The sequence below is a fragment of the Ictidomys tridecemlineatus genome, chromosome 8, assembly GCF_052094955.1.
Source record: "Ictidomys tridecemlineatus isolate mIctTri1 chromosome 8, mIctTri1.hap1, whole genome shotgun sequence".
In the NCBI taxonomy this organism is placed as follows: Eukaryota; Metazoa; Chordata; class Mammalia; order Rodentia; family Sciuridae; genus Ictidomys; species Ictidomys tridecemlineatus.
Genome location: NC_135484.1, coordinates 71,788,548 through 71,845,526, shown reverse-complemented (window position 1 = coordinate 71,845,526; position 56,979 = coordinate 71,788,548). Strand labels below are relative to the sequence as shown.

Below are 56,979 nucleotides of genomic sequence, written 5' to 3'. Positions count from 1 at the left end.
TGCAGTCCCACCAGCAATGTAGAAGAGTACCCTTTTCTCCACATCCTCGCCAGCACTTGTTGTTGTTTGACGTCATAGTGGCTGCCAATCTTACTGGAGTGAGATGGTATCTTAGGGTGGTTTTGATTTGCATTTCTCTGACTGCTAGAGATGGTGAGCATTTTTTCATGTACTTGTTGATTGATTGTATGTCCTCCTCTGAGAAGTGTCTGTTCAGGTCCTAAAATAAATAAGATTGATAGACCACTAGCCACGCTAACAAAGAGAAAAGAGAGAGAACCCAAATTACTAGCTTACGGGATGAAAAAGGCAACATCACAACAGACAATTCAGAAATACAGAAGATAATTAAAAATTATTTTGAAACCCTATACTCTAGTAAAATAGAAGATAGTGAAGGCATAGATAAATTCCTTAAGACATATGAACTAGGGCTGGGGATGTGGCTCAAGCGGTAGCACGCTCGCCTGGCATTCGTGCGGCCCGGGTTCGATCCTCAGCACCACATACAAAGATGTTGTGTCTGCCGAAAACTAAAAAATAAATATTAAAAAATTCTCTCTCTAAAAAAAAAAAAAAAAAAAGACATATGAACTACCCAGATTGAGTCAGGAAGATATAAACAACCTAAACAGACCAATATCAAGTGAGGAAATAGAAGAAGCCATCAAAAGACTACCAACCAAGAAAAGGCAAGGACCAGATAAATATACAGCAGAGTTTTACAAGAACTTTAAAGAAGAACTGATACCAATACTCCACAATCTATTTCAGGAGATAGAAAAAGAGGGAGAACTTCCAAATTCATTCTATGAGGCCAATATCACCCTGATTCCCAAACCAGATAAAGACACCTCAAAGAAAGAAAACTACAGACCAATATCCCTAATGAATTTAGATGCCAAAATCCTCAATAAAATTCTGGCAAATCATATACAAAAACATATCAAAAAGATCGTGCACTATGATCAAGTAGGATTCATCCCTGGGATGCAAGGCTGGTTCAATATACAGAAATCAATAAACGTTATTCACCACATCAATAGACTTAAAGATAAGAACCATATGATCATCTCAATAGATGCAGAAAAAGCATTCAACAAAGTACAGCATCCCTTTATGTTCAAAACATTAGAAAAACTAGGGATAACAGGAACTTACTTCAACATTGTAAAAGCTATCTATGCTAAGCCTCAGGCTAGCATCATTCTGAAGGAAAAAAACTGAAGGCATTCCCTCTAAAATCTGGAACAAGACAGGGATGCCCTCTCTCACCAGTTCTATTCAATATAGTTCTCGAAATACTGGCCAGAGCAATTAGACAGACAAAAGAAATTAAAGGCATAAAAATAGGAAAAGAAGAACTTAAATTATCACTATTTGCAGATGATATGATCCTATACCTAGAAGACACAAAAGGGTCTACAAAGAAACTACTAGAGCTAGTAAATGAATTCAGCAAAGTGGCAGGATATAAAATCAACACGCATAAATCAAAGGCATTCCTGTATATCAGCGACAAATCTTCTGAACTGGAAATGAGGAAAACCACCCCATTCACAATATCCTCAAAAAAAATAAAATACTTGGGAATCAACCTAACAAAAGAGGTGAAAGATTTATACAATGAAAACTACAGAACCCTAAAGAGAGAAATAGAAGAAGATCTTAGAAGATGGAAAAATATACCCAGTTCGTGGATAGGCAGAACTAACATCATCAAAATGGCGATATTACCCAAAGTTCTCTATAGGTTCAATGCAATGCCAATCAAAATCCCAACGGCATTTCTTGTAGAAATAGATAAAGCGGGCTGGGGATGTGGCTCAAGGGGTAGCGCGCTCGCCTGGCATGCGTGCGGCCCGGGTTCGATCCTTAGCACCACATACCAACAAAGATGTTGTGTCTGCCAAGAACTAGAAAATAAATATTAAAAAATTCTCTCTCTCTCTCTCCTCTCTCACTCTCTCTTAAAAAAAAAATATTGAAGTATTTCCATACTTATTCAAATCCAGAGCCAATAACCACTTTAAAAAAAAAAAGAAATAGATAAAGCAATCATGAAATTCATATGGAAAAATAAAAGACCCAGGATAGCAAAAGCAATTCTAAGCAGGAAGTGTGAATCAGGAGGTGTAGCAATATCAGATTTCAAACTGTACTACAGAGCAATAGTAACAAAAACAGCATGGTACTGGTACCAAAATAGGCGGGTAGACCAATGGTATAGAATAGAGGACACAGAGACCAATCCACAAAATTACAACTATCTTATATTCGATAAAGGGGCTAAATGCATGCAATGGAGGAAGGATTGCATCTTCAACAAATGGTGCTGGGAAAACTGGAAATCCATATGCAACAAAATGAAAATGAATCCCCTTCTCTTGACATGCACAAAAGTTAACTCAAAATGGATCAAGGACCTTGATAACAAATCAGAGACTATGCGTCTGATAGAAGAAAAGTTTGGCTCCGATCTACATATTGTGGGGATCGGGCTCCAAATTCCTTAATAGGACACCCATAGCACAAGAGTTAATAACTAGAATCAACAAATGGGACTTACTTAAACTAAAAAGTTTTTTCTCAGCAAGAGAAACAATAAGAGAGGTAAACAGGGAGCCTACATCATAGGAACAAATGTTTACTCTTCACACTTCAGATAGAGCCCTAATATCCAGAGTATACAAAGAACTCAAAAAATTAAACAATAAGAAAACAAATAACCCAATCAACAAATGGGCCAAAGACCTGAACAGACACTTCTCAGAGGAGGACATACAATCAATCAACAAGTACATGAAAAAATGTTCACCATCTCTAGCAGTCAGAGAAATGCAAATCAAAACCACCCTAAGATACTATCTCACTCCAGTAAGATTGGCAGCCACTATGAAGTCAAACAACAACAAGTGCTGGCGAGGATGTGGAGAAAAGGGTACTCTTCTACATTGCTGGTGGGACTGCAAATTGGTGCGGCCAATATGGAAAACAGTATGGAGATTCCTGGGAAAGCTGGGAATGGAACCACCATTTGACCCAGCTATTGCCCTTCATGGACTATTCCCTGAAGACCTTAAAAGAGCGTACTACAGGGATACTGCCATATCAATGTTTATAGCAGCACAATTCACAATAGCTAGACTGTGGAACCAACCCAGATGCCCCTCAATAGATGAATGGATAAAAAAATGTGGCATTTATACACAATGGAGTACTATGCAGCACTAAAAAATGACAAAATCATGGAATTTGCAGGGAAATGGATGGCATTAGAGCAGATTATGCTAAGTGAAGCTAGCCAATCCCTAGAAAACAAATACCAAATGTCTTCTTTGATATAATGAGAGCAACCAAGAACAGAGCAGGGAGGAAGAGCAGGAAGAAAAGATTAACATTAAATAGAGTCATGAGGTGGGAGGGAAAGGGAGAGAAAAGGAAAATTGCATGGAAATGGAAGAAGACCCTCATTGTTATACAAAATTACATATAAGAGGTTGTGAGGGGAATGGGAAAAAAAATAAGGAGAGAAATGAATTACAGTAGATGGGGTAGAGAGAGAAGATGGGAGGGGAGGGGAGGAGGGATAGTAGAGGATAGGAAAGGTAGCAGAATACAACAGTTACTATTATGGCATTATGTAAAAATGTGGATGTGTAACCGATGTGATTCTGCAATCTTTGTAATGTTTTGAATAACCAATAAAATAAATAAATAAATTTTAAATAAATAAATAAATAAATGAAATTTGTACCTCGGTTTAACAGTAACTACTGAATTTGACATCAGGATGTGGAACTGTGCAAAAATTCTAGGACATGGACAAGCCATTCTTTGGTTTAGAACAGCAAACATTATGGTACAGTTGGCTTGGAGTTACATTTTTCTCTTGATTCAATTGAGGGAAAACAGAATGAGCACAAATATCAGTGAATTGAACAAAACCTTTTTTGGGCTGAGGTTGTAGCTCACTGGTAGAACGAGTGCTTAGCATATGTGAGACTCTGGATTCCATCCCCAGCAACTCAGAAATATAAAATAAAATGCAATCTTTTAAAAAATATAAATGTCAAGTTGAAACTTGATGTAGCATGTAATTGCTTGGTTATTCCTGTGGATTATTTGTTGAAACACATGATGACTTATGTGGGTGATTGCTCTTGTTAAGATAGAGGTGTGGATTTGGAGCCAGCTCCATTTGTCTGTTCTGGGTGTTTCCTGTCTCTCTGGCTACACTAAGCTTCTTATGGGAAGAGCCATGCCTGTGGCTGTGTAAATCTCTAATGCCCATAGAAGGTGCCCATAAAATATTTCTAGAGATGGTTCTGCTGCCTTGGAAGGGATAATATTGTGAGTTGAATCAGTAGTAACTGTTATCTTTTTGGACTATGATGTTGTTAAAAAGGTTGAAGTTCTCTTAGGCTGAGTGATATTTTGGCCTATTTGTAAATTGTTTTAAATAAAATAGATTTAAAACTAAAAAAAAAAAAAGCCAGCTTTAACAATATAGCGAGGACCTAAGCAACTCTGCAGCACCATATCTCTAACTAAAATATAAAAGAGGGGGCAGGGGATGTGGGTCAGGGGTTGGGTGACCCTGGGTTTAATCTTTGGTACCAAAATAAGTAAATAAAAAGTTTCTAATCAATGTGAATATTTGGTAAAGGAGGAAATGTCCAATGTAGTACCTCTCTGAGGCAAGGTTCTTTGCCTGCCATATAAATGGTTCCTTTTATTTTCTCTTAAAGTTAAGCAGAGGTGCTTGTAAGCATTTTCTAAATACCATCCTATAATGAATTTTCTTTAGTCACCAGACTAAATTAATGTAAACCTGTGTGATGGAAAATTAACTATAACAATTTGATCTCATTCACCAGTCCTATATTTGCAAGAGTATAAGGCTACAGAAAATACATTTAAAAAGTTTCAGTGGGGGGGCTGGGGATGTGGCTCAAGCGGTAGCGCGCTTGCCTAGCATGCGTGCGGCCCGGGTTCGATCCTCAGCAGCACCACATACCAACAAAGATGTTGTGTCCGCCAAGAACTAAGAAAAAAAATAAATAAATGTTAAAAAATTCTCTAAAAAAAAAAAAAAAAGTTTCAGTGGGAACTTCCGGGGTAACTCAGCTCTCATTGAATGCCTAGACCCTCTCAGTAAGTCAGGATTAGGCTATAAATAAAGACAGTGCAATGGCAATCTCTCTGAAGCAACCTGAGTTAGTTCACACTCTTGGTCTGTCTCACTCTTAAATTTATTCAGTTCTTTTAGTGAAAGTGTCATTTCTACCCTCAGGGGACAACACTCCGTTTCCCTACAGACCAGCAATCTGCCTAAATGATGCCCAGTTAATTCCCTTCTCTTCTGGCATGTGTGCCATGCCCAAAATAGCAATATATTTGATCGCAAACACCCTCCAAGAAAGGGAAAGTTGAGCCTAGTCTCATGGAAGAATATCCCAATACCCACTTCTAGGGAGGACTCCCCTTGGAGACTGTCCTTCCATTCATTCCATATTCACCTAAAGAATCTCAGTCCTAGCCCCAGAGAGCTCCATACCACAGATGAGCAACAATTATTGACTATAAGGCAAAACTGTGGTTTTTTAACTCCACTATCCAGTTACACCCTCTTCATCCTCAGCATCACAGATTGGGAGGACCCTCTGGTTCCTATTTGCCCACAATAGATGATAAAGGGGGGAAAGCAGCATCTAAGTCAGTGAGAGGTTTCTCCTCCTAACAAGAATCCCATGCTGATGAGAATTTCTGCCTACATGGCTCCCAGGTCCCAGATGTCTCTGCTAGTCAGAAGATTAAATGCCCACAAAAGGACAATTTTTTAAATGCCGTCCTATAATGAATTTTCAACTCCTCCCTGGCTTTTTAGAATCCCCAACTCACCCTCCCAAATGTCCTGGCTTCCTCTTTGTTGGCATAGATTCTCTTCATGGTGAAATCTTCCATCAAACATGCATTTTGCTCATAAGAAAGGGAAGGGGAGAAATAGACGAATTCTAGATAGAGCAGAGGGGTGGGAGGAAAAGTGGGGGCCAGGGGGTTAGAAATGATGATGGAATGTGATGAACTTCATTATCCAAAGTACATGAATGAAGACATGAATTGATGTGAATATCCTTTTTATACAACCAGAGATATGGGGGAAAATGTGCTCTAATGTGTAATATGAATTTTAATGCATTCCTCTGTCATATATATATATATATATATATATATAAAATCAATAAAAAAGATTCTAAGAAAGAGAAGGGATGGTGGCACATGCCTGTAATCTCAGCAGCTTGGGCGCCGAGGCAAGAGGATTGCAAGTTCAAGGGCAGCCTTAGCAATTAAGCGAGGCCCTAAGCAAGTTAAATAAAAAGGGCTAGGGATGTGGATCAGTGGTTAAGCACTCCTGGGTTAAATCTCTAGTCCCAAAATTAAAGGGGTGGGGGAATAAAAATAAAATTGAACTTTCCCTGTTGACAAAAGGGAGCTTTTCTTGGAGCATTTCCTTAGAGAAAACTTGAATTTATAAATTTTTTCTCTTCACTTTGATATGTACATAAATCCTTAAAAAGTTAAATGAGCCTCTTGCCTGTTAAATGAGCCTCAGAGCCCAGTCTTTAGAATGTAAACATCAAGGAAGATAATATTCCTGTCTCCTTGTTGCCTTGGGAGTTTTGCCTTGGAGTTTAACCAAGGAGCTTTTTCCAGACTGTAACAACACGTTTGTGTTAGAGATAGGAAAAGTTTTATTTTTCTTTCAAATAATGGCAATTAACTAAGCCAGGTGGCCACTCCAATTACCAAGTGAACTTAGGATGAACTATGAAAGAATGTTTGGCAAATGGTGCTGCCAAGTCTTCTTACATAAGGACAGGTTGTTTACCTTGAGAACATGCATGTAATAGATTGTATATGCTTGGCAATATCCCAGTGAGGTTTCTTTCTCTTTGCAACCTCGTTAGATTATGAGGTGCATCTCAGTGTGGCTTAATGTTCAATCAATAATAAAACTCTTTATTTTCTACATAGGTGGAGAGGAGTTTTCTGGGTTGGCAAGTTACATTCTCAGTTCCCCTAATGTGTGTTTGTGCCTCACTGAACTCCCAAAGGCTATTGCAAAAATGTGCCCCCTCTGAGACTGAACAATGCTCTCTCAAGCCGTGTTTTTGCGGAGTTCAGTCTCCTGCTCCATGCCTTTCTACGAATGGTTGATTAAGGAGTGAATCTGTTTATTCTCACAGCCTTTTATCCAAAGTGTGTAGAAGGACACGCCCAACTGGCTCCAGAAATTGACAAAGTGTCAGAGAGGGACATCACCTTCTTTGGTCAGTCCCCATCTTCCTTAGCTGGTAGGGACTAAGCTGGTGCCACCTATTTCTCATTCCCTTTCCCATATTTGTGAGCCACAACCTCTACCTTCTGCCTGTACTTCCCCAGCTTTGGTAGGCGCTCCTGATGGGTTAGTTTAGAGCAGAGGAGGAACACAAGAGTTCAGGGTCTAAATTCAAGGTTTGGGCAAAAGAAGGCAAATTCAAAATTATCCTCTATTGTTGTTTTTTTTTCCTTTGAGCACCAGCTAAAGTTATTGAATGGCGTTCAAGGCCATGTTTTGCAAACACGGCAACCTTTGGACAGAATCTCACTTTTCACAGACAAATTCTTCTTTCCGAGTCTCAGTTCACATCTTACTACAAGGTATAGGGAGCAAAACAATAAGCAGCTTCTCTCTCTTGCAGGCTTACACTGGTATAGGTGAACTCATATGCATTAAATGTGGTACAGAATTACTTCATTGTGGTCAAATTGATATATGCCAGTGACTATTCTAATGTCATAAGCAAATCCCAAGCTCCTTCCCAAGACCTAATTAGGTATGTGTAATTTTATATCCTTAGTCTTATAGAGGGTCCCATAAATTATATAAATTCAAGACTATTATGGGTTGAATTGTGCCCACCACACACACAAAGAAAAAAAAAATTGAAATCCTTCTCCCCAGAGTCTCAGAATGTAATCTGATTTGGAAACAGTCTGTAAATAGGGAATCAAGTTAAATTGGGGTCATTAGGGTGGGCCTAAGTCAACATGAATGGTATCATAAAACTGGGAAACTTGAGCATAGAGATGGACATGCACAAAAGGAAGAGTGTGTGAAGACACAGAGCAAGAAGATGGTCCTGTGACAAGCCAAAGAACACAAAGGATTGCTGGCCAGCACTGGGTGTTAGAAGAGACAAGGAAGAATTCCCGCTAGAGAATGGCCTTGCCAAACCTGTGAGACAGAATACTTCTTACCGTTTTAAGCCACCAGTTTTGGATATGCTTTTACAACAGTCCTAGGAAACTAATACAAGGCCTCACGAAACCTGAGTCTACTTTCTAGTTATAAAGCCCCTGGAGTCCTTGTTCTCTGAACCAAAGTCTCTTACCCTTTCACTTTTTTTTTTTTTTTTTTTTTGTATTGGAGACTGAACCCAGGGACGTTTGACCACTGAGCTACATCCTCAGCCTTTTTTAAATTTTTTTATTTTGAAATAAGGTCTCATTAAATTTCCCAGGCTGGCCTCAAACTTTCAGTCCTCCTGCCTCAGTCTGACTGCCAACATCTTCACAGCCCTCCCTGGCCAGCAGTTCACTGTACCTGTTCCTGAGGTAGAGCCCACCCCTAAAAAATGTCCTGGGACTGTAGAACCAATGTGATCCTGCAATCTGTACACGTGGAAAAATAAGATTAAGATTACGTACCCCATTTGAATCCAATGTATGATATGTCAAGATCATTGTAATTTTTTGAGCAACTAATAAAAAAATTTAAAAAAAAAAATACCCTGGGACTCCAGAGGGCCATCTTTCATGAGAGCCACCCCCTGTTTTAGTTGCCTGAACGACATACCACAGACAGGGACGGCTTAACCGGAGTATATTCTTTCACAGTTCTAGAAGCTAAAAATCCAAAATGAAGTTTTGAAGAAAGCTTCCTCCTTGGCTCTTCCAGTTTCTTACCTATCTTTCTTCTTCAGAAAACAATACAGTTTTTTACAGAAATTTGAGACTGAGAGCTGAGGGTATAGGTCAGTTGAGAGTGTACTTAAGACCTTGGGTTCAATAGAGAGGGAAATAGAAGAGGAAAATGAAAGAAGAAACTAACTGCAATAGTGGCTGCAGAGAATGATATGTATGCAAACTCAAGTTTGCCTTATCTTCCTTCCTTCTGCCAATAGCCCTGAACCTGCCTAAGGAGTGTGGATGTTTCAGTATCTAGTCTTTGGAGGTGCCAGGTGTCCCCTTGGTGATCAATGACTTCTAAAGATTCATACTCATATCTGCTTATTAATTCCTCAACAAAGTCTCATCGTGAAATAACTCTAATTCTAGGGCTGCAAATATGCACCCCATCCTAAACGAGCTCCTACACAGAGAAAGCTGATTCTTCAACCACAATCCTGCGTGTAGAAATATTACATCTCTTTATTTTCTATAAACCAACTTCATATTATTTCTGTATTCTTTTCTTACTAAACAGATAGGAAATCCCAGTTTTTTTCCAATCTTGGGACTTCCTGCTCCACTTCTATCCCTAGAAATACATCTTGGTTCTAGAGGATCAGATAACATATTTCCAAGAATTATGTAAAGGGAATGATTGGTCCATGTCATTAACCATCTGGTCACACAGCTTACACTGATCTTTGATAGTTCCTTCCAGTTCAATAGCTGTCTTCTGCTTCTCAAACACATTGTGAGGAAAGGACATCTTTTGTGAATCTGGAAATCTTTTGCTCAAGCCTTCTCTTTCTAGATGCACCTATACCCATTCCTCTCCAAATCACTGCAAGGGAGCAGGACTTGGATGCCCTAAATCAGCCGAAAGTAATGTCCAACCCCTTCCTTCACCAACCAGACAAGCCTGAAATAAACATTAAATTAGAACATGCGATGGGATAATATTCTGAGAAATTAATTTTAGGAGGGCATTGGTGATTTAAGCCAGTGGTGATTTACCACTGATCTACATCCCCAGCCCTTTCTATTTTTCATTTTGGGAAAGGGTCTCACTAAGTTGCTGAGGCCAGCCTTGAACTTGTGATCCTCCTGTCTTAACTTCCTGAGCCACTGGGATTACAGGCATACACCACTGCACCCAGTGTGAGAAATTAATTTTTTAGGATTTGATGAAAGAATGGACACAATAAGTAAGGGAAGCATCAAAGATGACTCCAATCTTTCCACTCTAAAAAGACCTCCAACTTTCCAATTGCCTCCAGGGATCCTCAGCCTTTTTTAACAAATAGATCCAAAATGTGTATATGGAGTCATTTCCCTTGAATAGTGAGAAGTTGAGTATGTGTGTGGAGGGGTAGGGGGAGTCTCATGAAAATAGAAGGGAGACCAGTAGAGACAAGGGACCAGGGGGAGACAGTAAAGAGAAGTAAAATGGAATTAGTTTGACAAAATTACAAGCATGTGCAAATATGTAACAACAAATCCCACTATTGTGTATAATTAGAAGGAACCAATAAAAATTAAGATTAAGAAAAGAAAACTAGACTGTGATTTTTGTACAACCTAACTGAATCACACATGGACACTAGATGGAGCTAAAACCACATAATCTAACCTCCCACAACTTTGGAAACCAAGAAAGTAGGTCAGTGAGTCAGATTCTTCAATTACCGTATGTGTGTGTCTATTCCAAATGTTGGGTTTGGCCCGGGTTTCTAAATTCTTAGTAACAGAGGTCAACCTAACCAACCAGGTGATTAATAGTGACCAGCAAGGTACTTATACTGTCTGGCTTTTGTAAGTATCTTCATTTGAAAAGATCAAAAGAAAAAAAAATGCTTTCTAGGCATGAAAGATTTCAAAGATAATGAGTATCTGCTTCTGTGTGCCATAAAAATCTAACTCTACTGTTTAAATTATATGGAACACTGCCTGTCTTTCCATTTGAGTATGACATAACTTCGCGTGTGGATTGTGCCTTTCCTTGCACAAAGCATTTGTTCAGAGATTAACAGGAGCTAATCCTTGCAATTTATGTGAAACAGATATTGCCATCATCCCCATTTTATAGATGAAGAAACAGACTCAAAGAGAGTTTCAGTAATTTGCTCAAAACCTCCTATCCAGGAAGTGGAAGAACCAGGCTGGTGGGGGGCGGGGTGATGAAATCTGCCAGCAGAGTCCAGAAAGCTTTGTTCTAACACAAGCTATGCCATCCATTGTATGTTAGACCTTGAGGTGTGGGAAATCATCCTTCAAGGCCTGGGTTTATTTATTTATTTATTTATTTATTTATTTATTAAGTGATAAGATGGTTCATACTTTGGTGTGCCTTAAATGCAGGAAATCACCTGGATATTAAAATGTAGATTCTGATTCAGTAAATTTGGAGTGGATCTCAGATTCTACATTTCAAACAAGTTTTCCATGATGCCCAGGCTGCTGTTTGGAGGTCCACATTGAGTAGCTTTCCTACTGTGGGAAGGGTAATAAAGAACATACAAATGGGAAAATATTTTCAAAACTAAGAAATGGTCTAATTCTATATCCATATCAATATTTGTAATTTGAAATATTAACTGATGGCTGTCTATTTGAAAATACTCTTTTATTGTTAGTACTGATGTAAATGTGACTTTGTTTTATGCTTCTAAATTAATTGGAGCCTATCAAATCCTAGTGGGTAATAAAACTTTGTTATCCTAGTTATTAGCCACCAATATATTACTATTGTTTGATTCTCTTTTTTTAATATTTATTTATTTTTTTTTTAGTTGTAGGTGAACACAGTATCTTTACTTCATTTTTATGTGGTGCTGAGGATCGAACCCAGGAATTCACGTGTGCTAGGCAAGCACTCTACCACTGAGCCACAACCCCAGCCCTGTTTGATTCTTAAGTTGTTTTTAATTTCTGATTAATAGCACAACTGGCATTTCAGATGATATCACCTTAGATTTCCTAGTGACATCTAATATGAATTCAATGTTTTATTTCTACAACATAAAATCATCATCTTTACCCAATTACATGGGAAAAGGAAGCATGCTATTTCCTAAGTAACCTCTCCATCTGGATCACTCTTTTATCTCCTTACAGATTCCATTTGCTTGCTACTGTTATTAAGTCATAGCATGTGCATAGTATAGATTGATTTGTCTAGAAATTTTGCATTTATTCCATGTAGTACTTTACAATTTGCAAAAGTGCCATCTGCATTAACTCATTTCAACATGCAAAACTTAGTGAATTAAGTAGGGAAAATAACATTTCATTTTTCCATATTGTATATGAAGAGATCAGAAGGTTGTGTCACACAAGAACACATCCAGGCTGGCCATAGTGGCACATGCCTATAATCCCAGTAACTCAGGAGGCTGAGATAGGAGGCATACACATAAATAGGTACTGAGGTCCCCCTCAACAATTTAGCAAAGCCCTAAGCAACTCAGTGAGAGACCCTGTCTCAAAAAACAAAATAAAATAAAAGGGGTTGGAGTTGTAGCTCAGTAGAAATGCTCACCTGGGTTCAATCCAGGTACCAAAACAAACAAACAAGAAAACAAAGTCAGTGGTTTGTTTGTTTGTTTGTTTTTTGGTTTTGGTTTTTAGCCTCACTAAATTCTTAAGGCTGGCCTTGAACTTGCAATCCTCCTGAGTTGCTAGGACTACAGGCATGAGCCCCTGCACCTGGCCAGCCGCTGTCTCTTGACTAAAACCCAAGCATCTTTTACTGCACCATACTGCTTCTCTATTTGTGATTCAATGAGCATACCATTCTGTTATCAGTGGCTTCTGTTGTTGAAGTATCTTGGTTTGTTTGGGGCGCTTTATTCCCTTGTTTTTTTCATGATGTTAGTATGTTTTTCCCATCTAGAAGTATGGATCTAAGGCAGCATAAATTCTATCCGGTAGACCTATAGTGTCTCTGAAGGTTTCCAGCACTTCACAGTTAATGGTGAGACCAATATCCAAATTACAAACTCAATAGAACGCATCATCAACAGACTAGACCACTTAGAAAACAGAACCTTAGACAATGAAGACAAAATATATAATCTTGAAAGTAGAGTTGACTATGAAGATAAGATGGTAAGAAACCATGCACAGAACATTCAAGAATTATAGGATAACAAGAAAAGATCAAATTTAAGAGTTATCAGAATACATGAAGGAGCAGAGATACAAACCATAGGAATGCATAATCTTTTCAATGACATGATAGCAGAAAATTTCCCAAACCTAAAGAATGAAATGGAAAAATCAAATACAAGAAGCTTATAGAACCCCAAATGTATAAAATTACAGCATACCCACACCAAGACACATTATAATGAGAATGACTAACACAGAGAATAAAGATAAAATCTTAAAGGCTGTGAGAGGAAAAAAATCAAATTACATATAGAGGGAAACCAATTTGGATCTCAACTGATTTTTCAACCCAGAACCTCAAAGTTAGGAGGTCTTGGAATAATATATTCCAAGCTCTAAAAGAAAGCAGATGCCAACCAAGAATTTTATATCCATCAAAATTAAGTTTTAGATTTGAAAATGAAATTAAAACTTTCCGGGGCTGGGGATGTGGCTCAAGCGGTAGCGCGCTCGCCTGGCATGCGTGTGGTCCGGGTTCGATCCTCAGCACAAACAAGGATGTTGTGTCCGCCGAAAACTAAAAAATAAATATTAAAAATTCTCTCTCTCACTCGCTCTCTCTTAAAAAAAAAAAAAAAAAGTCTGGTAGATCTCAGGGTTGGGGCTGTGGCTCTGTGGTAAAGCACTTGCCTAGCATGTGTGAGGCACTGGGTTCATCCTCAGCACCACATAAATAAATAAAATAAATGTATTGTGTCCATCTTCAACTAAAACAATGTATATGTTTTTAAAAAAAGAAATTAAAACTTTCCTTTTTTTTTTTTTTAAAGAGAGAGTGAGAGAGGAGAGAGAGAGAGAGAGAATTTTTAACATTTATTTTTCAGTTCTTGGCGGACACAACATCTTTGTTGGTATGTGGTGCTGAGGATCGAACCCGCATGCCAGGCGAGAGCGCTACCGCTTGAGCCACATCCCCAGCCCAAAACTTTCCATGATAAACAACAATTAAAAGAATTCACAACTAGAAAGCCTACATTACAGAGCATTCTCAACAAAATATTCCATGAGGATGGAGTGAAAAAAAAAAAAGTGAAAACCAGCAAAAGGGAGGATCTACACTAAAGGGACATTCAATCAAATGAGAAAAGAAGACATATCAAAAACCAGAAATAAATCAGAATGACAGGGAATACAAAGCATATCTCAATAATAACCTTGAACATGAACAGCCTAAACTCATCAATCAAAAGACATAGATTGGCAGCTTGGATTAAAAAGCAAGACCCAACAATATGCTATCTTCAAGAGACTTACCTCACAGACAAAGATATCCACAGGGTTAAGGTGGAAGGATGGGGGGGAAAAAAAAAAACTTATCACAGATCTTCCAAACAGAGACTAAATAAGGAAACTATAGAACTAAATAATGCAATCAATAATTTAGACTTAACAGACATATATAGAATATTTCATCCATTAATGAGGGAATATACTTTCTTCTCAGCAGCACAAGGCTCCTTCTCTAAAACAGACCATATTTTATGCCACAAAGCAACTCAATAAATACAAAAATTAGAGATAATACCCTGCATTCTATCAGACCACATTGGAATGAAATTAGAAATCAACAATAAAATGAAAAATACAAGCTACTGTAACAAATGGAAACTAAATAATACACTATTGAATGATGAATGGATAGTAGAAGAAATCAAGGATGAACTAAAAAAAATTCATAGAGGTAAATGAGAACACTGATATAACATATCAAAATCTCTGGGACACTATGAAGGCAGTACCAAGAGGAAATTTTATTGCATTGAGTACATTCATTCGTTAAAGAATAAAAAGTCAACAAAGAATAACCTAACACTATATCTCAAAGACTTAGGAAAAAAGCAAATCAACACCAAAAGCAATAGAAGACAGGAAATAATTCAAATCAGAGCTGAAATCAATAAAATCAAAACAAAAGAAACAATTGCAAAAACTGACAAAACAAAAAATTGGTTTTTTTTTCAAAATAAATAAATAAAATAGATAAACCCCTGGCCATGCTAATGAAGAGAAAAAGAGAGAAAACTCAAATTACTAAACTACAAGATGAAGAAGGAAATATCACAACAGACATGTCTGAAATACAGAAGATAATTAGAAACTATTTTGAAAATTTATACTCCAACAAAATAGAAAATATTGAAAACGTCAACAAATTTCTAGAGACATGTGACTTACCCAAACTACATGAGGAGGTGATACATGATTTAAACAGATCAATTTCAAGTAATAAAATAGAAAATGCTATCAAAAGCCTACCAATCAAGAAAAGCCCAGGACCAGATGGATTCTCAGCCGAGTTCTACAAGACTTTCAAAGAAGAATTAATACCAATACTCCTCAAAGTATTCAGAAAAGGAGGGAACCCTTCCAAACCCATTCTATGAGGCTAATATCACCCTGTTTACCAAAACCTGATAAAGACACATCAAGGAAAGAAAATTTCAGACCTATATCCCTGATGAACATAGATGCAAAAATTCTTAATAAAATTCTGGCAAATCGCATACAAAAACATATTTAAAAGATAGTGCACTACAATCAAGTGGGGTTCATCCCATGGATGCAGAGTTGGTTCAACATGTGGAAACATAATTCATCATATTAAGGAAACATATGGAAACATAATTCATCATATTAATAGACTTAAAAACAGAATCATATGATCATCTCAATAGATGCAGAAAAAGCATTTGACAAAATACAGCACACCTTCGTGTTCAAAACACTAGAAAAACTAGAGATAGTAGGAACATATCTCAACATTGCAAAAGCTATATATGCTAAGCCCAAGACCAACATCATTCTAAATGGAAAAAAAATTGAAAGCATTCCCTCTAAAAATTAGAACAAGAAAAGAATGTCCTCTTTCACCACTTCTATTCAATATCATCCTTGAAACTCTAGCCAGAATAATTAGACAAAAGAAAGAAATTAAAGAGATACAAATAGATAAAGAAGAACTGAAACTATCACTATTTGCTGATGACATGATTCTATACTTAGAAGATCCAAAAAATTCCACCAGAAAACTTCTAGAACTAATAAATGAATTAAGCAAAGTAGCAGGATATAAAATCAACACCTGGGCTGGGGATGTGGCTCAAGCGGTAGCGCGCTCACCTGACATGCGTGCAGCCTGGGTTCGATCCTCAGCACCACATACAAACAAAGATGTTGTGTCCGACGAGAACTGAAAAATAAATATTAAAAAATTTTAAAAAATAAAATAAATAAAATAAAATCAACACCCATAAATCAAACACATCTCTATACATCAGTGATGAATTCACTGAAAGAGAAATAAAGAAAACTACCCCATTCACAACAGCCTCAAAAAAATAAAATAAAATACCTGGGAATCAATCTAACAAATGAGATGAAAGACTTCTAGAACAAAAACTACATAACATTAAAGAAAGAAATTTAAGAAAACCTCAGAAGATGAAAGATCTCCCATGCTCCTGGATAGGCAGAATTAATATTGTCAGAATAGCCCTATTACCAACAGTGTTATACAGATTCAATGCAATTCCTATTAAAATCCTAATGACAGTCTTCATAGAAATAGAAAAAGCAATAATTAAATTTATTTGGAAAAATAAGTGACCCAGAATAGTTAAAGCAATCCTTAGCTAGAAAAGTGAAGCAGGAGGCATCACAATAACAGAACTTAAACTATACTACAAAGTTATAGTAACAAAAGTGGCATGGCTTTGGTACTAACATAGACTTGTAGACCAGTGGTACAGAATAGAGGACACAGAAACAAATCCACATAAACACGGTTATGTCACACTAGACAAAGGTGCCAAAAACATTTACTGAAGAAAAGATAGCCTATTCAACAAATGGTGCTGGCAAAACTGGAAATCCATTTGTAGCAAAATGAAATTAAACCTCTATCTCTCATCCTGCACAAAAATCAACTCAAAGTGGATCAAAAACTTAGACATTAGAACAGAGACCTTGCGTCTAATAAAAGAAAAAATAGGCCCAAATCTTTACCATGTCAGCCTAGGATCTGACTTCCTTAACAAGCCTCCTAAAGCACAAGAAGTAAAACCAAGAATCAATAAATGGGATGGATTCAAATTTTTTTTTTTTATGTATTTATTTATTTATTTTTATTTTTTTTTTTTTATTGGTTGTTCAAAACATTACAGAGCTCAAGACATATCATCTTTCATACATTCGACTCAATTGGGTTTTGAACTCCGGATTCAAATTTAAAAGCAGCTTCTCAGCAAAGAAAACAATCAATAACTTTAGGAGAGAGCCTACAGATTGGGATAAAATCTTTACCACATGCACCTCCAATAAAACATTAATTTCGAGGATATATAAAGAACTCAAAAAACTTAACCTCCCAAAACCCAAATAACCCTATCAATAAATAGACCAAGGAACTGAATAGACACTTCACAGAAGAAGAAATACAATCAATGAACAAATATATGAAAAAGTGTTCAACATCTCTAGCAATTAGAGAAATGCAAATCAAAACTATACTAAGATTTCATCTCACTCCTGTCAGAATGGCAATCATAAGAATACAGGAAACAGGGGCTGGGGATGTGGCTCAAGCGGTAGCGAGCTCACCTGGCATGCATGCAGCCCGGGTTCGAGTCTCAGCACCACATATAAACAAAGATGTTGTGTCCGCCGATAAATAAAAAATAAATATTAAAAAATTCTCTCTCTCTCTCTCTCTCTCTCTCTCTCTCTCTCTCTCTCTCTCTCTCCCTCCCTCTCCCTCTCTCCCTCTCTCTTAAAAATAAAAAAAAAAGAATACAGGAAACAATAAATGTTACCAAGTATGTGGGGGAAAAGTACACTCATACATTGCAGGTGACACTACAAATTGGTGCAACCACTATGGAGAGTCCTCAGAAAACTGAGAATGAAACCACCATTTGACCCAGCTATCCTACTCCTCGGTTTATATCCAAAGAACTTAAAATCAGCATACTACAGAAATGCAGCCATGTGAATGTTTATAGCAGCTCAATTCACAATAGCTAGACTATGGAACCAACCTAGGTATCCCTCAATAGATGAATGGATAAAGATAATATAGTATATATACTCAATGGAATATCACTCGGCTTTAAAGAAGAATAAAATTATGGTATTTGCCAGTAAATAAATGGAGTTAGAATATCACGCTAAGCAAAATAAGCCAATCTCACAAAACCAAAGGCCAAATGTTTTCTCTTAAATGGGGAAGCTAATTCACAATAAGGCAGGGATGGGGGCCACAACAGAAGAATAGCTTTACCTTAAATTAGGTAAAGGGAAGTGATGGGAGGGGATGAGAAGGGATATGGGGATAGGAAAGAGTAGAATGAAACAGGCATTATTACTTTATGTATATATGTGACTACGAGGTCGATATGATTCTGCAACATGTACACTCAGAAAAATGAGAAATTATATCCCATCTATGTATGAGATATCAAAGTGCACAAACGAGTTCTACTGTCACGTATAACTAATTAAAACAAACTTAAAAATTAATTTAAAAGTATATAAAATATTAAGTTTCCTTACAGCGATGGTATGAGTGGCATTTTTATTTTATTTCATTTAGATCTTGATTTAATATATCATATTTATCTGTGGAATCTGGACATGGTGGTCTTTCTACAGGAAGGCATTTTGATGTGGTAAGCTCCCCACTTCCCTCTGTAAGCTCACACACCTGGTGACTGCTTATTAGCTTTGTTTTTCTGTAGGTACTGAAGCTATGGGGAAAGGTCTTGACTCTCAGGGCTTCCCTGCCACCTTCCTCTGACATTGACCCATCCTGATGTAGGACTGAGGAGAGCTCATCACCAGCAGTGTAGAAGATGACCCAGCAATACTGTGAGTCCTGTATGGGGCTCTGTGTATTCATGACCACTTCTGGGGGCTTCTTCCTCTTTGGAGATTTTCTTAAATTTTCTTTTCTTAAATTATAACTGGCAGATGTGATGTGGTAGCAGTCCTCCTAGTTCAAACTAAATGATCATTCTTGGTGTAACTTGACAAAAACATTGCTATTACAATGTGACTTGTTTGGTACCGGGGATTGAAACAAGAGCCTCTTGCATTCTAGGCAAGCACTCCACCACTAAGCTACAGACACAACCTTTTAGAAAATATCTATTTTAAGACAGGATATCTTGTTAAACTGCCCAGGTTGCCCTCAAACTAGCAATCCTCTTGCATCAGCCTGCAGAGTAGCTGAGATTACAGGTATAGACCACTGCATGGGGACACAAAGTGCTTTTTGAAGATTAAATGATCTAATCAGATGGAAAATATCTGGCACAGAAGACCCACTGAGAGACACATTAATTTTATGATGTTGATTATATGCTTATTATATATTGTGCTGTGAAATTAAGCTACTCAAACATTTCAAAAACTTATTTTGGATTTAATAGATGATTGATGTTTGCTATCAGTATAGAAACTTCTAGAATATTGTCTATAGTACATAACTTTGAAGTTTTCATCATTTTATTTTATTTTTAAACATTTATTTTTTAGTTGTACGTGGACACAATACCTTTGTTTTTGTTTTTGTTGTTGTTGTTGTTTGTTTTGTTTTTAAGAGAGAGAGAATTTTTAATATTTATTTTTTAGTTTTCGGCAGACACAACATCTTTGTTTGTATGTGATGCTGAGGATCGAACCCAGGCCACACGCATGCAAGGCGAGTGCTCTTCCTCTGAGTCACAACCCTCATCATTGTTATTTTGAACTTATTTTAGATATCCAGAATTCACTTTTATTCTTTGTATTTATTTGCTCCATAGTGAGCATTGATCAGAATGTGCACACTATACATACTTTGAAATATACTAGTAACATTTACAATAAATGCATGTTAATAAAAAATAAAATATTTTTAAAAAAAAAAGAAGAAAGGAGGAAATGGGATAAGTGTGGTATCATATTTTGAAAGAGATACAAGGAAATAAGAGTAATAAATCAGAGCAAGTTGGTATCTAGGATAAATCTTAACTTTCTGGTGACGTATTTTAATATTTCAGATTTTTGTTCCACAGACTGATTCTCTTCTCAAATGCATATTCTTAAATTAAACCCCTCTGTGCATTGGTTCCCTCTCCTATAAAAGAGAGATAATGGGGTACCTACTTCATGGGGTTGTTAGGGATATTAAAGGAGTTGATTGATACATATAAAGCACATGGAACAAGGAACATTCTGCCAGCTTTGGTTACTAGAGCCCATCTTTCTCTACTAGTTTGTGGAGATTTTGTCTGTTTTCTTTCCAGCTATATCTCTGTTCCTTAGAACACAACCAACCCACAATGTGGCCTCTCCACAAATGCATGTTTTTTGTTTTAATGAGATAATTATGTAAAATCAATATTCACTATAAATGCATGTATATGCCACTAAAAACATTCACTGAATCTGAAACTAAAAAGTTAAATTTGTTCATGAATCACTTTCTAAGGAACTTGGTAAGCAAATATAAAATAAAATTATAGTAACTTTTAAAACATATGGTCAGACATTAAGCCTTAAATTGTACTTAGTCATCATCCAAAAAATATGACCTTAGGGCAGAAGAAAACTATGCACAGGTGAAAATAGTTGAATATTAATGTTATGAGCCAGACATAGTGGTGTATGCCCTGTAATGCCACCAACTTGGGAGGCTGAGGGAGGAGTATTGCAGGTTCAAGGCCAACCTCAGCAAGTTAGCGAGGCCCTAAGCAATTTAGCAAGACCCTGTCTCAAAATAATAAATAAAAATGGCTGGTAGGGTGAAGTGCTGGGGTGGTGGCTCAGCAGTAGAATGCTGGCCTAGCACGTGCAAGGCTCTGGGTTTGATCCTCGGCACCACATAAAAATAAATAAATAAATAAATAAAAGTATTGTGTCTATTTACAACTAAAAAAAAAAATGGTCGGGGCTGTGACTCAGTGGTTAAACACATCTGGTACAGAAAGAAAGAAAGATCATAGGATTACAGTGATTTTAACCTTTTCTCACTTTTAACTATTACATTATTTTCATTATATTTTCCTTCTAATGTTAAACAAAAAACAACTTTGCATATTCTTTTTTTTTTTTTTAAGAGATAGGGTGGGTCTCACTGCGTTGCTTAGCACCTTTCTTTTGCTGAGGCTGGCTTTGAAGTCATGATCCACTGGGATTAGTGGGAATGCAGGTGTGTGCCACCTCACCCGGCAACTTCATATATTCTAAAAGAAAAAAAGATAGAAAATAATCCAACAGTTGAAGTCTGCCCTCCACATACACTTTCACCCCCTCATACTGGAGATTGAACCAGGGTTTAACACTGTGCTCTACCATGGAGTTACCCCTCAGCATCCTATCCTTAATTGAGAAAGGGGAGACTACCAGGAATTGAACCTAGGGGCACTTAAGCACTGATGCACATCCCCAGATCTTTTTTATTTTTTATTTTGAGACAGGGTCTTGCTAAATTTATCAGGGCCTTGCTTTTGCAGGGGCTGGCTTTGAACTTGCCATCCTCCTGCCTCAGCCTCCATTATCACTGGGATTACAGGCATGCACCACCACACCAGATGCAAGGCTACCCTTTTAAAAGCCATAATTTTTCTTTTTTTGTGGTGCTAAGGATTGAACCCAGAGCCTTATAAAGTGAGGCAAGCACTTTACCAACTGAGCTATATCCCCAGCCTCCTAACAGCCATAATTTTTCATGCAATGACTCCAGCAACGCTCTGGCTTGTGGAAAAAAAAAATTATTTAGGAAGCTTCTACCTTATAAGCAATTTGTAACTTTAGAAAAAATGGATCAAGGAAATGTACAATGTGCCTATAAGTCATCCTTAAAATACTGGTATTTTCTTCAATCAGCTTCTGTAATGGGGAAAAAATATAATACCACACAAGCGTTGGAGACCTGTTATCACTTTGTAGATTGAGTAACCCTTGGAGACAAGGCAATCTAGTAGTGGCTAGACAGCCTGGAAACAGCAAATGGACCAATCTACTGCCTGGAAACAGTTCTTGGACCAATCAGTCACCCAGAAACAGCACACAGTCCAATCAGCTGTTTTCTGAGAACTATTTTTCCCTAAAATCTGCCACTGCTGCCTTGCAAACCAAAACCAGAGAAATAAAATGCACCTGAATTGTTTCTTCACTGAATTCATCTCTCCTAGACCATCTATGGCTTATTTGACACAAGTACCAACTATTCTGTGTCCCTCAATGGAATCATTCTGGACCGAGTAATTTGTTAGCCACGTCACATCCTCTGTGTGAAGAGGTAAGGTATAATTAAGTGGATTTCAAAATATATCATTTTGTACATTGTAATTGTTCTAATGTCATTTTTTATTTTTTAATTATAGATGGACACAATACCTTTATTTGTTTATTTTTATATGGTGCCAGTGCATATAAAAATAAAACCCAGTGCCTCATGCATGCTAGGCAAGCACTCTACTATTCAGCCACAACCCCAGCCGTCTAATGTTGTTTTATATGAGGATGTTTTTTTTCTGTTTGGTTCTCAACTTTGGCTGCATATTAAAATCATCTGGGGAGTATCTTAAAATCCCTTTGTCCAGGCCTCAACACAGACAAATTAAATCAGAATTTCTATCATCAGTATTTATTGAAGTTCCACAGATGATTCTAGTGTACATCATAAGTTGAAAACCACTACTTAACTAAATCTTTAAAAAAAAAAAAAATTGAAAGTTCACAAAGGTGAGGAGTGTCTTGTTATTTTGCTTTATCTCACCCCACGCTGCATAGTACAGATTTCTGCCTAGACTAGACTAAGCAATCAATTGATATTAATGTAAATAAATACAAAGGGAGTTACAGAAAGGTGCCTAGACTTGGGAAGGCCAGGATTATTTCATCCTTGGAGCTGAGTAAGGGAATAGCATTAGTGGTAAGAACTTGTTCTTAGGACTCAGACCTGCATTTGAAGTTCAATTCTATTCTTGCCTAACACTGTCCTAAAGTAAGTGAATTATAAAATGGGAAACTAAAAGTATATATTGGGGGTGGGTGTCATAGGATTACATTTGATAATGCAGATAAAGCACTTAGCTTGGCCCTTGGGTCATGTTCCACAAATAGCAAACTAAGAATCAGCACAAAATGGTTGAGATGACCCAAAAAATAATCCTTTCTAAGAGATATAATATGTAATAGGAAGTCTTAGAAAGGAACCTGCAGTGACAGTGTTCCTGTTATTTAACTAAAGAAGCTGTAATCTAATCACTTCTCCTGTCATTTGAACATTTCAAGTAATATTATAGAAATGGAGGTATCACTGACTGCACAGGCTAGTGAGGAAAATTAACACAGTAGAGATGAGAGCAAAAAAAGAAGGAATTTTTAGAGCATCTCTAGTACTTTGTGGAGGAGAGAACATATCTTCCATGGTGGCAGCTTTTGTCCCAGAGCTGGGAGACATTTCTGAATTATTGGAATGGTAGGAAAGAAACTGTGCTGCTACTCTAGCTGCAACTCGACCCCTCGGTGTCAGTAGGACCTTTTGGAAACAGAAACTCCTTGGGGAATATCAAGTCTGACCTAATTATAAAGGTCCCTAGATCTGGGAGCCAGAATCACATAGCAGCCTGACTTTTTGTCCCCAAGAAACTCCTCTCAAAACACAATGTGTAGTAGGAAAAGATGTTCAAAATTAAATTTAATCCCATTTATATTTTAGTTTATTAGAGCAGAGTCTTCTCTCTCTCTCTCTCTCTCTCTCTCTCTCTCTCTCTCTCTCTCTCTCTTTGGTACTGGGGATTGAACTCAGGGTCACTCAACCACTTTGATTTGATTATAATAATAATTATTATTATTATTACTATTATTAATACCAGCCCCCTTTTTTTTTTTTTTTGTATTTTATTTAGAGACAGAGTTTCACTGAGTTGCTTAGCACCTTGCTTTTGCTGAGACTGGCTTTGAACTCCCAATCCTCCTGTCTCAGCCTCCCAAACCACTGGGAGAGTCTCCTTTTTTTGATTTACCTTCATTAGTTACAATGATACCAGATCTCATATAAGAAGGATATATAGTGAACTTGATTCTTCTGGCATCAAAAAGATGCCTTAGAAATAATTTATAATAGACAAATTAACTCTTTCAAGCTATTCAGCTATTAGGTTTGTGAAATTTCATTTTGTGCAGGGAGATGGCATCTGCTTCTCCATCCCAACTAGCAGCCTCACAACTATGTATCATTGGTCACAAAGGAATTAGAAATTTATCCCTCTTTGAATGTAGGAGAACAGACTAAGAACAGAAGGCCATTTTTATTATATCATCCACAATATAAAATGTTATATAATGAAGTCAAACTATTTTCTAAACAATGTCCTGGTATCCTCAATGTTATTTCAACCTCTTAAGAAATTTTACTTAATAAATAATATTCCTATGGCTTAAAAAAATTAATATAGCAGCAGCAGATGTATAATTTATTTTCCAGAACATGGTAACATAGCTTGGAATTGTAAGCTATCATAAATACATATTACAAATGTAATATACAATGACAATTTTTCCATATAGAAAGAACTTCATATAGTATCTAGTTATTTCAGTCACATTTATTAACCTATCATTTTATTTTTACATTACATAATAATTGTATATCTGTGGGGTATGGTGTGATATATATCCACATACACATACATACATATACATACATATACATACATATACATACACACACACACAATGTTTAATGATCAGTTCAGGGTAATTGGCATATCTATCACCCCAGACATTTATCATTTCTTTGCATTGGGAACATTCAAAATCTTCTCTAATAGCTATTTTTTAAAATATTTTTTTTAGTTGCAGTTGGACATAATGCCTTTATTTTATTTATTGTTATGTGGTGCCGAGGATCGAACCCAGTGCCTCACACATGCTAGGAGAGTGTTTTACCACTGAGCCATAACCCAAGCCCCTCTAATAGCTAATTTTTAAATAATGAATTAATTGTTGTCAATAGTTATCCTGTGCTGGATTATACTCTGTTTCATGGATCTACTCACATCAGTATTACACTGTCTGGATGACTGTGGCTTTGTAGCAATTCTTGAAATCAGGTAGTGAAGACCTCTATATTTTTTTTTCTTTTTCAAGATTATGTTACTATTCTAGATCTTTTACAAGAAGCTCATCTAGTCCTACTTAAATAATCCTAGGATTTTGATTGGGATGGCTCTGACTATAAAGGCCAGTGTAAGGAGGGTTGACATCTCAGTAAAATGGAGTCTTCCAATTCATAATCCATTTATTTAAATCTAATTTCTCTCTGTAATGTTTTATATTATTCAGTGTAGAAATTTTATACATTTCTGTTAAAGTTACTTATTCGTAGATATTTTGTGTTTTGATGCTTTTGTAAGTAGTATGATTTTTTAATCTTATAGATGGCCCAGAATATCAGGTATATCTTGGAGAATATAATGAACTTGAATAGCTTATATTCTCTGAAACTGTTGAATCATCTAAACATCTCAATTAGGTCACGTTGTTGAGAGTGTTATTCAGATCTTCTAACATCCTACTAATATTTTGTTTACTTATTCCATCACAAACTGAAAAAGAAATATTGAAATCTCTAAGTATGATTGTAGATTTTTTTTCTCTCTTGTCAATTTTTGCCTCGGTGCACTTTGAAGCTCTATTACAAAATCCACACACAATTGAGATTGTTATGTTTTCCTGTTAATTTATTGATCTATTTATCATTACAAAATGCTCTTTTTTTTTCAATTAGTTCTTTTTTTTTTTTATTGTTGGTTGTTCAAAACATTACATAGTTACAAAATGCTCTTTACCTTTGGAAATATTCTTTGTCTTTAAATCTACTTTTCCTGATATATGGAAATACTAGCTTTCACCGAACACAGTGGTGCATGCCTGTAATCCAAGGTAGTTGGGAGATTGAGGTAGAAGGATCACAAGTTCAAGGCCAAACTTGGCAACTTAGCAAGACCCTGTCTCAAAATAAAAAATAAAAATAGTTTTGTAGGGCTGGGGATATAGCTCAGTTGGTAGAGGACTTGCCTTGCATGCACAAGGCTCTAGGTTAGATCCCCAACACCACACAAACATAGAAAAATAATAGATTTGTGGGGGCTAGAATTGTAGCTCAGTGAGGCACTGGGTTCAAACCTCAGCACCACATAAAAATAAATAAATAAAATAAAGGTATTGTGTTCATCTACAACTAAAAAAATATATATTAAAAAAATAGATTTGTGGGCTGGGGTTGTGGCTCAGAGGTAGAACACTTGTCTGGCATGGTGCGGCCCTGGGTTTGATCCTCAGCACCAAATAAAAATAAAGATATTGCATTCACCTATAACTAAAAATTAAAAAAAAAAAAAAAGATCTGTGGATGTAGCTGATTGGTAAAGTGCCACTGGGTTCAATCCCAAAAAATAAAAAAAGAAAGAGAGAGAGAGAGAGAGATTAGCTACCTTATGTTTAACCTTTGCATGAGGTAGACTTTTCCAGCATTTATCTTTTAAACTATCTGTGCCTTTAGATCTAAAGTTCATGTCTTGTACACAGTATATAATTGGGTTTTGCTTTTTATTCAGGTTCCCAATGTCTTCCTTTTAATTTGAGCATTCATTTCATTTGTATTTGGTATAATTATGTAATGAGTGGATTTAAGTCTATTTAAATTTTGCTGTTTGGGGCTGGGGATGTGGCTCAAGCGGTAGTGCACTCACCTGGCATGCGTGTGGCCTGGGTTCGGTCCTCAGCACCACATACAAAATAAATTTTGCTGTTTGTTTTATTTGTCCCCTCTGTTTTTGCTCCTCCTTGTTTTGGGTATTCTTTTAGGTTGAATACTTTTTTACATCCTAGTCTATTGCCTTTATTGGCTTTTTAGCTCATTTTTTTTTCAGTAATTACAGGTGATTACAATATGCATCCTTAATGCATCAGTGTATTTTAAGTTAATATTATAACATTTTCTTGTATAAGTTAAGAAATTTACAATGTTACCCGATGATAATTTTTGATAAAATTTGTATCTTTTTAAAATTTCAGATATATACTTTTTTTTTTTTTTTACTTATTTTGAGACAGATCCTTACTAAGTTGTCAGGGCTGGTCCTTAATATATAGGTTTAGATATATATATTAAGATATATATGTGTATATATATTTTTTTGCATTTGACTGCATATGACTTGGACCATAAAAAAGAGAACCACAGACAAATATTAAACACTAGATAATAATATGCATACTGACATCTAGGGATGAAGTCTACAGCTAATTTTGACGTACACTGAAAAAGTAAGATGAATCTATGAATGGATAGAAGGATGGTTAGGTAGATGGTTACATAACAAAGTAAAATAGCAAAACATTAGCTATCAAATCAGGTGATTCATTGACTTTTTCTCTTTTGAAAATTTTCATAATAAAATGTTGGGCCAAAAAAAAAAAGACAGTCTTCTAATTTGACAAGAATATAAAATTTAAACTATTTTGCAATCTCAGTTAATTATGTAATGAAACTTTAAGAGGAGAAAAAAAATATTCAAGCAGACTTTATTCTGATTATGGCCTTGAATCTCTACCTATGCAGATCTCACCCTTGCCAACATTTTCAGTCTCATCTAGTGCCCCCTTCTCCTTACTCTGCATGTAAAGGAAATGAGACTTTCAGGTCCCTGAATTCCCTAGACTCAGGCTTGCCGAAGCCCTGAAGTCACATAAGCTGTTGCCTGACCTGGAATGCTGCTCTCACTAACCCTCCCATTCTGGATAAATCATGCTTATCATTTAGGTTTCAACTGAAATATTTCCCTAATGAAGCAGTCCCTTGCCTCCCAAACTAGGTCAGCTTTCTGTCGTGGGGGAAACACAGGAAAGCACCTCACAGGTTCTAAAATTCCCCAAAGTCAGAAATGGAACCATGGAATTTCCTTTTTAAAGAAAGCAGATGTGGGGCCCGGGTTGTAGCTCAGTGGTAGAGAGTTCCCCTAGCACGGTGGAGGCCCTTGGTTCGATCCTCAGCACCACATAAAAATAAGTAAATAAAATAAAGGCATTGTGTCCAATTACAGCTAAAAAAAAAATATAAATACTTTTAAAAAAAAAGAAGAAAGCAGATGTCATGAATACACTGTGTAAGTTGTTCTTAAGCAAAGTGTGCTCCTTTTCAGAGATAAGGAGGATAATTTGTAACGTCTAAAAATCTCCAGTTAAAAGCCTGATCTGGTTTAGGAATCATATTTCCTTGCTTTGCATATTAAATAATAATGGAAATAGGCTTCCTCCCTATCCTAAACAAGGAAAAAGAGATGCAATCAGACATTACCGTGGACCTACAGCTTCTGCTACAGGAAACAGTAAAATGAGTCAGAACACCAACAGACACACACACACACACACACACACACACACACACACACACAGTATAGCAGTCAGATAGTTTGTGCAGTGGCTTATCAGCAGGCTGTGGGCAGAACTCCCTTGTCACCTGCCCCCAGTCTGCACTGTCTGCAGCTGTCAACATGCACAACCATCTTGGAGGCTCCAAAGCTCCACAGCAGTGCCATTATCACTGAATATTGATAAACTAGATTAACATGGAACCCGGAGCCGGTAAAAACCAGCTCAGTCTCTGCCTTTTGATGCCCTGCATTGTCTGTCTCACTGTAAGCAAAAGATTTAGAGTGAGATCTGATTCTGATCAAGTGGTTGATAAAGCCTAGAACAACCCTCAACTCCCTGGCCTTCTCTCTGTAAAACTTATTTGCAGTCATTTCTTCAATAGTTATGCTCTCCATCAGGATACAAGCTCCATGAAGTCAGAGACATGTCTGTCTAGCTCCCTGTGGTATTTTCATCAAGTAACATGGTACAACATCCACAAATATTTTGGGATAAAGGAATCTTTGTCTCTTCTTCATTCTAACACTATTTATATGTTCTTTGTGGACTATCCTAAATGCTATCTTACTGTGTGTATTTTTCATGATATTCATTCATTTATTCTTTCATTTAATTACTTATTTAACTAACATTTATGCAATGCCTGCTAAACATTGAGGAAGCAAGTATTAATATGAAAAATTTCCTTCTTCTAAGGAGCTCATAATCCTCAAGAGGCCCACAGATTAACAAATAAACAACCACCATTTGATGCACAAGTGCCACAACTGAGTATAAAAAGGATATTCTGGACATAGTGGTTGAAGAAGCAATAAGGAACTTTTTCCCCCAAAATGAGCAGATATAAAAATAAACCAATAGTGGGCTGGAGTTGTGGCTCATCGGTAGAGCGCTCACCTAGCATGCCTAGCAGGAGACCCTGGGTTCAATCCTCAGAACCACATATACATAGAAAAAAGCTATTGTGTCCAACTGCAACTAAAAAACAAAAATAAAATAATAAAACAAATAAATAAAACAATAGTAATCAACTCCCTCTTGTTCCATCCAACAGAATCCCAGTTTTCCTTCAGGTACATCTGTGCATCCATGTAATTTGAGATGCTGACTTCATTCTCAACTTCAAGGCAGATTATTTTATTTGTTTGTTTGTTTGTTCTAGTTAGTTATACATGACAGTAAAATGAATTTTTAAAGAAACTATTCTTTTTAAAAAATTTTTTAGAAGTTAATGGACCTTTATTTTATTCATTTATTTATATGTGGTGCTGAGAATCAAACCTAGTGCCTTATACATGCTAGGCAAGCGCTCTATCACTGAACCACAACCCCAGCCCCAGTAGAATGCATTTTGACATATTGAACACAAATAGAACACAGCTTCTCATTCCTCTGGCTGTACATGGTGCAGAGTCACTCCAGTAGTGTAATCATACATGTATATAGGGTAATAATGTCTGTCTCATTCTACCATCCTTCCCATTCCTACAGCCAAAACCCTCCCCTCACTCTCTTAAAGATGGATTCTAAACTAATAAAAAATAATAATCTAATAAAAAATCATAATATCATCCAGTGGGATTGCCAGTGATTCATTCAAGAACTCAAGTTTAAACAGGGCACAGTAGCACAGGTCTGTAATCCCAGGGACTCAAGATGTTAAGGCAGGAGGATCATAAGTTTGAGGCCAGCCTCAGCAATATAGTTAGACCCTGTCTCAAAATACAAAATTAAAGGGATGGGAATATATCTCAGTGGTAGAGCACCCCTGGATTCAGTGCCCAGTCCTGAAAAAAAAAAAAAGAAATATATGTATTTTTAAAAGAAATCAAAAGAAAGAACCCAAGCTTAAATCAAGGATTAAGTTTTGAGGTAGATCAGATGCCCCTGGGGTCTATTCTTTGTCCTTAGAGAAGCATGTGACCTAAATTTGGCCTAAAATGGCCAAATCAGACTGAAAAGTGGAACTTTGTCCTATCATTAGGATAGCATTTCTCCCTTGGTCTTGGGTTGACCATGAATAGAAAGGAAGCTGCCCAGGCTTATAATCTACGGTATCCCTGACATTGGTGCTGGTCCATCAAAGGGGGTGGGACAGATGTGAAAAGATTACAGAAAAATAGGGCTGAAATCCAAATTATGACACACCTGGAGCCTACCTCACTTCCAAGTCTCCTGTTTCTACACCAATCGTCATACATTCCTTATTATTTAAGGCAACTTAAATTGGTTGTTCACTACTTGTACCCAAAAGTCTGCTAATTTATAAAGCAAAAGTATTAAGAATTTGTGTGATCACATGGAGAAATGTTTATATCATATTATAAGTCACCGAAATGTAAAATACAAAATAATATACATGCAATGATAACATTATTGAAAGGTCTGAGAATACTTATAAAAATACTAACTTCTGGGCTGGGGATGTGGCTCAAGCGGTAGCGCGCTCGCCTAGCATGCGTGCGGCCCGGGTTCGATCCTCAGCAGCACCACATACCAACAAAGATGTTGTGTCCGCCGAGAACTAAGAAAAAATAAATAAATGTTAAAATTCTCTCTCTCTCTGTCCCCCTCTCTCTCACTCTCTCTTTAAAAAAAAAAAAAAAAAAAAAATACTAACTTCTTATAATAGATACATGCTTCTATTTCAATGAAAAAAGGTTGAAAATGTTATGGAAACATAAAGAAGGAATATTTAATTCTATCCAGACAAGTCAGGGCAAGCTTTGTAAGAAATTATATGAGCTGACATGGTGAGTAGTGTCGCTCACAAGAGGAAAAAGACAGATGCAATTCTAGGTCACATCTATTGTTAGGTTTGGGCAAATTAATTAACTTCTATTAGCCTTGATTTCCTCATTTATAAGCTGGGGATAATATTACCTATCTTGCAGAAATTGTGTTGAAATTTTAAATTATCACTACTGATCTTTGTTATCTCAAAGGCAAAGAGTCATGAAAGTACATGGCTGGTTTAGAGAGATTCTAATATTTTAATACATTCTAATATTCAGTACACTTGATACATGGGACACATGGCAAAAATGGGGCTGAAAAGCTAGCAGTACCAGATCATGAAGCAATATAGTGAGTCTTTTGAAGGATTAAGTTTCGAACAAGCTAGAGGCCTTATCCTGTTTGGAAAAGTCAGATTCCAGAGGTCACCTGAGGTTGCTCTTGGACTCTACCTGGGCCCACTGTGGCTGCTTAGAAATGTCTTGGAACTGACTGTCACTGTCTCAAAACCAAGCTGAAAGGAGGCTTGGAGGTAAATATCTTCAGGGCAGGATGCATTCATTGATTTCATCAGCAGGTTGTCAGGGAGACTAGCCGCTCAAAACAATTGGGAGAGCCATTCTGAGAGGGTCTGAAATAAGCAATTCTCTGTCAATGTTGGTGAAGTGGTTTTGTGGGCCTAGACTGTCACTGTGGGAACTTGAAGGCAAGGAAAGCTTGACTCTACAGTAGGGAGGAAATATATATATATATTTAAGCACCCCCAGATTTGATTCAATTCAATTCAGTTCCACCCACCCTCCCCTCCCCCCAAAAAACACATGAATTTTATTTATCAGTACTCAGTTTTATGGAAGCTTTGGACAGCTACCAGAACAAGTTCTAAGCTACATGGCATTTAGGTCTCTACAGTGCCATCTCCCCACAAGTACAGCAACCCAAATTCGCCAATCTGGCAAATGTTTATGATTTATAATATTAAGCAATGAAAATGACACACAATGAATTTATCAAAAGTTCTGATTCTCTGGAAATATGCTAAATTCCCTATAAATAAAGCTATTGATCCTAAGGAAAAAACAAACTGGGCACAGTGGTGTGCTCCTGTAATCCCAGTGACTCGGGAGCATGAAGCAGGAAAATTTTAAGTTCGAGGTCAGCGTCAGCAATTTAATAAAACCCTGTCTAAAAATAAAAATTAAAGGTGCTGGGATGTAGCTCACTGATAGAACACCCCTGGGTTCAATTCCTAATACACAAAAAGGAAAGCAAAGGAAGAATATAAAGAAAAAAAAAAGACTAAGAATAATTTTTCAGAAAGCGTTTTTTATATTACAACAAAAATCTGTTAGTTGAAGTAGACACCTAGACACAATCAATTTTTAAAAGAACATAGAGTACTTCTACAAAGATTTATTACTGATATGGGTTTCCTTTTTTAACTTAATGACTCACCAACAACATCCTTCAGAATTGGAAGCCTCTGTACTTTGAGAGACTGCCAGTTAGTCACTAATTTTTCCCCAAAGTGTAATGTGAAAGAATCTGCTGTGTAAATCTGAATACCATAAACCTGTAGGCCACGAATCTTTTTAAAACGGGTTGTCCTATTAATTGTGCCTAATGTTTGAGGATAGACTTGTAACATACCTTTACTGTGCTTAACTTCTATGACTGAACTTACAGCTGGAAGATCAGCAGCAGGTAGAGCCAGGACGGCAGCAGAGCTCTGGATCTTGGGGTAGGCGAACCTAACTTTACAATCACAGTAACAAGAACTAATGCCTTTGGGTTGGGTAGATACTCTTAGAGTTCTTGAATTTATTATCACAGGAAAGGGACTCTGAAAAGGAATGTGATTTTTGAGTTGTGTATATTATTATAGATTGCAGTATGTGATTTATGTAATTATTGGTACTGGAGATAGAACCCAGGGGTGCTTTACCACTGAGCTACATTCCAAGTCCTTTTATTTATTTATTTATTTTAAAATTTTGAGACAGAGTTTCACTAAATTACTGAGGCTGGCCTCAAACTTGCAATCTTCCTACCTCAGTCTCCCAAGTCGAAGGTAATATAGGGATGGGCCACCATGCCCAGCTATAATAAGTGTTCTAAAAGAAACGTGCAGGGGCTGGGGATGTGGCTCAAGCGGTAGCACGCTCGCCTGGCATGCGTGCGGCCCGGGTTCGATCCTCAGCACCACATACCAACAAAGATGTTGTGTCCGCCTAGAACTAAAAAAATAAATATTAAAAGAAACGTACATACTACTATGATAATGTCTAATAGTGAAATTATCTAGGCCTAAGAGTGTTGCAGGAGTTTTTTTGGTTTTGTTTTTGGTTTTGTTTTGCAGTGGCTGTGTTGCTGCATAACAAAATAAACCTAAACATAATAGCTTAAAACAACCACCTTGAAAAAGACAAAGGGATAACAGAGGAAACATTGCATTTGCTCACAGTTCTGTAATTTAATCTTATCCCAGCTGGACAGTTCCTCTATGTTCTTGTCAGTGGTTAATCACATGGCTGCATTCAGCTGGCACATGGGCTTGGGTACAACTAGGATTGTCTCCTGTAATCTCTTCATTTGCTGTCCCCAGCAGGATAATCAAACCATTTGTATGTAGGCTCAAGCCCTCTAAGAGCACAATAGCAGAAGCTTCTAGTCTTTCATAAGGCTTTGGCTTAGAGTTGATGTTACCGCTGTTGAGTCCTTGCTTCCCCAATGTTGAAGTATAACACCAGAGAAGCACGCCAAGGCAAGGTCAGAGTGGAAAGTAGAAGTTTATTAAAGGACAGCAGAAAAGACTTCTTCTGGAGGAAGAAGGTGTTATGCTCGAATTCGGGACCCCCCAAAGACCACCAGAGACCCAAGATCGATGTAAGCAGCAAAGAGGTGTTTATTGCGAGCTAGCTCGGTCTTCTGCGTGTGCACACACACAGCAACTGGTGACGCTGAGAGGCCCGAGCCCAAGGTTTGCAGCAGTTTTATACATTCTTTGGAGAGGGCAGGGACTTCACATACATCATAGCAAATCATCACACACCGCAGGAAAATCAAATAACAACTCTAAAACATGATTAGCACATTCACTGGTGGGAACAAGTTGGGTAGGAGTGATTGGTCAGTACAAAAGGGGGATTCATTTGAACTGATTGGTTTAAGCCAAGAGGGGTGTATGTGCTGAACTACATGGTTTCCTGCCGCAGTCTGGCTTGGCACAATTCAGGAGCCACTTGTCAAAAGAAATGAACTTTATTTTTAAAACCACACACGCCAAACCACACAGCTCCTCAGGAAAAACCCTCAGAGCCCAACTGCCACCACTGGCTTCCCACAAGCCTCTCAACCTCCCCCACTCCTCCTGCTCTTGAGGCCGATTGGCTGGGTCGTGTGGGTGGAGCAAAAATAAGGCCCCAATGAGCAGCTCTGTGGTCTGAAAGGGCGGGGACACAGCCCAAATGAGCATCACCGCAGAGGAGCCAATCAGTTGGCAGCTAGAAGTTGCCAATCATCAGCTGGCAGCTGGAAGTTTGCTGGGGCCCCTTTGGCTGTGGCTCTCAACAGTTTCCCAACTTGTTATCAACCACCATAAACTACTGGGAGGGTCATCTGGCATCCCAGGTATTTCCCTGTCTCATGCTGATTGGTGGCTGCTAGGGGGTTGCTATGGATCCGCACCTAGCCTGACTGAGTCAGGGACACCTGGCTCTGCAGATCTCTCCCGTTATTTGTAGATAAACAACTTAGCAGGGTGGGAATGTGCCTAGGAGTGCTCTGTGGGTTTTTCCAAGGACAAAGGTCATGTTCCTTCCTTGGACAGGCTTTGCTCTGAGATAGAGGCTGGTTTTTCAAAGGGGACCCAAGAGATGGAATCCATTAAAGGGCGAAAGTGTTCCCTCTTTTATAGTTCTTTCAGTGATGGAATGTAGGTGGGAAGGTCCGAAGGGTGGGGCACAGGTGGGCCAAAGAAGTAATCTTTTAGGACTTTTGGCTTAGCATCTTCAAATTTGCTGGGAGCTGTTTCATTAACATTTCTTTGGGATGGGCTCTGGGCCTTGGGGACATTAACATTCCTTGAGTTGTCCGGCTTTTCCCAGAATTCATTCTCAACCTGGCCTCCAGTTTCAATTTTACTTGATATTAGACCCGATTTACCTAACTACACTGACTACCTAACTTTAAATCTGGCTTCATTGACACAGTATCATATCTGTTTAAATCTACTACCAAAGCAGTCAAAGGGCCAACTCCAGAGTCAGGAGGAGGGCATGAATACTAGGTGTCATTCATGGGAAGCGGGGAGGAGAGCACCTTGTTACAAACTACCAGAGTGACATTAGGCAGTGATCTGAAAGATGAACAAAAATTAACTTGGGCAAAGAAGGAAGTGTTCTAAGCAAGAACAGTGGTATATACAAAGCAATTATAGCACAAGGTGTTTCTAAGTGACTGAAAGAAAATTGGTGTAGCTTGGAGTGCAGAAATCAAGGGGAAAGTGGCTATAGGCAGGGAAGGGCCAGACCATGCGGTGCCATTGGGAATCTTAAAGATGTAAGTGATAGAGAATCCCAAAGCAAAATGGTGAGGTAACTCATGCCTGTGAGCCCAGTAGTTTAGGAGGCTGAGGCTGAAGGATTGAAAGTTCAAGGTCAACTGATACCTCTGGTTATCAGTGACTAGTTCTGCTTCCTCACATGTTGAAGTTTGAACATTAGAGAAGCACGAGAGGCAAGGATATAAAGCAGGGTTTATTTAAAAAGAGGTAGCATTGACTTCTCCAGGGAGGGAGAAGGGGGCCATAGCTGGTATCCTGGTATCCCAAGAAGCAAGGTGTTCTGCCCTTTTTATATGTCTTAGGCTTCCTTCATTCTTCGCCCTTCTTCCCCTTATCTTTCTCCTTTCAGCTTACAAGAGCAGGCCTAGGAAATGCTGCATGGTGGCATGGCCAAAAGGTGGGAAACAGATGGGCTGAAGGGGGAAGGGCAGGATGGAGCAGCTGAGGACACATTAATTAACAATCTTATGGCTCTCTGTAGGGAGGGGCAATTCCTGCCACAGGTTATCTTAGCAACTGGTTGGAACCTGGCCAGGTTCTTGATAAGAGTGGAGGAAGAGCTCTGAAGGAATTTACATTTCAATTCTCCAGGGGACAGTCTCCAACTTCCAAGACTCACTCAAAATTGGCCTCCTTGATCCGACCTGACTTGATTTGCCTATCTATACTGGCTGCCTGTCTATTCTGGCTTCACAGCCATTGCTACTTAGTAAGATCCTGTTTCATAATAAATAAAAAAGGTTGGGGATATAGTGCAGTGGCAGAGCACCCTTGTGTTCAATCCCCAGTATGGGGGTGGGGGGTGGAGAATCCCAGTGCAAACTGGCTTAAGCAAAAATATAAATAAAAACAAAAAGAGAAAGAAGAATGTATTCGTTCCTGTTTCTGACAAGTCCAGTTGATTTCAAGTTTCTGACAAGTGCAGTTAATTTCAATCCAGGGTTTCAAACGAAATCATCAGGAATTTATATCCCTGGCTCTGAACTCTGCTTTCCACTTTGATGGCTTTTAGCACCAATGATGCACACATGATGAAGGCGGGATGGGAAACAAACCTTGGATCAGCAAACTTTTCTTTATTCAGTATTCAGCAGCAGAGTTGGTGGTGGAACCTAACATGGCTCATTTTGGGGCAGAAAATGGCGGCCACTGTAGTAGCCAAAGGTCTAGATTATACAGGCTTCGTTTAGAGTGGGCCAGGAGAGCAATTCCTGGGGTTCATTGTATTGGAGTCCTGCTGATCCATTAGAGTGGAAGAGAATGTGAATAGGGAATTTCCTGGGGCTTATTATATTGAGGTCATGTGACTTATTATATTGAGGTCATGGGGGTGGGGGTCAGGTGTCAGTCAGGTGAGAGTTCCTTTTGTGTTCCCTGCTCTGGCTGAGGCCTGGGATTTTAAATGTCAAAAGCATAGGGGATATGTCCTTGGAATTATTTTCCATATCCCTCAGTGGCTTTGTGTTCAGACTTCTGGAAAGTAGAATTCTGCAGTTCCAGGTTTAGATCCCCCGGATTTAAGTCTTAGGGAAAGAAAGTTCCTTTCTCTGAATAGCGTATGTTCCAGATTTGTATCAACATCAGTCTGGGGCCCAATAGCAATCAGATGGCACACTCAAACTGACATAATTCAAAGATAATTTACTTATAAAGGGACTATTTCAATGGGGTGCTGAAATTGCTTTATAACAACTTGCAAAAGCTGATTCTTAGCATTTCTTCCCAACTCTGCATGAGTGACTTCACATTGGTACCTTAAAATGGGTGATGATGGAAACATTTACACCACAGCAATTGGCAAACACTGCAAATTAGGGTAGCCTCCCCCCCCCCTCCTGAAAGCCCGCTCCCATACACAGTTGTTTACCAATCACCACTGAACTGTCTTAAAAGTGGGGCACCTTTGTTTGTCAGAGCACTCCATAGATGGAGAGAGGGCAAACAGGCTTGGGGTTCAAGAGTTATAGGGGTCAGGCTCAGGGATTAGAGGAGGGTGGGTCCTAACATGGGTGGTTCCTAAAGCAGGCAGTTAGGGTTGGGTTGGTATGAGGGAGTGGTGAGCCTTTCTCAGAAACGCCCTTGGGCGGCAAAGCCATATTTTTTCTTAAAATGGTGGCTGTCACTTAAGATGGCCATCCAGATGCTAAGCAAGGACCTTACATATAGAGTCCAGTTAGAAAGTCCCCATGCTTTCTTCTGCTGGAAACTCCCAAGGCTAGACAGTTCAGGGAACCAAGTCCAGTTCTCTTTTCATGTGCTTCCTTCTTCCCTTTGTTTCAGATTCACTTCTACATAAATCTTAAGCTTTTCCACTTACAAGGGAAATTATTATATGAAAAAAGGATTTCAAAACATTAGAGAAGGGCTGGGGTTGTGTCTCAGAGGCAAAGCTCTCAGCACCACATAAAAATAAACAAACAAAATAAAGATATTGTGCCTATGTATAACTAAAAAAAATTTTCTTTTAAATTAGAGAATTCATTTAATAGCATTGAGGCAATTCTTTAGTCATTTGAAAAACTGTTATGCTCGAATTCAGGACCCCCAAAAGACCACCAGAGACCAAGATCGATGTAAGCAGCAAAGAGGTGTTTATTGTGAGCTAGCTTGTTCCTCCACGCACACAGGAACTGGTGATGCTGAGAAGCCCGGAGGGAGCCCAGGGTTTGCAGCAGTTTTATACACTCTTTGGAGAAGGCAGGGACTACACATACATCATAGCATCTCTCAGCAAATTATCACACACCGTGGGAAATCATAAAACAACTCTAAAACATGAATAGCACATTCACTGGCAGGAACAAGTTGGGTAGGGGTGATTGGTTAGTACAAGAGGAGGATTCATTTGAACTGATTGGTTTAAGCCACGAGGGGAGTACTGCTGAACTACATGGTTTCTCAACATGTTGTCAACCACCATAAACTACTGGGAGGGTCATCTGGCATCCCAGGTATTTTCCCTGTCTCATGCTGATTGGTGGTTGCTAGGGGGTTACTAAGGGTCCTCACCTAACCTGACTGATTCAGGGCCACCTGGCTCTGCAGATCTTTCCTATTATTTGTAGATAAACAACTCAGCATGGTGGGTATGTGCCTAGGATGCTCTGTGGGTCTTTCCAAGGACAAGGGTCATGCCCCCTTCCTTGGACAAACTTTGCTCTGAGGTAGAGGCTGGTTTTTCAGTAGGAGGATCACAAGTTCAAAGCCAACCTCAGTAATCTTGTGAGGCCCAAAGCAACTTATCAAGACCCTGTCTCAGTGGTTAAGTGTCCCTGAGTATCATTAAAAAAAAAAAAAAATGGGCCAGGCGTGGTGGTGCATGCCTGTTATTCCAGGGGCTGAGGCAGAAGGATCAAGAGCTCAAAGCCAGCCTCAGCAAAAAGTGAGGCATTAAGCAACTCGGTGAGACCCTGTCTTTAAATAAAATACAAAATAGGGTTGGCAATGTGGCTTAGTGGGTGAGTGCCCCTGAGTTCAATCTCTGGTACCCTCCCCCTCCCCCCACCTGTAAACTCAGTGGTTCAAGAGGCTGAGACAAGAGGATCACAAGTTTGAGGTTAGCCTCAGTAATTTAGCAAGACCTTCATTCAAAATCAATATAAAAAAGGGCTGGGGGTGAGGCAATATAGCTCAATTGTAGAGCCCTTCTGGACTAGATCCCTAATACTACCATAAATAAATAAATAAATGATGAATACTCCACAGAAAGGAGCAAGCAATATGAAAAGGCAGTCCTATCAACAGACATGACATTTCACTAGTTATTATGAAAATAAGAATCCATTTTCCACCAACTTGTCTGCAAAATTTTAAACTTTTATCATATCAAGTTTTATATTGTAAGGGGGGTCCGGCGGAACGTCGGAGGGAGAGACCACACAAGAGACTTACTCCATGCAATTGGCAAAAGGGGATTTATTGGGGATCCATTCCAGCGCACTGGGACTCTGTGCCCACTCAAGAAGGGAGAGCAGCCCAGAGCCCAGAGCAAAGGTCAAGCAGAGCTTAAGTACACTTTTTGGAGAGGGTGGTGGGCTTTGCATACATCAGAACAAATCATCATGAGGCGCGGGGAAATTGAACAACAACTCTGAGATGTGACTGGCAAATTCATTGGCGGGAACAGCTCGGGCAGGGGTGATTGGTCATTCCTAAGCGGGGTACACATTCAAACTGATTGGTTCGGGCCTTGTGACAAACTGCACAGGGCCCTAGGCTAAATGGCTAGTAGGGTGTTGTCTTAACTATCTCAGGAATCTGGGTGTAACAGAGGAACTCAATAATACCTAATCTTTTATTTTTTTTATTTTATTTTTTTAAAGAGAGAGTGAGAGAGGAGAGAGGAGAGAGAGAATTTTTAATATTTATTTTTTAGTTCTTGGCGGACACAACATCTTTGTTGGTATGTGGTGCTGAGGATCGAACCCGGGCTGCACACATGCCAGGCGAGCGCGATACCGCTTGAGCCACATCCCCAGCCCAATACCTAATCTTTTACATTTTAAAACTTTACCCTTTCAATATCAGGGCTGGGGTTGTGGCTCAGTGGTAGAGTGCTTGCCTAGCATGCATAAGGCCCTGGATTTGATCCTCAGCACCACATAAAAATAAATAAAGGTATTGTGTCCAACTACAACTAAAAAATAAATATTTTTTAAAAAGTTTTATATCAGATAGATGGATAGACAGGTGAAAGGGTAAAGTTCCTAAGCTGCCGAGCCTGAGTTAAAATGTAAAAGACCAGGTATTGTTAAGTTCCTCTGCTACACCCAGAACCTAAAATTCCTGAGGCAGTTAAGATAAAGCCCTACTGGCCATTTAGCCTAGGGCCCTGTGTAGCTTGTCACGTAGGCATACAGGGCCCGAACCAATCAGTTTGAATGTGTACCCCACTTAGGAGTGACCAATCACCCCTGCCCGACCTGTTCCAGCCAATGAATGTGCTAATCATGTATGAGAGTTGTTGTTCAATTTTCCCGCGCCTCATGCTGATTTGTTCTGATATATGCAAAGCCCCCTCCCTCCCCAAAAAGCGTACTTAAGCACTGCTCGACCCCTCCCCGGGGCTCTGGGCTGCTCTCCCTTCTTGAGTGAGCCTGGAGCCTCAGCGTGCTGAATTGGATCCTCAATAAATCCCCTTCTGCAATTTCATGAGTCAGTCTCTTGGTGGTCTCTTCCTCCAACTTTTCACCGGACCCTTACACAGGAAGAGACAGTTTCATTCACTGTGTAAGGGAATTTCAGATCCAATTTGACTATACTTCTCCCCCCCTCCCTCTTCTCCTCTTTAGCACTGGGAATTGAACCCAGGAGCACTTACCTCTGAGGATTATAGCCTTGATAATTTGCTGAGGCTTGCCTCTAACTTGTGATCCTCTTGCCTCAGTCTCCTGAGTTGCTGGGACTAGAGGTATATGCCACAGTGCCCAGCCAGATATACTTTTAAAATTAAAATATAATTTTATGACCCAGCTGTCCTACTTCTCTGTGTTTACTCTGGATAAATGTTCAGACATACCCACAAAGAGATACACGGCTGTTCATCCCTACATTGGCTGCAAAATGAGAAACTAGAAACAGCCTAAATGTCCTTCAACGAGGGGGTGCTAAATGAATTAGGGCCTACCATGAAATGGAACACTATATGGCAACGAAAAGAAATGGCACATACATATGTGGACTGACATGGAAAGCTCTAGAGAGTGAAAAAAAAAATCAAGATAGAGAATAAAATACAGTATGATAAAATAAAAATATAAGCCAAATTAGGAAATCAGCCTAGGCGTCCATCAATGGATGAATTTATGGATAAAGAAAATGTGGTATATATGTACAATGGAGTTTTCTTCAGCCATAAAGAAAAATGAAATTATGACATTTGGAGGAAAATGGATGGAACTAGAGACCATCTTGTTAAGTGAAATAAGTCAAACACAGAAGGTTAAAGGTCATATGTTTTTTTTTTTTCATATGCAGGAACTAGAGAGGAAAAAGGAAAACAAAGGTGGGGGCAGACCTCCTAAAAATTAAAGAGAGATCAGTAGAAGAAAAGGACCAAAGGGTAGGAGGGGGAGAGAGGGGGTGGGGAAAATACTGGGGAGTGATATTAGCCAAATTATATTGTTATATTTGTACATGTGTGCATATATAACAATAAATCCCATAATTATGGACAACTATAATGCACCAATAAAAAATGTGGGGAAAAAAAGAATCTCAGAAGGAATATAACTATAACATAACTATCACTTAAATAAATAAATAATAACAATGAAAATCTATACATAAAATTAATATGCCCAATTAAATATTAAATATAATACATTATATTTAATATATATAGACACATACACATATCTGGAAAATTAGTACCTAAGTATTTATATTTTGGAAGGGTAAAAGAATTGAAGTTTTTTATCAAGTGAAATTTTAAAAAAATTTTTTTTAGTTGTAGATAGACACTATACCTCTATTTTATTTATTTATTTTATGCAGTTCTGAGAATCAAACCCAGTGCCTCACATGTGCTACACAATTGCTCAACCACTGAGCTATAATCCCAACCAGTATCAAGGGAAATTCTGACTTTATTCGTAATGTTTGATTTTTTACAATGAGAATGAATTATTTCTTGTGTGATCAAACTTTTCAAAAATATTACATTTATTTATTTATTTGGGGGTACTGAGGCTTGAGCTCAGGAACATTCAACCACTGAGCCACATCACCATCCCTATTTTGTATCTTATTTAAGGACAGGTCTCACTGAGTGGCTTAGCGCCTCACTTTTGCTGAGGCTGGCTTTGAACTTGTGATCCTTCTGCTTCAGGCTCCCAAGCCACTGGGATTACAGGCATGTGCCACGACATCTAGCTAAAAAAAAAAAAAAAAAAAAAAAAAATGGCATGGTTTGTGTTTTTTTTAGTTGTACTTGGACACAATGTCTTTATTTTATTTATTTTTATGTGGTGCTGCGGATCAAACCCAGCACCTCTCATGTGCTCTACTGGGGAGCCACAACCCCAACCTCTTGGTTTGTCTTTGTGTTAAACAGCTCTGAGATAAAATATATATATATTATAGAATTCATTAATTTAAATTGTTCAATTCAATGGTTTATATTATATTCATAGAGTTTTGCGACCATTACAGCAATCTAATTTTAGAACACCTCCCAAAAATAGTCACTTCCCATCCACCCTCACTAGCCCAGCTCTAGGCAATGATGAATCTACCTCTTATCTCTCTAGATTTCCTTTTCCTAGACATTTTATATAAGTAGAATCACACAATATGCAGATTTTGAAACTGGCTTTTTTCACTTAGCATAATGTTTTCAAGTTTCATCCACGTTGTACAAGTACACGTATGAATTTTTTAGTCTAACAATCAGTGGATGGATAGATGGGTTCCATTACATGGCTATCCATTCCATTGTATGGATATAACATTCCCTTATATGAATTTTATAATACCACATTTTATTTATTCATTCATCAATTGATGGACATTTGAGTTATTTCTAGTTTGGGCTAACTGTGCACATTCATGGACAAGTTTTTGTATGGATATAGATCTTCTTTTCTCTTGGGATCTACCTAGAAGTGAAATTTCTTAGTTATATGGTCACACTTAACCATTGTGAGAAACTGCCAGACTGTTTTCTAAAGTGACTACACCACTTCACACTACCACCAGGAGCTTTGTCTTTTGAAAATTGTACTATAGGTAAAGTTACGAGAATCAGTAGCTGTTTTCCTTCATTTAAACTACACCAAAGCCAAGCACAGTGGTGCATGCCAATACTCCCAGCAACTCCAGAGGCTGAGGCAGTAGGATCCCAAGTTTGAGGTCAGCCTCAGCAATTTAGCAAGATCCTGTCTCAAAATAAAAAATAAAAGGGGCTAGGGATGTGGCTCAGGGATAGAGTGGTGCAAACCCCAGTTCTGCAAAAAATAGATAAATAAAACTACACATAAACAATAAAATAAACTATCCAAAAAAGTATTTTAACCCATAGTCCTAACATAACCCATAGTGCAATTTTTGAAGTCATATATATATTATGTGTGTGTGTGTGTGTGTGTGTGTATATATATATACACACACACACATACATATGTGTGTATATATATAAACTTGGTACATATATAAATATATACACACAAATATGTATACATGTACACACACACCTATACATATATACTGAAAAGCAGTGTGTGTGTTTAATAAAATTTTCAGTAAAAAGGGCTGGGGTTGTAGCTCAGTGGTAGAGTACTGGCCTGGTACATGTAAAGCACTGGGTTCTGTCCTCAGCACCAGATAGATAGATCGATAGATAGATAGATAGATAGATAGATAGATAGATAGATAGATAAAACAAAGGTATTGTGTCCATCTACAACTAAAAAAAATTTTTTTAAATTTTGTAGTAAAGAGCAAAACCCTGGATAAATACCATGTTGGGAAGTCCTCTGGGCTGAGGGGAGGAGATGTTAAGGGCTAGAGTACTACAGTCATTGGCTAGAGTGGTCCAAAAGGGCAGGGGCATAAAAAGCCTCTTGTCTTGGAGGATGGAGGAGAACACCATGAGTCAGGAACCCTATTTCTCTGCTTTGTCTGAGACTTCACAAGGTACTGAATTAGGAAGGCTTGAGGCATAATAGACGTGATTAGAAACAGAATCAGTTTTAGGGGAAGAGTTTTTCTGAGAATCAGAGCCTGCAGAACACAAAGCCCCAGTTTTAAATTTTTTTAAGTTTTTAAATTGTTTTATGAGTCAAGGTCTCACTAAATTGCTGAGGATGTAAAATTCTAAGCAGCTGCGTGGGAAAACCTGAGTAAACAGACACCATATTCTAATTTATTCACAAATTATTCATACCTCTCTTTTTCTCCCTCCACACTGAGGATTGAACCCAGGGGTGCTCTACCACTGAACTACATCCACAACCCATTCATTCATTTATTTGTTTGTTTGTTTGAGACAGGATCTCCCTAAGTTGCCGTGGGTGGTCTTGAATTTGGGATCCTCAAAATTTGGGATCCTCAGTGTCCAAGCAGCTGGGATTACAAGTGTGTGCCACCACATCCAGCAATTTATGCCTATTTGAAGCAACCTGGGCAACTGTACTCCAGCTTTGTCTATAGTATTTGCATTTTCTGTAGGCACAGCCTCTTGGGTAATGGGTTCTATATTTTAGTGCCTGCTATATAAAGAGGTATTTCCTTTTATTTTTGTTGGAAGGACTATTGGGCTTCAAGAAACAATGCCTATGTTTGTGTTTTTAGGATTTGAGAAAATAATCCACGATTTCTTCATGAGTTTAAGGTTGAAATTTTTGCAAATGGAATCTTTTTAATTCTTATCAACATACATGATTTTCTGCCCTTGATCATTTTTAGTGTCCTTCTCTGGATTTTTTCTTGCTCTATTATATATCTTCAAGAAGCAGAGACTCTGAAATATTCATCATATAAAATATTCTGTGGCCCAGCACTCCTTCGATTACAGTCACCTCTTTTTTTCATTTTTGGCAGTGTTGGGGATCAACTCAGGGCCTTGCTCATATCAGGCAAGTGCTATATCCCTGAACTATATATTCCCTGCTCAATATCTATCTGCCCCCTCCCCTCTTAATTTTTTTTTTCTTGTTGTAGATGGGCACAATATTTTATTTTTATATGGTGTTGAGGGTTGAACTCAGTGCCTCACATGTCCTAGGCAAGTAAGTGCTCTACCACTGAGCCACAATCCCAGCCCCATCTCTCTCTCTCTCTCCCTCTCTCTCTCTCTCTCTCCCTCTCTCTCTTTGGTACTAGGGTTTAAACCTGAAGGCATTTTACCACTGAGCTATCTCCCCAGCTTTTTTTATTTTTTATTTTGAGGCAAGGTCTCACTAAATTGCTGAGGCTGGGCTTGACCGTGCAATCCTTGGCCTCCTGAGTCCCGGAGATAATCTTTCTTTTTCTACAATAATCCCCAGGTGTGTTTTCAATAATTTCCCCTGACACATCTCCCAGACCTGTGCTTGCCAGAGATTGAACCTTATTTGAGAATTCACTTTTGATTCTTCCATCTTCACATGAACTGAGTCCAACCAAAACAAAAGCTGTACTTGAGATCATAATCTTTCCTTTACCGGGTACCTAATGGACCTTGAGAAAGTACCAAGCAGTGTGTTGAATATGTGGAAGTGAGATTAGGGCATTGTTTCAAACATTAAGAAACGGCAGTCCATAAGAAATATAGTCCAGAGCCAGGTACCATGGCACATGTGTGTAATCTCTGTAGTTTAGGAGGCTGAGGCAGGAGGATAGTAAGTTCAAAGCCAGCCTCAGCAAAAGCAAGGTGCCAAGCAACTCAGTGAGACCCTGTCTCTAAATAAAATACAAAATAGGGCTGGGGATGAAGCTCAGTGGCCAAGTGCCCATGAGTTCAATCCTCAGTACATGCCCCCCCTCAAAAAAAAAAAAGAAAAAAATATAGTCTAATAGGGGAGACGTATGAATCTAGGTGTAAATGCTATGTGTTCAATTCATCTCAAGGAAATTATTATTACTGCAATTAAAAATTACCACACACTGAATGGATTAATTCAACACATTTATCTTCTTACAGTTCTGGAAGTCAGAAGTTGAGAAATCTGTCGTAAGGGCTATTAATCCAGGTATAAGAAGGACTGGCTCCTTCTGGAGCCTCCAGGGAATTGCTCCTTCCAGCTTCTAGAGGTATCTGCATTCTTTGGTTCATGGCTAAAACAGTGAGGTACCACCGTAGGGGCAAGGGGCAGATACACTCCTGAGGTCTTAATTCGTGTCCTATTGTCTGTCTATTCAAAGTATCACAAAAACTGGATGCCCCAGAGCCTCTGGTTATAACAGGGACTCAAGACACTGCCTCTGCTAAAAAGTGCTGACTCTTCACTTCCTTGTGCTGATGCCTGATAGGTAACTAAAAGCAGGATAAAACTTGGCATCTCTGCCTTCATTTTGTATCTGTTTCCTTTATTACCTTAAACTTGGGGTCAAATTGCTGCTCAGCTCTTCATGTAGGCATACTAATTACTTAAGGAGTGTCTGTCTAAAAACTAGTAGTACAAGGTTTATTATCCTAAATTTACCTAACCTATTTCATCCTCATTCAAGAGTGAGGACACCGACATAAGAGTGACTAAGGTATTTTCAAAATTTGCATGAACATCCAACTGCTGGCTTTTACAGTGTCCTATTCCTGATTCCCTGGAGCAATACCTAGAAGTCTTCAGTCATTGCTCTATACCTTCCAGAAGCAGCAGAGACTTGCAGACAGGTCACTCATCCAGGATCAAAAGTCTGGTAGATAAACATCTTGCATGCAAATATAGATTGCCCCCTCAAGCAGTAAAGACTTCTCTGGAGCCACCTGGAAAAACCAGAACTGACATCATGATAAACCAGGTCCTTGCCCACTGCAATGACCAAATAAAAGACTCAGCCCTTCTTTTATTCAGGTCTTAGCAACCTGATATCTCTCTCTTACTCCCTTCTCTCTTCAGACATCTGACCCACCTAGATAATTTAGGATATGCCCCCTTCTTAAGACCCATAATTATATCTGCAAAGTTCCTTTACCATGTAAAATAATGTGCTCACAGGTTCCAGGGACATCTTTGGGGAGCCATCTTTCAGCTTACCACAGAAGTCAAGATACCAACGATTTAAAATGACACTTGAATATTGAATAGTAGCAACTGCTGACATTTACTGGGCCTTTGCTCTGTGCCAGACATCTTACTAAGTGGTTTACATGTAATTTCTCAGTGCATCTTTACACTAACCCTCAGAGGTGGTGTTTGTTATTATCTCCACTTTACAGATTAGGAAAATGAAACATGAGAGGTTAAATGACCTGCCCAACACCCCAGCTAGCAAGCAGAGGAGTCAGGATTTGAATAAAAGTGTCTGACCCAAGCACTATACTGTACTGATAAAATATATATATATATAAAGGAGGAGGGCATTTGAGGACAAGGAATCAGTGTATTGAAAGTCACAGAAGCTTGAAAGATCACAGAGCCTCTGTGTTCTAACTAGATACAAGGGGAAGAATGGTGAAAAATAAAGGTGGGAAGGAAGACAAGAATTCCATGGTGGTAGACTCCAATGGTGGTGATGGTAGGGGAGGAGGTTCTGTTAATAATAGTGAATCATTAAAAGAATATAGATCAGATGATTGTTGAGGAAGATAGCATTTTCAAAGTAAATCATAGAGGAGTAGTTTTACAACAGGAAGACATGCTCTAAAGTTAATCTAAAGATCCTGGTAAGGGGCTGGGGATGTGGCTCAAGCGGTAGCGCGCTCGCCTGGCATGCGTGCGGCCCGGGTTCGATCCTCAGCACCACATACCAACAAAGATGTTGTGTCCACCGAGAACTAAAAAATAAATATTAAAAAAAAAAAAAAGATCCTGGTAAGACCAATGCCTGAAGAAAATAAGGCAGGTGGGGACTAGAGAAGGGGGACAAATGGAAGTGACACAGAAAAGGCAGGATCCAAGGGTCTTTCAGATTATATGAATTTGGGTATTGAGAGAGATAAAGGGAAAGCCTTTAGTTCTGGCATGGGTAACTGGCTGTCAGCAATTGAGCTGAGCAACAGAAATTTCAAATATTAGTGGGGTGCAGTGGCACATGCCTATAATCCTAGCCACTCTGGAGCCTGAGGCAGGAGGACTGCAAGTTTGCAAGTTCAAAGCCAGGCAGAGCAATTTAGCGAGGTCCTAAGCAACTCAGTGGGACTCTGTCTCAAAATAAAACATTAAAAAAGGACTAGAGATGTGGCTAAGTGGCCAAGTGCCCCTGGGTTCAATCTCTGGTACCAAAAAAAAATAAAAGAAATTTCAAACATCAGACTATATAATATAAGGGCCTTTTGAAAAAAAAAATAGTTGTAGATAGATACAATATCTTTGTTTTATTTATTTGTGTGGTGCTGAGGATCAAACCCAGTACCCCATACATGTGGAGCAAGTGTGAGCCACAACCCCAGTCCTAAAGGCCTCTTTTTGATTGATGAAGTAAACAAGGGCTTTCTACCCTCTGAAAAACTGGACTCTTTTGATACTTAAGAAAACCACAGTCACTCAGGTCTAATAGCCCAGTCCCAATGCCGCCACATTCCAATTACCTGGTCTGTTCCTGTTCCCATAATCTAATGGAACTGAAAACAGTAATATCAACAAACTACACATAACATATTCAAAACTGGCATAATCTTGCTCAGTGAATGGAGTAGACATTCACAGGAGACCCCCTCACCCCCAAACAGAGCCTTTTTTTCTCTCTCTAGGGAGGTTGCAGACTGAGAAGACAAGACAAAGGCCACATGAAATAGAGCCAGAATACAAGGGACTTTATAATTAAGTGCTAAATTACAAAGTAAATTCCATTTGGAGAAATTGATGTTATTGTTAAACTAGGACAGCCAGGAAATATATTTTTATTGATCATCCACAGCCAAAGTGCCACCTGGGAGGTATTGTTTCATTTTCTGGGGAGAATAAAGGAACATCCCTAGGTCACACAGTTGCTAAGTGGCCCAGCCAGGGCATGCAGTCAGGAAGAAATGTCTCATAGCCACATCTCTAGGAAGGCACAGCCCAAGTTAGCTGTGCCTGGAAGGTACGCAGAGTCTTGCACAGCCAGGAATGCATCAGGGAGTCAGAGAACCTCCTGAGTAATGCCAGGGAGGCAGGATGGTAAAGGCGATCCCCCCTCTCACTGTCTTGACAAAGCCACTCTCCCACTGTCTTGACAGGGTTACAGTGAGGATGAATGCTGGCAAAGCATGGAAACCGAAACCATGAGACCCTTTTTTAGGTAATTGGGACTTTTCATTTTCTTTTTTTTTTTTTTTAAAGAGAGAGTGAGAGAGGAGAGAGAGAGATAGAGAGAGAATTTTTAATATTTATTTTTTTTTTAGTTCTCGGCGGACACAACATCTTTGTTGGTATGTGGTGCTAAGGATCGAACCCCGGCCGCACGCATGCCAAGCTAGCGCGCTACTGCTTGAGCCACATCCCCAGCCCCGGGACTTTTCATTTTCATGTTTCTGTTCCTGACAGGAGGCATGAGTATGTTAAATGCCAAACCAAATTAAATTTCAGATGGCTAGAACATAACAGGTAGTTCATGCCTTGAAGGCTGTTCTACTACGCCTCAGCATATCAAGAACAAAGTAGAAAGTTGTTCTTCTATCTTAGCACATTGAGGACAAAACTGATAATGGACAACAATCATTCTCTGAAAGGTCATGAGAATTTTAGGCACCACATTGATTGTATCAACTAGAATCCAAGCCCATATTTCTGGCCTCTTAGAAAACCTAATCATTATGCTCATTGTACAAAACCCACCATATGCAGTTTCATTCTTGATTAAGGAAAGTTATGTTATACACTTAGGAAAGTTAAAACATATAAGGATACATTCTTTTAATTTCTATAAACCCTCTTTTACTTTACATAGGAATTTATGATGAGCATACTTAATATTGGTGGAAAGTGGACTGATGTTTACAACTTACTTTTTATTGAGAAAGATTATAAAGATGTAAGAACTAGTGCACCTTGACTGAGAAACAAAGAAACTCTTTGAGAAAGCAGCTCAACCAGTTTTATGAGAATAAATTTAGGAATTAATTAAAGTAGCTTTATAAGACATATTTTTAGAATAATGTTAGAAATATTATTCTATTTAGATTCTTGGGTTTAGAATTCTTAAGTTTTTAGTTGTATGGGCTTCTGATATGTTTTAAGAATGTTTATAAACTTTAGGATATTTTAAGTATAAGATTTTAAGAGGACTTTTTTAGATGGGAATTTTAGATTAGAAATAAAAGTGCAGTGTACTTTAAAACTGAAAGGTTAATGATAGGTTAGGAGACTTAGAGTCTGGTTACGTAGTTTGGCATTAGTTAATAAGAAAATAGCATATCTTGAGGAAAATAGTACATCTTGGGAAAATCTGAAAAAAAATGTAAATTAGTGACGCATTTTATTAGTGATTGATAACTAAAGGTCACATCCTGGAAAAATGTAAATTGATGTTACATTTTTCTATACCCCTAATTATGGTTAAGGAAACGTTATATCTTGGCAAAGTTTTGAAATTGTATAATCAATGACATATTCTGAATCTATAATGATGAGAAAAATTGCAATAAAAGATGACCCAGAGAAAGCTGCATTAGAGTTCTCTCTCTCTGGAGATTGCTCCAACGGAATGACTCCTGTCTCATCTTTTCGCCTAAGCCACTTGTCCTTCAGGACTCCCTGGATCCTGCTAGGGCAGGACCCCGGCAGCAGGACACCACATAGGTCGTTCATCATCCCAGAAAGGACACATTCGGACTGGAGACTTCAGTTTACCTACCACCGCTGCACCTTTGAGGCATTTCAGTTTGGCAATAAACATAAAAAGTTTAGTAACACAAGCATAAGCCTGGAATATTCAGTAACTGCTCACTGTCATGAATAATTATGACAAAATAACGACTGACCGTGAAGAGACTGTGACTCAGCGTGCCCCACCTCAGTCCACCTAAGTCCCACCTAAGGACTTTCCAGAGTCTGTGGAAATCAGGCCAGCTGAGCATTCCAATCACTGCTCAGTTGGAGTCACACTTGAGATACAAAGTGTTATTGGTGAGAACGATGACTAACTATGACTAACTAGCAGAGTGATTTACATGCAAGTTACAACTTGGCCTTTTTCCTGTCAGCACAATTTACAACTATCTTCTAGCTGCCCGCCCACTTCAGTATTAAAAATTGTTCCAACACTCCCAGCAGTAAAGTGCAGCCAACCAACTGACAAAAGGTTAAGGAGAAGTGTACACATGTGGGCTGGACTTTTCCAGGAAGACAAAGGGCAGATGCTATCCAAGGAGTGTTGCAAGTAAGGAATTTTCTGGTCTTATGCAAACTCTGATAACCTTGGGCAATATTGTGGTTTCACATCTGGTTTATATTAACTCATACTAGAAACACATAATGAGTGTCCTAATTCTTTTCAAGTGGATTTTCCTTATATTGAAGCTGTGTCCTTCTAGGCTGCTTAATAATTTTAAAAATCAACACTGAGTACTACTTTGAGCTCAGCCTTGACTTCAAATCAAATGTGTCATTTCAATGTTTAATAAGTAGGAATTCAGTTTTTAAACAGTCTTTTGAGGTGTGATTTTCATATTCCATGAAACTTACCCATTTTAAGTACACAATTCAATACTTTATTTACTTATTCATTTATTTTGGTACAGGGAATTAAAGTAGATTAAACAACATGCACTGGATTTCAGCAGGAAGAAAAAAGACAGATGCACAACAAACAGGGACACATTACACTGAGCTACATCCCAGTCCTTTTTTTTTTTTTTAAACCCTGAATTGAACCCAGGGTGCTTTACCACTGTGCTACACCCCTAGCCCTTTTCATTTTTTTCCGGACAGGTTCTTGCTAAGCTGTTTAGGGCCTTGCTAAGTTTCTGAGTCTGGCTTTGAACTGGCAATCCTCCTGCCAAACTGACTCCCAAACTGCTGGGATTACAGGCCTGTGCCACCGTGCCTAGCCTTTTCTTTTTTGAGACAGGGTATCACTAATTTGTTGAGGGTCTTGAGACTGACCTCTAACTTGTGATTCTCCTACCTTAGCCTCAGTTGCCCAGATTACAAGTATACACTACCACACCAAAATAAAATCCAGGACTTTATAACATATTTACAGAGTTGCTCAACCATCACCATAATAAGAATTTGTTTTTGAACTTATTTTTTATTTCAAGGAAAATAATAATTTTCAAGGAAAAATGATATGTTACAAAACTCTGCAACCAAAGTTACTAACTCAACTTTGAGTTTGACTTGAATAGCCGGCAGTGTCTGTCTTGCTCTGCTCTTTCAGGCCCTTGTGTTTGGAAAAACAGTGTCTAGATGTGTGTATTGCTCAGTTCACTCTGTGGCTTGGCTGTTACTAGATTCTCCCTCCCCTCAAGTGAATGACGACTGAGTAGGAAGGGGCTATTACTTTAGGTCTCATCAACACACATGCAGTCAGTGACTAAATGACTCCTGATGTTACTGATAAGTGCTTTCAAAGTACAATAAAATCAGTTATTTTTAATAAACCTTGACAGCGCTAATGGGAAATCTCATGGTTCAACAATATCAGGTATTTATACTTCTGGTTTTCAACCTTTATTTTCCTTTTACCCATCTACTAAGGTAGTCACTATGAACTTGAAAATGGATAAATCTCTTTCCAAGTTCTTCCTTTCCCCACATTGGCTTTTTAAATTTGATTTGCTTTCCCTTTGAGTTTGAAATACTTACTAATCTACTTTTTTGTTCAAAGCCATACTCAAAACTGTCTCCTTTCTCTCCTCTGTTCACAAATTAATCTCACAGCACATTCCAAAACTTTACTTATAAAAGCCTTATATAGCCGCACGTAGTAGCACTTGCCTGTAATCCCAGCTACTTGGGAGGCTGAGGCAGGAGGATCACAAGTTCAAGGCCAGTCTCAGCAACTTAGCAAGATTCTGTCTCAAAAATATAAAAAGGACTGGGGATTTGTCCCAGTGGTAAGACACCCCTGGATTCAATCCCCTTTGCCAAAATAAAATAGCCTCACACGTACAAATGTAAAACGCTAAAGTTCTATAGGGAGTTGCATTCAAAATCTCAGTCTCAAGTATCCTACTTTCTGATCAGGTCTGAATCCTGCTTTCCTATCTTCTGCCTTCCCCGCTCTAAGTTTATTAATTCTTCCTCTGCTTGAGACCTATAATCCCTCGATCCTAGAATCATTTTACTGTCACATCCTCATGTCTTTCCTCAACCAGCTTCTGTCCATGATTATTACCTACTCCTGTCAAACTTGCCCAGCAAAACCAACTCTCCCAGCTTCGCTTTTGCGCCAGTGCAGTTCAACATGGCTAGAGAGAAACAATCAGCCATCTGGAGCTGTTCACATTGAATCATGACCACTAACCTCAGGTGAACCCTTTGTTTTGCCTGACAATCTTACAATCCTGAAATCCTTCACTGTCTTCACACCTCTTTTTGCCTTGAACTTTATTCAGCTGATAACCTTACCTTATTTCCCTAAGAAAGAGAAGGATCCAGAAAATCTCATCCAGCACATCCTTTGCCTTCCTGGGAGCTGTCATAGATAAACTCTCCAAGCTTCTGTCCAAGGTCATCTTCTCCATTTGGATATAAATCCAATATTCTCTCAGCTTTTGAGACATTACTTCAGAAATTAGCCCTCACTACTGCACAAATTTTCCTTTCTACTAAATCATTCCCATCGGTTTTATCAAGACACTTTAAAATATCCTCATTTGGGCTGGGGATGTGGCTCAAGTGGTAGCGCGCTCGCCTGGCATGCGTGCGACCCGGGTTCGATTCTCAGCACCACATACCAACAAAAGATGTTGTGTCCGCCAAGAACTAAAAAATAAGTATTAAAAAAAAAATAAAATATCCTCATTTTAGCAGTTTGATTAGTTGAGCTGCACAGGGATCTAGGCCTGGAGGTCAGCTTTAGCTCCCCAATTTTTTCAGCCACTGGGCAGTGACTTGGCTGCGGTCACTCATTGCCTAGGTCACCAAGCCCAGAGAGGACGGGCAGGGCGGCCTCAGCTTCAGTCGCACCTGGTTCCATCGCACCCAGAGCCACAACCTCACTGGAGCATGTTCTCCAGGGCCCAGATGATGTCTACCAAAGAAAAGCCTCAGAGACACAGTATCAGAAAGGCCAGGATGACACATCTGAGACTGAACTTCAGCAATCAATAAAATGAATATGAATTTTCACTAAAATAAATAAATAAAATAAAATAAAATATCCTCATCTTAACATGTGATAAAGCCACCTCCCAACACAATGTGGGAGGTAGCCCTATCTTTCTGTTTCCTTTATTTATTTTTTTAAGAGAGAGATTTTTTTTAATATTTATATTTTAGTTTTTGGCGGACACAAAATCTTTGTTTGTATGTGGTGCTGAGGATAGAACCTGGGCCGCACGCATGCCAGGCCAGTGTGCTACCACCTGAGCCACATCCCCAGCCCTTTCTGTTTCCTTTAAACAAAACTTGAAGGCATCGTCCATACATGCTATCTCCAATTCTCCTCCCATTCTCTGTTGACCCTATTCCAGTAAAATTTTTATCCCCACTTTTATTATCAAAGTCACCTGTGAGGTCTGCATTGTTAAATCCAATGCTCAGTTCTGAGTCCACATCTGATTTTCATTAGCTTTTGCCTTTATTATTGCATTTGCCTCCTAACTAGTCTCCTTGATCTAAGGACCTCATCTTAACATGAGAATAGCTGGATGACGCAAGCAAACAGCTAAGCTGTATAGAGCTTTGCTAAATTTCTGCGGCTGAATTTGTGACCTTCCTGTCTCAGCCTCCCGAGTCAATGGGATTATAGGCATTACAGCCACACCTTTTTTTTTTTTTTTTTTTTTGTGGTGCTGGGGATTGAATCCATGGCCTTGTGCATGTGAGACAAGCACTCTGCCTACTGAGTTATATCCCCAGCCCACTCAACATATGCACTTTGAGAAGACACAAACATTCAGATTATATCAACACCTCTTCCTCTAGGTGGTCCTAAGAAGATGTCTTCAAGCTGGGTGTGGTGGTACACTCCTGTAATCACAGCAGCTCAGGAGGCTGAGGCAAGAGGAGTAAAAGTTTGAGGTCAGCCTCAGCAACTTAGTGAGACAATGTGTAAAAATCTTAGAAAGGTTATGTGCCAGGGGAGGGGGGCAATAGCTCAGGGATAAAGTGCCTCTGAGTTTGATCCCCAGTACCCCTCTGCCCCCCAAAAAGTGTTTTTTAAGAAGGAAGTGATCAGTTGTGTCAAGTGCTACTGAGAGGTGGAGTAAACTAAAACAGAAAATTATCATTGGATTTGCAATGGAGAAATCACTGAGAAAGAGGTTTCAGTGCAGTGGTGGGCAGACAGAAAGCCTGATTACAGTGGGTTGAAGTGATCAAACAGGCTCAGGATCTAGAAGTTCTAACTAATTACAGGCCTTGGGCGCATAGTTTAACCCCTTTGCCTTTCAATTTTCTTATCTGCTGAAAGGGAATCATAACTTCTTCCTCAAAAAAATGTGATACAGATTGAATGTGAAACTAAAAATTCTTAAACTACATGCAAAATTAACTTGAATATTTTAATGTTTGTTATCATGTTTAATGATATATATTTTTAAAATGGGAAAGACTCTAATATGTATGAAAGGCCTTCTGTAAAATCCTTATGTGAGTGTGTTTGTTTCTGTGGTGCAAGAGACTGAACTCAGGGCCTGGTGCATGATAAACATGTGCTGTACTATTGAACTACATCCCCAGCCCTATATGCTTGATCTTATTTAGTTTTGACTATTCCAAACATAAAAACACTAAAGTGTTGTCACCTCTTCTTTAAAAATATCAAACCATGTCTGGGAGTGTAGTTCAACTGTAGAATCCCTGCTTGGAAAGTAGGAGGCCTTGAGTTTGATCTCCAGAACCAAAAAAAATTTAAAAATAAAATAAAATAAAGAGCTGGGGATGTGGCTCAAGCGGTAGCTCGCTTGCCTGGCATGCGTGCAGCCCGGGTTCAATCCTCAGCACCACATACAAACAAAGATGTTGTGTCCACCGAGAACTAAAAATAAAAATTAAAAATTCTCTCTCTCTCTTTAAAAAAAAAAAATAAAATAAAAACACAAAGAAACAACAATAACAAAAAAAACACCTCACCTCTTGGGCTAGGGATCTGATGGTACCAAGTTACAGGTAGTTAAACAAGTTCTGGTATGCTAATGCACATAGGATAACTATATATAAAACAATAATGTGCCATATATTAGCTTCAAAAAGCTATAAGAAATGTTTTTTGTTGTTGTTGTTGTTTAAAGACAGAGATTTTCAATATTTATTTTTCAGTTTTTGGCAGACCCAACATCTTTGTTTGTATGTGGTGCTGAGCATTGAACCTGGGCCCACGCATGCCAGGCGAGCGCGCTACCGCTTGAGCCA

At 38.5% G+C, this 56,979-nt stretch overlaps 1 long non-coding RNA gene across 1 annotated transcript; it reads left to right on the top strand.

The window, feature by feature from the left end:
* Positions 1-22,188: 22,188 nt before the first annotated feature.
* Positions 22,189-51,156, top strand: LOC120889090 (uncharacterized). Its single transcript, XR_013425010.1, has 3 exons — positions 22,189-22,450; positions 33,019-33,073; positions 46,518-51,156. It is a non-coding gene; the product is annotated as an uncharacterized LOC120889090 (long non-coding RNA).
* Positions 51,157-56,979: the final 5,823 nt, after the last annotated feature.